Source organism: Cajanus cajan, chromosome 3 (genome assembly GCF_000230855.2).
Source record: "Cajanus cajan strain Asha chromosome 3, NIPB_CcT2T_4, whole genome shotgun sequence".
NCBI lineage: Eukaryota > Viridiplantae > Streptophyta > Magnoliopsida > Fabales > Fabaceae > Cajanus > Cajanus cajan.
The window spans coordinates 10,327,097-10,397,190 of record NC_138519.1 but is presented as its reverse complement, the minus strand read 5'-3'; the positions used below and the strand labels follow the sequence as shown (position 1 = coordinate 10,397,190).

Below are 70,094 nucleotides of genomic sequence, written 5' to 3'. Positions count from 1 at the left end.
ATTTGATCCCAAATATATTAATTGGTTTCAATTTGGGACTTCCATCCAAATTATTTAAACGAAGTTAACTTTTGATCACGTGGATGCAGTTTTGATCCCTCAAATATTACAATTGCGTAGTTTTATTCTCCAAGATCTTAATTGGGTAATTTTAGTCCTTAAAGAATTGCAATTGCGCGATTTTGGTCCTTCAATTTTTAATTGAACAATTTTAGTCCCTCAAATATCATAATAGTACAATTTTAGTTTCTCCCATTAAAAATTAATAATTTTAATATATATATATATATATATATATATATGTATATAATGTTTTAAAATTAATCAATTATTTATCTATTCAAATTAACGTATATTATAATTTTTTATATTATATCAATAATATTATTAATATATTTATAAATAAACTAATAATTTGATAAATATAACTTGTTATATATTAATATACTTTTACAAAAATATAAGTATATTAATTAGAAATATATATCTGATCTTATATATTTATATTTTTATAAAAGTATTAATATCATAAATTAATATCATAATATTTTATAATATATATTAATATACTTTTACAAAAATATAAATATATAAGATCAGATATATATATCTAATTAATATACTTATAATTTTGTAAAAGTATATTAATATATAACAAGTTATATTTATCAAATTATTAGTTTATCTATAAATATATTAATAATATTATTGATATAATATAAAAAATTATAATATACGTTAATTTGAATAGATAAATAATTGTTTAATTTTGAAACATTATATATATATATATATATATATATTAAAATTATTAATTTTTAATGAGAGAAACTAAAATTGTACTATTATGATATTCGAGGGACTAAAATTGTTCAATTAAAAATTGAAGGATCAAAATTGCGCAATTGCAATTCTTTAAGGACTAAAATTACCCAATTAAAATCTTGGAGATCAAAACTGCACAATTGTAATATTTGAGGGATTAAAACTACATTCACGTGACCAAAAGTTAACTTCGTTTAAATAATTTGGATGGAAGTCCCAAATTGAAACCAATTAATATATGTGGGATCAAATTGAAACCAATTAATTAATTAGGACCAAATTGAAACCAAAAATAAAATTGGGACTAAATTGAAACAAACAATTATTATAAGGGACCAAAATAGGTTTTTAGCCAAAAATTGTCATTCACATGGCATCCACGTATGTATTTACGTGGCATCCACGTGGCCAAAAATTAACTCCGTTTAAATAATTTGGACGGAAGTCCCACATTGAAATCAATTAATTAATTTGGGACTAAATTGAAACCAATTAATTAGTTTAGGACCGAATTGAATCCAAAAATAAAAGTGAGACTAAATTAAAACAAGCAATTAATATAAGGGACCAAAATAGGGTTTTAGTCTTTTATTTATGATATTTTGTGCTAATTTTGGAGCTAATTTAAATAATTATTTTCAAAAATAGTATTTTAGCAAGATACTAAATAAACTATATAATTAAATTTATAATTTATGAGCGCATATTACTAGGATGTTGGATGTACAGGATAAACTTCTATTTTATATGATCAAGCCGTTACTTTATAATAAATAAATAAATTTAATACATAAATATATATTATATTACAAATAAAAGTATATGATAAAAATATTTTCATCATATAAATTATATTTAAATTTATAATAAATAATTTATAGTATGATATAAAATTATTTTTATTATGATATATTTTATAGATATGAAAATTTAATTTTGAAATAAAAATAATAAATTGAAGTAGGTAAATGATAATTATTCTTAGGTGAATAAGGGATTAAGGGGTAGAGGAGATAGTGAAAGTAATTAAGCATCAATCATGGTAATGGGACAAAGTAGTGAGAAGGTTTCATTATTCAATGCTTAGCTAGAATTTAAATCCCAAGGCACGTGAAGGCCGGAGGAGTGTAGCATAGGAGAGATATGAAATATTAGTTTGAGTTTGAGTGTGGATAGTTTGTATAGTTTTCATATTTTTGTTTTAGAAAAAGTGAATTGTATGATTATGGGTGTTCGCAAGTGGCTAAAACTTCACTTGATGGCATTTATGAACAAGTTGTCCTATGGGAGATGATAACGTGGTTTTTGTGTAGTAATTTGTAAGGATACGTGAGTATATTTGGAGGACACAATTTGCTTATATTTTGTGGTTGATGAAGAGCTTTTTTTTGGCTATTTATCCTTCACATAGTGTTTCATAGGTGTGTGTAAAAAAAATCAAACAGATTTAGATCGATCTATAATCAAATTGATTTACATTAAAAAATTTAATCTATTTTTAATTTTTTTAAATTAATTTACTTTATAAAATCAACTTGGTTATTTGATTTATTTTTACAAAATAGATCAATTTAGTATGATTTTCTTACAAAGTTGATCTATAAATAGTTATAGAATAAATAATTATAAAGCACTAAATCGATTCAATTTAAAAGAATTTGATTCATATTTTAAAAAAATTGAACTAATTCACTTTATAAAAAATGGATCGGTTACTCAATTTATTTTTAAAAAATGGATTAATTCAATTTGGTTTGGACTTTTTAAAATTATGATTCATGAATACTCTTACTATTAATTCTCAAATAATTTATTTGTCTTTCATTCATTTGCATTGTTTTTCTTTTCATATTTCAATCATTTGATGATAATCTATAATTATTATAAATGGGATAGACCTTTTTAATATACACAATTTTAGATACATATTTACTCTTGTAACTTTTTCATAAATTACTATTTATTATTATTATTTTAAAATTCAACATCAAAATCTACTCATGCCTTTCGGTTAAAACCTTTTTTATTTTTTATTTTAAAATAAGGGAGGTATGAATTTCCCCTAATACTTATAATGATTGTCTAAAAATTGATTTTAGATATTAATTTTCCATGTAATTAATCAATTATTGATTTAACTTCATTTTCAATTACATAGTAGTATTAAGAAATATTTTCAAAAAGTATAAATAGCATTAAGAGAGGTAAGAAATTATTAAAAAAAAAATATTTATCTCAATAATAAAAATAGTAACAGTCATAATTCAAATTATAAAAGAAATATATCCTCACCATCATAGAATAAAAAGACTTAAATTGATTGAAAAAAAATGGAAACTATATATATAATATGCGTTGTGCAAGACTTAATCCATGATCCTTCTATATCTTCGTATTCTACTTGTCAAAAGTAGTAGACAAAAAATAAATTTGATGTAGCAACTGAACTAATGCTATCAAAAATTTAATTCACTTGCAATGAATTTAAATTTTAAACTGAAATTGTTTGTCAAACTGCATGTAGATATTTTGTAGCAAACACACATCACAAATCCACTGTTTGAAATGAAGCATAATGCAAAATGACCAAAGATAAATTATTTTCATGATTAATAGAAAAATTATTTTTCTCAGTATTATCATTATTATCTAATAATTGGTCTATAATATTACACTATCATTATTATCTAATAATAATTGGCCTATAATATTAATCTTATCATAATGATATTATTATCTAACTATAAATGACAACTATAAACAGAAATAATAAGGACTCCTAACCTTTCTCCACTCTTATAACATTAATCCTATCATATTATTTCTTCTTCTTCTTTTTTATTTTTCCCTCATTACACCAATGCAATCATACAACAAATATTTGAAAGATTTATTAAATAAATATAACAAAAAAGAAATCAATAGGATTTGGAAATACTTTTTTTTTCTATCACACTAACTAATAAGGAAGATGGTGCTCCCACAAAATAAGTAAATTGGTGACTAATTTTTCATTTGTCAAGGTTTATTCAACAAAGTAATGGAAATATTAAAAAAAATAGTTGTTACTAAAATATGATATTATAAATTGTTCTATAACATTTTGTGTGAATTTCTTCCATTGTTCATACTACATCCAATGTGGTTGATAGATTTAATTTTTTTTTTACGACTTTGTTTGTTTTGATTACTTAGTTCCTTCAAATATGAAACCAAACATCAATAAAATTATACGTATTATAGCATATAGATGTATAAGAACAAGTTAAAGTATTTATAATGTAGTATTATACTTTTATTTCACTGGTCATGTAGTAGTCCATAAAGTTTAACCACTAACCAATATTCACACTCGAAGGAACATTTGCAGTTATTTCCCCTTACTTTTGTTTAGATTGATGTGATTCCTTTTGAACTTACTCTTGTAGTTTTTCCATCTAACTCCTAAGGTTTGCGTAATCCAACATTCACCCTTATCATAATCAAAAATGGAACTTTTCCTACAAAAAAATATCATTAATTGAACCCACAAATAATGTAATCACTAAAAACCATTTGGAAAAATAATAAATTTAAAGATAGTAAAGTCTCATTGTTTACCTTTATCAAGTCCCATTGTTTGTCCTTTAGTGACTTCGACATTTTTTTGCCATTTATCAATGTCAATAAGACTATCCCTTATCTGATGTAATTCAAATAAACCATTATCTTTACATTCTTCCCTAAATTCCAAATTTGATCTACATTAAGATCTTGTTGTGTTACTTCTCTTGTATTGATGTCTACGACAACCATAATATAAACACAAAATGAAGGAATGTTAAATTTATCTATGAAGTAAACGTAAATATCATAAGCATAAAACTCCTATTGATTAAATGTGTTACCTATGTTGTTAATGTCTTTCATGGTGTTGGTAATGATGTTGTATAAAATTGAAAGTACAAAAAGGATATTTTAGATAATTGAACATAAATATCAACATCCAAGATGATTCCATGGAAATGACATTAAGGTGTTTAGGGTTTGTATCATGTATTGGTTCAGATATGGAAAATAATTCATGCAACACAATTATTAAAATAATATGAATGAATGTAATATGAATTGACAAGAAAATTATGCTTCAAACCGAACTTCAATTCTCATTTTTTGCCCACGCTAATTACCAAACTTGCTTACAAACATCAAATTTAATTGAATAACAATTAAGTTATTTGAGAGCACAATTTTTTGACGATTTGTGAAGGTATGTCCAAATATAGCATTATTTTTTTATTTTCCATAGGTTGGAGTTGAGAAAAAACATCAAAATGTTGTAATCATGACACTAAAATGTGTACATTACAAGAATATTCTCGATAAGGTGTTGATCATATTCATGAACGTTTCCATCCTCTGAGAGACATAGATAAATGATGCATGTTTGGGGAGAGAGATGAAACACCAAAGAGAGAATGAATGGGGAGAACAAAACGTGCTTACAAAGAAAAGAAAGAGCACACTGAAAAACTATAATTGTGACTTTGAGAGATTGAGAGCGAGGGTTGGTTTTCAAGTTTGCAAGAGTGTTACAGAAGAGAAAATGACAAGATATTATCTTCCTTAATATTAAAAAAATTAGAGAATTTGTTCGATCTTCTTTCTTCCTTAACAAATTTTAGGAAAATAAACACCCATTTTATCCTTGAATTTGTAAAACATTGTCATATCTATTTGTGAAGAAAAGATAAACTCTAGAAGGAGGATTGAATAGTGTATATCAAAAACTCATATATTTTTCGTAGTGAAGTAGTAACACTAGTCAGATGAAGTATGAAGAGCAGTTAAATGGAACACTGCATATTTTTATACTAATTCGTCTTAATCATCGAGACTACATCTAATTCTCAATCTAACCAAATAGATTTTCACTATCTTTAAACAAATATACAAGTATTCTTTTAACAAGTCACTTCTGACTCAACCTAAGTATTCTTTGACTTATTTCTTCAAGTAATTATCCAAGTATTCTTTTGACAACAAGCCTCTCCATGCTTATCAATAAAGTATTCTTTTATAGTCAAGTCTCTCCAAACTCAAAACAAGTATTCTTTTCACATAAGCCTCTATAGGCTCAAAATAATGGTTATGAAACTTATTACATGAAAGAATAAATTTACAAAGAATGTTTCTTTCTATACAAGTCTTTTCTGTATTATGCATCTACTTTCTTGAGCTTGAAGTCTTCTTATATAGTAGCTTGGAGAAGATGACTGTTGCAATACTTTGAGTCCAGCTTACAAGTTTGCTTCATCTGCCTTCATTTTTTTTCTTGTGATGACAGGTAACCGCTCAACTCATTTAATGTGAACATTGAATGCATTTTATCAAATTGTACCTCTTATATGATCAAGGAGCTTGCATAAGTAATGTTGGTGTAATGCACTAGCAACAATGACTTTATTATTTTTCTCTGTGATTTTAGGGATCTTTGTCCTTATATACAATATTTTAGCTTTCCTTATTAAAACAATCTAAAACATTAAATATACCTCAATTTTTTTAACAGGTTTAGAAATATTATAATATTATAATAATTTTTTTAAATTGCACTATATTCAATAATGTTTAACTCTTAAGTTTTGACATACACAAATGAAAATATGGATTGCAGGGAGAAGTCATGACATTTATATTATACATAAGTTTACACTTTTAAAAAAATCAATTTTTTTTTATGTCAATTACAATAAGAAAGAAACAAAACTTATTTTTCACCTTTTCAAACCACGCTTAATTTATTTTTTTGCAATAATTCTCACTTTTCATTAATTAGATAATTTTTATTCTATACTATTTCTTTTTTCACACATTCTTCATTTAACTTTATTTTACAAATTCTTCCCCCTGTAATTTATGCATCTTTCATTCTTTTGCATTGTTTTTATTTTCCTATTCCATTATTTAATGATAATCTATAACTATTATGAATGCGACAAGCCTTTTTGGAGTACACAATTTTATGATCAAATTTACTCTTGTAACTGTTTGATAAATTGATATTTTTATTCTTTTCTATTTTCTTTGTAAATTCAAAATCGCAAGCTAGTCACAACTTTCAATTAACTTTTTTTTTTTTTTTTTTTAAATAAGGGAGACACGAATTTCTCCTAGTACTCATAATGATTGTGTATAAATTGATTATAGATATTAATTTTTCATGTAAATAATCAATTATTGATTTAATTTCTTTTTTCATTACATAGTAGTATTAAGAATTGATTTTCAAAATGTATAAAGAGCATTAAGAGATGTAAGAGATTATTAAATAGAAAAAATATTTGTCTCTAATAAAAACAGTAAAAATCATAGTTCAAATTAAAAGAAATATATGCTTGTAACCATATAAAAAAAAGGACTTAAATTGATTAAAAACTTTAACGGAAGAGTATAATATGCGTTGTGGAAGACTTAATATGCATGATCCTTCTATATCTTCGTATTCTACGTGTCAAAAATGGTAGATAGAAAATCAATTTGATACAGCAATTGAACTAATGCTTTCAAAAATTTAATTTGCTCGTAATGAATTGAAGTTTTAAATTGAAAATTTATTCAATTTCAAGGTTATTGTTGTTTGTCAAATTGCAAGTAGATATTTTGCAGTAGACACACATCACAAATCCATATTTTAAAATGATGCATAACGAAAAATGACCAAAGACAAAATATTTTCATGATTAATAGAAAAATTATTTTCCTTAGTATTATCATTATTATCTAATAATTGATCTATAATATTGCACTATCATTATTATCTAATAATAATTGACCTATACTATTGTACCAGTCTGATGGGGTTATTTTATAGTATTTGTCTGAGAGGATATTTTATGAGTTATTTTTATAAGGTTATTACACAAACATACTCCACAATGATGAGATATTGTCCGCTTTGGGCCTTAGCCCTCACGGTTTTGCTTTTGGTCATCACCCAAAAGGCCTCTCAATCATTGAAGTATGTTTGTATTATATAAGTTGTTATTTGTTATGTTATTTTATCGATGTGGGACTTGTTTGTATCCCAACAATCCTCCTCTCAAACAAGGGTCCTAACCTTTCATGCAGCGGAATCTGTCTTTATATAGCACATTATATTTTATGAGTTATGAGGGGTTATAGGGTTATTGGTTGTCACCGAATCCAACCTGCGGCTCTGATACCACTGATGAGGTTATTTTATAGTATTTGTCTGAGAGGATATTTTATGAGTTATTTTTATAAGGTTATTACACAAACATACTCCACAATGATGAGATATTGTCTGCTTTGGGCCTTAGCCCTCACGGTTTTGCTTTTGGTCATCACCCAAAAGGCCTCTCAATCATTGAAGTATGTTTGTATTATATAAGTTGTTATTTGTTATGTTATTTTATCGATGTGGGACTTGTTTGTATCCCAACACAATCTAAGGGCACACTCGTAATCTTTAGGTAGGGAAAGGGTCGAACAAGAGCTTCAGGTGGATGCTTCAGAGGGGGGGAGGTACCTGCAAAAGGCACTCAGACGCTCAAGTCAGGATAAGCACGATTCTCAAGAGTAATAATTGAACAGTGACATACCTCGTTATGTGTGACTTATTTATACTACCTGTCATGGGTCTGAGCATGGTGGGCCTTCTCTGACATTTACCAAATTAGGTAATACGATGTTAATCGGCTGGTTATGCCTTAATTGCGTGTTGTCCCTTGTTAATCATGATCGTCATTCTAATTATTCTGACCTTGGGCCGAGCCGATACGGGACGGCTGAGATGTCATTTTCGGTGTTTGGCCGAGCCGATAGGGAAATGGTACTGTTCTCGGTCCCTTGCCAAGCCGAAGTGATATCTGAGCTGCGTCAATATCTGATAGGACATGACGTGCCGGTCCACGTGGCCGATCCACGTGGCCGATAGGATCCTTCCGGTACACAAGCCCCCTAGCCTTGAGGAGTGTAACGACGTAAAGGGTAGAAATGACTTTGTAGTTGTGACGGTTGGGTTTGAGTATGGAATTGTAACCGTTGGGCATTAATCATGGGAACGTGAAGGGTTATAACCGTTGGGTTAGTAACCGCTGGACAATAATGACGGGAATTTGAAAAGTTGTGGCTTTTGGATCGTTGGATCAATTTAATCCAACGGTTCCTAGGGGTGTGACGGTTGATGTGTTGCCCTTGGAAGTACTATAAATAGGCGTGGTGGGGACTAAACCTAATGTGTTTACTTTTAGCTTTCACTTGCTCCGAGCCGACGCGAAGGTCAAGATTGAGAACTAGCTACCAACCGAGACCATCTCAACTTCGAGGTACGTTTCTATGGCCGACTTTGAAATGGATATGGGTGACAGGGTATCACAGGTTGGCTCCTCTGGGACAACAAAACTAGATCGACCGAAACAAGCTCTCGTACGTCTTCGGATCGGCCTGAGGGTTCTGGCTTGGCATCGAACAGGTCGGTCAGTGTTGAAATTATGGAAGGGTTCGAGCGTTCACGAAGTGTGGAAGAAGCTTCATGTCTTGAGATGATAGAAGGCCGACCGAGTACTCGAGGAACCGGCTCGGTCTCTCTCTGTTTCGGCCCTATAGAAATCCCCGGCTATAGATGGGTGCATGGAGAGGTGGGTATCGTATTTTCGTGCTTCACCGACAAGAGTTCGATTGCTTTGTTGTTCGACGCCGAGAATTTTGTCACCCTTCCGGAGGATGAGGTGCCGTCCGGTTTCTTCTTTGAGCCGTGCCGAAACGATGGATCCTGGGATTCTGATTTTGTCTTCCTTGGCCGAGAGAAGTGTAAATACAATTTCTTTTTTTGTATACGACTACCTGTTTAGGGATTTGGGGGTTACTCTTCCTTTTGACAAATTTTTTGTGGGGGTACTTCGGCTATTGAACGTAGCGCCGACGCAGCTCCACCTGAATAGTTGAGCTGCGATGCAGGGATTTCGGTAGTTGTGTATAGCGCTTGGCAACGAGCCGACGCCCCACCTTTTCTTGTACTATTACGCCTCTCGGCCGACGAAGAAAGCGAAGTGGCTTTCTCTATTTCGGGGAGAAAACTGCTTACTCCAACCATTCACGACATCCTACAAGAGGTTTAAAGTAGGGTTTTTCAAGGTTATGATTCAGCCTACTAACGACAACAAATACTTCTTTGATGCCGAAGAGAGGCCGTTATTCCCTCTGTATTGGACTCGGGTGCCGAGGAAATATGACGTTGTATACAAGTCCAAGATGTCTCCAGAGGAGCGAGCCAGTTTGAACATCATGGAGAAGTTACCTCGGCCTTTGCCGTGCCGAGAGCTCGTTCGGCTGATGAAGTCCTCTCAACCGCTTGATGATTTGATTGGTATAGCATCTTTCTTGTATTTAAATTCCTGTGTTGCCATTGATTTTGACTAATGTTTGTGCAAACATCATGACGAGCTGTGGGAGTGACGACTTGGATATCCGCAACTTGATTCGTGGCCGAGTTGCCACGCCGGCGCCGACTAGGCATGGGGATAATCGAACTCCGGCTTGTGAAACGGCCCGGCCCCAACCGCAGCCGAAGGAGAAGAACACCCAGGACGCCCACAAGGCGAGGGTGGGTAAGAGGAAGGCCGAGGAGGCGAGGGCCGAGGCCGAGTCGCGAAGGCAAAGGCAATAAAGGTTGCCCGTACTCGTGGCTCCTCAAGGGATAGTGAGCCCAAACTTTCTGGCCTCCAATGTTAGTGTGTAAGATCATTTTAGCCAAGACTTGACCTCGGAGGCGGGGCAGGCGATGCTGGTCCAGATGAGTTCGTCCCACAAGTGGACCTTCTTCTGCGAGTTCCAAGCACGCGCCTTAGCCTTAGCTCAGAATCTTATGATGCAGCCGAACGCCGAGGCCGAAGAGCTGCACCGAAAGCTGACTGAGTCGGAGCGGTCCGTACAGGAGGCTCTGGCTTCCCTGTCCGAGGCGCAGGGATACGACAAAAAATGTGAAGCAAAGCTGGACCGACGAGGCCGTCTAAACAACAACCTGACTTTAAAGGTGCAACGGCTGGAGAATTCTTTGAAGGTCGAGGCTGAGAAGTCGGCCAAGCTGTCTAGGGATTTGGAGGCCGAGAAGAAGGCTTTCGGCGCTTATAGAGAGAGGGCTAGAAGCAAAGTTCTCTTTCAGCACGAGGCCGGCTTCGCCCAAGCGACGCGTCAGGCCCAACATTTCGGAAGCCTCCCATCGAATTTTCAATTCAATATGTCGAAGGACTTTTATCGGGGGAGATACGTCAACTTAACGCAAATTCCCCCGAATGAACAGCCGGATGCCGAAGCACCAGCTCGTCGCCCGACCTAGCCGACTGGTGTCGTGGAAACAGTGGCCGAGGAAGAAGCTGCCGAGGAAGAAGCGCCGGTGCAGGGGGAGGCCGAGGCGTAGTCTTGTTTCTTTTATCTTTTTTGTGGAATGTGTACGGGTGGGCCGATATAGCCTAAATGATTCTGTATTTCCAGGCCAATAGAGCCCATTTTAATGCAAGTTGTTTTTTTCTGTCGAATATATTGCGTACTCTGATTAATATTGTCGTAGTGAATGAAATCGCGCCGAGTGGATTTTTAGAAGTTGGGTTGATAACGCGTCGTATCCCTAGCCGAGATAAGTCTCAGGAGGGAAGACTTATAGGATAATTAAAGCTGCATCCTTGGCCGAGAGACATATCGGGAGGGAAGACTTATAGGATAGTTAAAGCCGTATCCTTGGTCGAGAGGAGTCTCGGGAGGGAAGACTTAGAAAATAAAGCCACATCCTTGGCCGAGAGGAATCTCGGAAGGGAAGACTTGTAGGATAGTTAAAGCCGCATCCTTGGCCGAGAGGAGTCTCGGGAGGAAAGACTTAGAAAATAAAGCCACATCCTTGGCCGAGAGAAATCTCGGGAGGGAAGACTTGTAGGATAGTTAAAGCCACATCCTTGGACGAGAGGAATCTCGGGAGGGAAGACTTGAAAAATAAAGCCACATCCTTGGCCGAGAGGAATCTCGGGAGGGAAGACTTGAAAAATAAAGCCACATCCTTGGCCGAGAGGAATCTCAGGAGGGAAGACTTATAGATATTGCAAAAACGTAAAGAGTCATAGATAGCTGAATTGTTTTCTCATTAATAAGTGGATGCCTCTTTAAAAACCTTGCCGGCCAAAAACCTCTTTTCACAATTTTTTAAGAGGAAAAAAGACCGGTTCAAGGAAAAGAGTGCATCGTAAGACATTTGTTGAGCTTAGGAAAGCTGGAGACTTAAAGAGTTTTGATGATCACAACAAGTGTACAACAACAACTTGGAAAAAACTTGGAACACAAACACACAGTCAAAGAAGAGTCAAGGAAATGCTTTGAAATGGAGCTATGTAATAGAACTTAGGAAATAAATTGTTGTGAATGGTTTTTTGTATTGTGTGTGCTAAGTATGCTTTGTGCATAAGCAAAACTTATCTGAATCAAGTAGGGAGTAGATGATGATGAGTTAAAAACATTGGAGAGTTATTTTGAGGCTTAAAATGAAGTTTTAAGAATTAACTCAAAATAATCGATTATTGTTAAATATAACTGATTATTTCAGCAAATGGGCTAAGTGGAATGCCTTGCTGTAATAATCGATTATTTGCCAAAATAATCGATTATTTCAGGAACAACTCTCTGGAATAATCGATTATCTAGCTAAATAATCGATTATATTGTTCTTGGTTGGTTTCCAGAAAACCTGAAGAACAAAATAATCGATTAATCTTTAAAATAATCGATTATCTGGGTCTGAAACTTTTATAAATAGTTTAGACTTTGAGAAACTTACAATGAGGAGTTAGAACTGATAATCAATTTGTGAAAAACGTTTCTGTGAGTCTTTGTGACATCTTGGAGAGTTTTCTTTGTGAAATCCAAGAGTGAAAACGTTTATGAAAAGCTTGTAAGAAGATCATCATCATCATCATACTCTTGAAAAAGGAAGATAAGGATTTGTTCAAGAATTCCAGGTGAATTCGTTCATTTTATTCTTTGTGAATCTTTGTGAAAAATCTTGAGAAGGGTTTCTCAAGTAATAAGGTTTCTTGTAGTGGGTTCTACAAGGGGTGCTTTCTTGGGGTCAAGAAAGTGATTATCTTTTTGTGTTGAAGTATATGCATGTGTGTGTGGTTGTAAACCTTCTTGCTTAAAGATAGTGGAACAAATCTTAATCAGGTGGTGATTAAGGACTGGATGTAGGTCACATGTGGAGTGGCTGAACCAGTATAAAAGACTTGTGCAATCTTCTTCTACCCTATCTTTTACATTGTGCAATTTCTTGGTAGAACTTTAAAGAAGATAAAACTTGATTAACAAGTGTATGTGAATCTTGATGGTTTAAATCTGTAATTGAACATTATTGTTGAATCTCATTATGTTGTAATCAAGTAAGCATATTGCATTCATATTATCATAACAAGTCTTTAGGAGAGCTTCATTTGGAAATTCTGTCATAGAAAAGTTTTGATTGAAATTAAGATCCAATATACTCTGATAAATTTTTAAAGGGTCATTGAATCCAATTCACCCCCCTCTTGGATTGTGCCATTCTTTTCTATCAACATTTACATAGGTACATGAATTATTCTAACTGTAATAAGTCTTCAGATGGGTTGAATTCCATGTCCGAGGGATGACCTTGCCAGACAATTCTTCTAATTTGTATGCGCCGTTATTGAGAGCGTGTCAGACTCGGAATGGGCCGTCCCAGTTTGCCGCCAACTTCCCTTCCGTTGGGTTGCGCCGTGCCGAACCGGTTGCCCTCCAAACAAGATCACCTTCTTGGAAGTTCCTCGGCTTCAACGTGGAATTGAATCGCCGAGTCATTCGCTATTTACACGCTTCGGCTATGATTTGCGCATTCTCTCAGGTTTCGTCTAAAACGTCGAGCTCCGCTCGGATCGCACCATCGTTAGACTTTTCGTGGAAATGCTTCCGTCAAAATGAAGGTTCGCCCACTTCAACCGGTATCATAGCATCCGTGCCGTAAGCCAGTCGGAACGGAGTCTCTCTTGTGCTTGATTGGGGCGTGCATCTGTATGCCCAGAGAACTTTGGGAAGTTCTTCGTCCCAGGCTCCTTTGGCCGTGCCGAGCCATTTCTTCAACCCGGTCAGGACAACCTTGTTAGCTGCTTCGGCCTGACCATTGGACTGTGGGTGTTCAACAGACGTGAACCGGTGTCAGATGCCGAGGTTTTCGAGAAAGTTATTGAATTTCTTATCTGTAAATTGAAGCCCATTGTCGGAGATGATTGCGTATGGGATGCCGAATCGGGTGATGATATTTTTCCATACGAATTTTTGGACATTAGAGGCCGTTATGGTTGCAAGCGGTTTGGCTTCTATCCACTTGGTAAAGTAGTCCACAGCCACTACCAAGAATTTGCATTGGCCTTTGGTGAGTGGGAGTGGGCCGAGGATGTCGATACCCCATAAAGCAAACGGCCAAGGGGCACTGACCGCGTGTAGCTACTCGGCCGAAGCGTGTATTAGGTTGCCGTGTTGTTGACATTTCTTGCATTTCTTCACGTATTCGGCACAGTCAGTTTTCAGGGTCGACCAGTAATAGCCAGCCCTCAACACTTTAGTAGCTAGTGTCCTTCCACCTGAGTGGGATCTGCAAACTCCTTCGTGAATTTCTCGTATGACGTAGTCGGCTTGCTGCTGGTCGATGCATTTCAACAAGGGTGTGGAGAACCCTCGTCGGTATAACTCTCCAGCCACCACGGAGTAGCGTGCCGCTTGGGTGCGAATCTTCCTAGCTTCGATCGGATCGAACGGTTCTGAGCCGTTAACGATGAAATTCCAGACATTAGTCATCCATGTTTGCAGGGCTTCATCTACCGGCATGCACACTTGTGCGACACTTGGGGTGGGCAACTCCAAGTGTATTATTGATCGAAGTTGTCCCGGCTTGCGACTACTTGCTAGTCGTGCTAATTGGTCAGATTTTTCATTATTCTCACGTGGCGTATGCCTAACTTGTATCTCTTCGAAATGGTTGGTCATTCCCTGGAAAAGGTGGTAGTACTTGAGCAGATTAGGATCTTTCACTTGAAAGTTGTCGTTTACTTGCTCAGTGAATCGAAGGTCCAACATGTGATTTTTCTAGCCCCCATTTCGGCTGCCAAGCGCATTCCGGCCAATAAAGCTTCGTACTCGGCTTGGTTATTGGATGCTCGGAAGCCGAAACGCAGTGATTGTTCCTGGGTGATGCCAGATGGGCTTTCCAAGATGATGCCGGCACCGCTACCTTGGCCGTTGGAGGAGCCATCTACCCGCATTGTCCAAGTGGTGTCTTCAAAGTGGCCGAGTGGTGATAATTCATTGATGAAGTCGGCTAGGCTTTGTGCTTTGATGGCCCCCCGAGGTTCAAAATGGATGTCAAACTCGGATAGCTCGATTGACCATGCCATCATTCGGCCGGCCAGTTCTGGTTTTCGCAGCACTTTGGCGATCGGGCAATCAGTTCGGACCACCACTGTGTGACTCTGGAAGTACTGTCGAAGGTGCCTAGCCGCGTATATAAGTCCTAGCGCTACCTTTTCCAACAGTTGGTATCGGTGTTCGGCATCTTGAAGCACTCGGCTGATGAAGTATATGGGCAGCTGTTGGCTGTCTTGTTCTTGAATCATGCCGGCGCTTATGGCCTCGCACGAAATCGCCAAGTACAGTATTACTTCTCGGCCGTGGGTCGGCTTGGCCAGCACAGGTGGGGTACCGAGCCGCTTCTTAAATAGCTGAAAAGCTATTTCGCACTCCTCTGTCCATTGAAACCGATTTGCTTTTTTCAAGAGGCCCAGTATCGGCCTGGAGGTCTCGGCCATACATGGTAGGAAACGTGATAATGCTGTCAGTCATCCAGCTATCTTTTGGACCTCTTTCAGGTTTGATGGGCTTTTCATGTCAATAATGGTTTGACATTTGTCTGGGTTAGCCTCGATGCCCCGGCTTGATAGCATGAAACCCAAGAACTTGCCTTCAGAGATGCCAAACACACATTTATCAGGATTAAGTCTCATCTGGTGCCTTCGAAGTGCATTGAAAGCTTCGGCCAGGTCGGCTACGTGGGAAGGAATGTCAGCCGATTTGACTACCATATCGTCTACATAAACCTCTATGTTCTTTTCGATTTGGTCACTGAAGATCTTGTCCATGATTCGTTGGTATGTGGCCCCGGCATTCTTCAGGCCGAAAGGCATTACTTGGTAACAGTAGTTGGCAGATTCTGTGACGAATGTCGTTTTGTCTTCGTCTCGGGGGTGCATACGGATTTGATTATAACCCGAGTACGCATCGAGAAAGGTCAAGAACTTATGGCCGGCCGCGCCATCAACCAATCGGTCTATATTTGGTAACGGATAGGCATCCTTAGGACAAGCTTTGTTCAAGTCTGTGTAGTCAGTGCACATTCACCACTTGTCGTTTGACTTTTTGACCATGACAACGTTGGCCAACCATGTTGTGTACTGGATTTCTCGAACGAAACCCGCTTCCAAGAGTTTGGATACCTCTGCTTCAACTGCCTTCTTCCTTTCTTCCCCCATTTTTCTTTTACGTTGGGCGACCGGTTTCGCCTCTCGGCACACTGAGAGTTTTTGGCATAAGAAATTGGGGTCGATCCCTGGCATGTCGGTCGGCCGCCACGCGAAGAGGTCTTTGTTTTTCTTAACAACTTGCCTGATTTCACGTGTTTCCGTCTCGGATAGGTTGGAACCCAGGTAGGTCACGTGTAGGTCGGTTGGCCTGATAACAATTGGTTGTCGGTCTTCAATCGGCTCGACCCTCTCATCCTGCTCCATTCAAGGGTCAAAATCCACAATTGTATCGAGTTCTTGCGCTACTGTGTATACACGCTTTACCCCGCGTGGCTCGGCCGTTTCGAGATGGGGTAGCCGAAGACTGGCGAAATAGCACTCTCTAGCCATTTTCTGATCGGCATGGATTGTGATGATTCAGCCTGATTCCGATGGGAATTTCATGGCTAAGTGTGGAGTGGACACGATCGCACCTAGCCTATTGAGGGAAGGCCTTCCGAGAAGAATGTTGTACGATGTGTTAGCGTGTACAACCACGTACTTGACTGGGATGTCTCGAGCTTCGGCCCCGTCGAAGCAGAAACGGGTGGATAGCTTAATGTATCCTTTTGTTTGTACACGCTCACCAGAAAATCCGACCAAGGGTTCATTGTACGGGATTAATTCTGCCTCTAGGATGCCGAGCTATTTGAATGTGTTCCAGTATAGTATGTCGGCCGAGCTGCCCTGATCGACCAACATTTTTTGAACGGTGCAGTTATGGATTTCGACACGGATGACCATTGGATCGTCTTGGTCTGGGTCGATGCCTTTAAAGTCTGCTTCGGTGAACGTGATGGTCGGCAACCTTCGTTGAGTACGTTCCATCGTGTGCACAGCTCGGACGGCTCGCAGGTGTCTTTTTTGTGCCGAGGAAGTGGCGCCTCCGCCTGCAAATTTGCCAGCAATGGTATTGATGACTCTTCGGGGTTGGGTTGTCGGCTCGTCTTCCTTTCGGCCCCTCGACCAGCTTCGTTTCCTGTAGGGACGCCTTTCGGATCTGTCTTGATCAAGCTGATCTCGACGATGCCAACGATCATCGTGTCGGGGAGAACGAGGTCGATCGACAAAACGCTGAAGCTGTCCTTGTTTGATTAAGTCCTCAATCTTGTCCTTCAGAGCCGCACACTCTTCAGTCGAGTGACCCCGGTTACGATGATATTTGCAGGACTTGCTTGTGTCGGCGCGTGGGGGGGTCGAGGCTTGTTTCGGCACTGCCAAGACCTCCAAAGCAAGTGCTTGGTCTAATACAGCTGATCGGCTAGTGTTTAGCGGAGTGTAATGAGAGGTGACCTAAAAGAGATGGTTTTTTTTTTGTGTGGAAAATGAGTCATGAAGGTACATGCTTGAGTTAACTAATACAAACTTGTGCAATTTTTGTGAGGTTTATGAAGAAAATCTCTTCCATCTTTTTAGAGAATTTGAATAGACATGAGCATTGTGAGAATTATTTATCCAAGGTAATGTTTATAATGAATTTTTTTAGAATAATGTATAACAATTTGACTAACTACCAATTTATCTAACCACAATGAGGTAAATGGTATGACTTGGAACGTTATTTATTGAATGCTGTTGTATTTGACATGGTGGAGAAAAATGAATTGACCTTCAACCAAATCACGTAGAGTCTCATAGATCTTGTGGGAAGGGTTATGTGAATGGTGTAGGAGATTGGTAGATTTCAAGAGTAGAATTGAGTAAAAAAAAACTAATTGAACTCAACTACAAAACTTGAATTATTTCCTTAAAAAAATGAATTATTTGAAAACTAAATTAAATTATTTTTATAAAAGGATAAAAATTAGAGATGTAAAATGTGATTCGATTCGATAGGCTAGCTTGATGTTCCAATGATCGGGGGTTCAAAAAAAAAATTGGACCAATTTGGTTAGGCTCAACAAGTCAATTAGACTAGGTCAAATTACTAATTTTTCAGGCTCAAAGTCTATCAATCTTTTTGGCCCAATATATATATTTAACCTAATTTTTTTAGACACTTTTTTTGAAGTCCAAATCAAACTAGGTCAGGTCATTATTTTTTAGACCATTAATTTTTAGGCTTGAAGCCTATCAATTTATTTGACCCAATATATATTTGTAAAATTTAAATGAAATAGAAAATAAATTAAAATGGATCAATTTTACCCCTACCAACAAACTAATAGGTCAAAACAAATTTATTCCAAACACTAAAATAATTGAGTTCAATTTAAATTGCAATTTAGATCAAACTTTTAGTGTAGTACAATTTAGTTTAGTAAAACAAAATATAGTCCAATCAGTTCACTTGAACTAGTTTCCATTTCAGTTCAATTGAAACAAACTTTTTTTTTTCTAGTTAAGTGTAATTTTACAACATTTCATTTCAATTTTATTTTACCCCTATTCAAGAAAGTACTTTATTTGATTATATAACTCCTTCATGCAATGTTGGAAGGAAAGATATAACATGACAACCACATGATATAAGGAGGTGTTTTTGAACATGGATGGATCGATCAAGGAGCTTGGTGAAACAACTTTTGGTGGAGCATGTTCGAATCTTTCACTTGAACTATGAGCTATTTTTTTGGCCTCCAACTAGCTTGGGATATAGACTTTCACAAAATGAAAGTATGTTCTCACTTTCATTATGTGATCAAGTTGTTAACTAAGAGATGTTATTACATTCATCCTTATGCTAGTGTAATAAAAGCTACTCTTGGGTTCATTGAAATGAAGGCATGTTACACGGTGTCATGTGTTGTGAAAATCAAATCAAGCAGCACAATGACTTAAGTTTATTAAGTAAGCATTACATATTTCATTTTGTTCTTGATTTTATATGTAATGTCTTAAGGCTATAGTAGTATTTATTTTTCTAGAGGTTTTTAGGCTTTAATAATATATTCGATGAAAAAAGAACATTAAAGTATTTAATTGAAGAGTATTAACTTAATTATTTAGTTATTTTTTTCGTGTGTACAATAACTAGGTCAAAATCTAGGACTTCATGTTGATTATTTCATCCTTACATGTCAAAAAATTTGATTCCATAAATATTTTATATTTAGTGAATTATATATTTAAAAAAAAGGCGAAAAAAAGCATAAGACAGAAGGGCCCTACACAGCACATAGTAACTCAGCAACAGCAATACAAATACTCTGCTCTCACTCCCATCATTTCATTCCGCATTCACAATGGCCACCACCGAGCCGGAGCACCGCCGCCACGACGCCGCCGACGAAGACAACGCGCCGCCGGAGGACGAGGACACCGGGGCTCCGGTCGCTCCGATCGTCCAGCTCGAGGAGGTCGCCGTCACCACCGGCGAGGAGGACGAGGATCCGATTCTCGATCTGTACGAACACACACACACAGTCACTCACACATGCACTCACTCTTTCTCTCATTGAATTGTGAATTGTGATTGATTTTGCAGGAAAGCGAAGCTGTATCGGTTCGACAAGGAGGGGAATCAGTGGAAGGAGCGAGGCGGTGGGAATGTGAAGCTGCTGAAGCATAAGGTTAGCGGCAAGGTGAGACTCGTCATGCGTCAATCCAAAACCCTCAAGATCTGCGCAAATCATCTCGGTACTAAACTATCACTATTCACTATGCATTGCTTTTCCTCTTCTTTTGGATTCCATGTTATACTCTTGGTAATACTAATAGACTCAATACTCATTATCGTAGTTACTGTTCTCATATTAGTTTCCAAAGTTACGAACTAAAGGGACGACTCGTTTCTAGAGTTTTACCGTCGTCGATGATAGAATATTACTTTCTAAAATTAAGATTATGATTTTAAGGAACCATTTTTAATACATATATATATTTTTTAATTTTGAAACAATTGTCGATTAGTATCTTGGAGAACTTTTTTTTTTTTTTTTTTTTTTTTGATTCAGGTACTAATATATATATGACGATGCTTTCTAATTTCAGGACTAAAATGTTTACTCATTTGGTTATATTATATGCGAACCGATTATTTTAGAGAAATCGTTGTGATTCTTTTTATTTTTATTTTTTTTATTTAGAGAAATTGTAATTAATAAGAGTGGTAATAGAGTGGCCAGCAACACTTGCCGTTGATTCTTCTATGAATATCGAATAAACCACCTCTCGATTATTAGTTAGTTAACTTGATACCTTTGCTCTTAAATAGTTGGATAACTAATCTCTCAAATATTATATTATGTATCTATTAGTTTAATACCTTAGTTTTGAAAGATTTTTTTTTAATATTTGAGAGATTATTCAGCATGATTTCAGATACTTGAAAGATTATTTATACAGTATTTTTTAGAAACGACTGACGATAGAGGGTAATATCCCCCCTCCCCCCTTATTTCTAGTGAAATATAAATTTAATAATATATAGAATTGGTCATATTGGTATATGAAAATGTGACGATGGTCGCTGAAGTGTATATTTTGTCCGTTAAATTAGTCTCTCATGATTCGGAAGCTAATTGGATTTTTGAGTTTTTTGACTTGATTAAAATTGTTATTATTATTGTTGTTATTTTTCTGATGGATGTAGCGTGAATTTCAGTTCATCGCAGTTTGACGGTACAGGAGCATTCTGGGAATGAGAAATCGTGTGTGTGGCATGCTTCTGATTTTGCAGATGGGGAATTGAAGGATGAGCTGTTCTGCATTAGGTTTCCCTCTGTTGAGAGTGAGTCTCTAGGCTTTGTGCTGCTGGAAATTTCTCTTAGTTCATTTTCTTTAAATGCACATCTTCCATTTTTGGATGATTAATTTGCAAAATTTGATTTGTGATTGGGCTTCTGGTTTTGAAATGGGTTGAATGCTGTTTTATGATCTATATGATTGCATTGGAGAGTATTCATTGATTAAAAAGCTAATTCCATTCATTTTTTGACACTACTATCATGTGTTTGAACTGCTAGAACATGCATTACAATATTTGACACTACTATCATTGTCTAAAATATTTGGCTTCAGAACTAAGATTTATTGATTTGCAATGGTATATTTTGATCTCTTCGTAAAGTCACTTAAACCATGTCAGTTAGAGACTATGTGACATGCATTACAATAATTCAAATAGGATTAACTGTTGAACTTAATAAAGAACTGCCCCTATGAGTCATGATCTCTGTATTCCTTGTATCCTGATGGGTAGTTTCAAGTGGTGAATCATGTCTAGGAACTTTCAGCCCTGACATATAAGTTGATGAAAAGGATGATTTGCTTTTGATGATGTAAAGTGAAGTAAGGAGGAAATAAACACTGGCTACATTTGATTACTTTTACATTATTTGTGATTCTAAAATGCATTTACTTCTTTATTTTATACATAAGGCAGACTGGCAGAGGCTATTACAATTTTGATAAAGAAATCACCATGAAAATATCATGAAAGAAACTTTCTTGAAGAAGGAGAAGAAGAAGAATGTGAAATCAGAAATATATTGAAAAACCCTATTTAACAATGATCAACTACAAGTATATATAGTTACAGCAATACAAGAGAAAACAAACTATGACTAACTAACCTCCTAACCTCCTAACTGAATTAAAAAATACAAATAGAAAACAGAATAAGAAAATAGAATAAGTTAAGTCATCATGACACCCTCCCTCAAGCTTGGAGTGGTAAAGTTTGAAAGTCCAAGCTTGCACACAAAATCCTGGAACATTTTTGGTAAAAGAGACTTAGTTAAAATATCAGCAAGCTGTCCAGATGAAGTGATTGGAGCTAGATGAATAAATCCTGCTTGAACTTGATCTCTGACAGTGTGGCAATCAATTTCCACATGCTTAGTTCTTTCGTGGAATACAGGGTTAGCAGCAATGTACAAGGCTGACTGATTATCACAAAACAGAGATATTGGAATGAGATCTTGCAGTTGAAAGTCTGTCAACAGCTTATGAAGCCATTGAGCTTCACAAACTCCTAATGCTAAGGCTCGATATTCAGCTTCAGATGAAGATCTAGACACCACATTTTGTTTCTTGCTTTTCCAAGAAACTAACGCATTGCCCAGAAAAAAACAGAAGCCTGAAATGGATCTCCTTGAATCAGGACAAGTGGCCCAGTCTGAATCTGTATAACCTGTGAGCTTAAGATCTGATGAGGATGGGAAGAATAGACCCTTTGTTGGAGTAGCTTTCACATATCTAAGCACTTTCCGAGCAGCTTGAAAATGTGCATTGTTTGGTTGGTGCATGAATTGACTTAATTTTCCAACAGCAAAGGCCAAATCAGGTCTTGTGTGGGTTAAGTAAATCAATCTGCCAACTAGTCTTCTATATGATGATGGATCTGAATAGAGATCAAGTGGATCATGGTGAAGCCTAGTTGTGTGATCCATTGGAGTAGAACATGGTTTGGATGCTAATAGTCCTGTATCTTGCAACAACTCAAGGGCATACTTTCTCTGGCAAACAGAAATGCCTTGATCTGATCTAGAAAACTCAAGACCAAGAAAGTAGCTCAATTGGCCAAGATCCTTGATACTAAATTGTTTGTCCAGAAGCCTCTTTACCTTCATAATCTCTGTTTCATCACTACCTGAAATAATCAAGTCATCAACATACACAAGGATGGCTATAAAACCGATATTAGTTCTTTTAGTAAACAATGAATAATCTGACTTTGACTGAACAAAGCCAAACAGTTTGAGTGTCTCAGTGAGTTTAATGTTCCATTGTCTACTGGCTTGTTTGAGACCATAAAGAGATTTTTGCAATTTGCATACTTTGTTAGGAGAAGATAAGATAAGGCCAGGAGGTGGTTTCATATAAACTTCTTCTACTAAGTCACCATGTAAGAAAGCAGTGTTAATATCTAGTTGATGTACTGACCAATTAGAAGCAGCAGCTATAGCCAAAAAAACTCTAATAGTGGTCATTCTTACTACAGGACTAAAAGTGTCAATGTAATCCAAACCTGGTATTTGTGTAAAACCTTTGGCTACTAGTCTAGCCTTATATCTTTCAACTGATCCATCAGCATGATATTTCACCTTAAATACCCATTTTTATTAGGAGGAAGATCAGTTAATATCCAGGTTTTCTGTTTATCTAAAGCATCTAATTCTGCTCTAATAGCTTCCTTCCAGCAATCATGATTAATAGCATCTTGATAAGACCTCGGTTCAATGATTGAAGAAATAGTTGAAACAAAAGACTGTTGAACTGCAGAATAAGATGTATAGGGAAGGTAATCAGAGATAGGATACCTGGCTGTAGATGATGATTGGTCAACTTTTGAAGCTGCAAGAGTGCAATGGTAGTCCTGCAAATATCCTGGTCTGTTTTTGACTCTTTGAGATGTTCTTCTAATTTCAGGGATATTAATTTCAATGTTAGGTTGATCACTATTGCTGGAATTTGTCATAGGTAAAGTTGAAGAATTATGTTCATGTTCAGTTTCATCAAGATTATCATGAGTATGACTAGGAATAGGGTCACAACTAGTTAAAGGCATTTGTGCTATAGGTACAACAGGACCATCAGTAGATTGAATTGAAAAATCCTTTTGTAGTGGAAAAATATTCTCATAAAATTGTACATCTCTAGAAATGAAAGTCTCTCTTGTTTTTAAATCATACATAATAAATCCTTTTGTGCCTGAACTGTATCCAAGAAACATACATTTTCTTGATCTAGGTTCAAGTTTGGTTCTATTATGAGATAAAGTAGAAGCAAAAGCCAAACAACCAAAGACCTTCAAATGTGAGAAATCAGGTTTTTCTGAATAAAGCACATAATAAGGAGAATTTTGTTGCAAAAATCTAGTAGGTAGTCTATTAATTAAGTGGACAGCATGTCCAATAGCATAATTCCAAAACATTTTGCTTACATTTGATTGAAACATAAGTGCTCTAGCCATACTTAAAATATGTTGATGTTTTCTCTCGACTACTCCATTTTGTTGTGGTGTATTTACACAAGAGGTTTGATGCACAATTCCCAATTTAGCATACCAATCTTTTAAAAGAAATTCTGAGCCATTATCAGTTCTTATAGTTTTAATGTTTTGCTGAAACTGAGTTTGAACAAAAGAGACAAAGTTCTGCAACAATAACTTGGTTTCAAACTTATTTTTCATGAAAAATATCCAAGTGAATCTAGATTTGTCGTCTACTATAGTTAGGAAGTATTTGTGACCAAAAATAGAAGCTACAGATAAAGGTCCCCAAATGTCTACATGAATTAAATCAAACACATTTTCAGATTTGGTTAAGCTATCTGGAAAAGGTAATCTTTTGTGCTTAGCAAGATGACAAATTTCACAAGGCAAAGAAATTTTATTGCATTGAATTTCAGGATAAGATCCCTTGAGAGCAGAAAGTTTGTCATGTGATAAATGTCCTAATCTCAAATGCCATAAATCTGATTGGTAAGTAAAAAAATGACTTGTACAGTGATGAACAACATTTGACTCAGGTGAGGAAACCATTGCATACAATCCTGCCCGCAACTCAGCTGCACCAATCATCCTCATGGAGTGATTTGCTTGAATCTGACAATCAGAATCAGAAAAGGTAAGTGTGCAGGATAAAGTTTTAGCAAGCTTGGAGACCGAAATAAGATTAAAATGAAAGTTAGGAATAAATAAAACATCCGTTAGGTAACATGTTTTGGACAGCAGAACAGTTCCAGATACACAAGTACTAACTTGTGATCCATTTGGAAGTTGGATCAGTATAGGCTTGATTCTTCTATAGGATTGAAAAAAATTGATGTTTTTACAAACGTGATCTGTGGCTCCAGTATCTATGATCCAGCAATCACTATTATGAGAATAAGGGAAAGACAGAATCATACCTGGTGGCTTTGGAGAAGAAAGGATAGAAGGACCTGCAAGTTGATTCACAGAGTGACTGGATGTGCTACCTGATTGTTGAAGAAGGGCTAGAAGGGCTTGATGTTGTTCTGGAGTAAACATGTTCCCTGAATTATGGGAGACTACTCTCTGAGAGTGGACAGATTGATCATCATCAGTATCCTCATCAGAAACAGATTGGTACTGGTTCACAATTCTGCCATGCTTGTGTTGTAGTGGAGGACCATGTTTCTTATAACATGAATCAACTAGGTGACCAATCCTCCCACAATGGGAACATACCTTTGTGTTGTAGTCTTTATTTCTTTTAAATGTTTTGGATCCTTTATAGTTGTTCCTTTCATTATTAGAAGTCACTGCCGATACCTGATTATCGTTGGTACCATGGAATTCTCTTTCTTGTTGCAAGATCATGGAGAAAACCTTTTGCACCGATGGCAAATGGTCCATCAACATTACTTGAGATCTTACATTGGAATACTGCTCATTCAATCCTTTAAGAAACCTTATGACACATTCTCTTTCCCTGTATGACTGAATGGTAGGGATGAGTGTACAAGAACAGGTAGTAAAGCAAGTGCAGGAAGGTATAGGACAGAAATGATCTAATTCTTGCCATAGTCCTTGTAAGGTTGTGAAGTAATGTGTAATGGACATATTACCTTGTTTTAGTGAGTAGATTTCCTCAAGCAATTCAGAGATTCTAAAGGCATCACCTTGGTAGTACCGTTTCTTGAGATCGTTCCATATTTGAGAAGCTGTTGGCATCCAGATTACACTTGGAATTAGGGATGTATCCAGCGATTGTACGATCCAGGAAATAACCAACTTGTTGCAACGATCCCAAGCTGTTTGATCCACTCCGGCAGTGACAGGTCGAGCGAGAGATCCATCGATGAATGCGAGTTTGTTTTTGGTTCCGAGAACAAGCAACATAGATTGCGACCAAGAAAGATAATTGTGATCATTTAGAGGTGCAGAAACCAAACTGATTGAAGGATTTTCGTTGGAAGGAAGAAAATATGGACTGAGAGGATCAAGGAGAGGGTTTGTTTGAACAGTCATGATTGAAGATTTTGAAGATGGAAAAAAAAGAAGGGGAACAGATCAAGAAATTAGATCTTTAATTGATGGAAGAGGGAAGGAAAAAAAAACACAGAGCCCTGGCACAGGCTGATACCATATTACAATTTTGATAAAGAAATCACCATGAAAATATCATGAAAGAAACTTTCTTGAAGAAGGAGAAGAAGAAGAATGTGAAATCAGAAATATATTGAAAAACCCTATTTAACAATGATCAACTACAAGTATATATAGTTACAGCAATACAAGAGAAAACAAACTATGACTAACTAACCTCCTAACCTCCTAACTGAGTTAAAAAATACAAATAGAAAACAGAATAAGAAAATAGAATAAGTTAAGTCATCATGACAGAGGCTTCCAAAAGTCCAATTTTGGATAAACTCATTCAGAAGAGAACATCCAGGAAAGTAAATAAAAAATAAAATAAAATAAGTTTCTCTATTTGCTAAATTTAACTTATACAAAATTAGTTTATATAAGCTATTTTAATTTTTGGAGAAGTTTATTTCATTTTCCTTCTTCTTTCATATTTTTTTTTTCTCTTAAAAAAATATTTTGGAAAAGTTCATCGTAACAGACCCCACTTAACAAATTAATGTAATTTTTTGGTTTGCTGAATTGACATTTTTGAATTATATTGCTATTATATTATTTTACATTTTAACTTCTCCTTTTGGACTCCAGACTGTAAGACCTTCATGACAACTATGCAAGAAGTTGCTGAATCACAAGGAGAGGGGGAGGAAAACAAGGATGCTTCAGATACTGCTGGTCTCCTTGAGAAACTAAATGTTGATGAGAATAAATCAGAGGAGAAAGAGCTGGAAAAGGTCACGAACACCGAGAAACTAACTGTTGTAGAGGATAAATCAGAGGAGAAAGAGCTGGAAAAGGTCGCAATCACTGAGAAACTAACTGTTGGTGAGGATAAATCAGCGGAGAAAGAGCTGGAAAAGGTCACGAACCCTGACAAGAAAGATGAACAAGATGTATAAGAGATGCAAAGCCCAAGGTACAAAAGAAGAATCAGCTCCACCAGCATAGAAGAATTTAATGGGGGTGGTGAATGATTTGTTCTCAAATAGGTTGCTAACATGTTTATAAAGATTGGTAACCTAGACTGGAACATCGCTGGTGTATCTGTTTCAGAGTCCTGTTTTTGTACTGGTGTGCCTCTGCATGGATGGTTTTGTGGTTGTGGTTTTTTTTTTTCCCCTCATGTTTCCTTCAATTGAGATTTTGTTTTGTTTTATGTTTTTTTTTTTTTGGTTTTTAGGGCAATTATACATTTAGGAAATGTGCTCTATGTTTGAATGTGTCGGTTTTGTCGTGCTTTTTAATATTCTATTTTAAAACGGTCGATGCTCTGTTCACTGCTGAGTCACTCTCTTACTAAGGATAACTTCAAGAGGCATCTTGAAAGTTGGATAATTCTTATTTCCAAAGAGAACAATTTTAGTGTTTATTTCTACTGAAGATACTAATACGAATGAGTATAGAGAATGATATTTTTTCAAGTCAATAATAATATAGTGTGCTTTCAGGGCTTTTGAGAAATTTATAAGGTAGTTATAACGAAAAATAAGTTTATTTGATATAATAGTTTATTTTAAGAGTTTATAACTTATTTTTATAAATTAATTATAATTTTATAATTTATAGCTTTTAGTTTAGTTTTATTTTTTTTTATTTCATTAATTTACTTGAATTTATTTTTTTTTTAATTTCAAAACTATTGACTGAATCTTTATTCTTTCATTCTCATTATCAATTTAGTAAATATGTAATTGTATATTAATCAGCTAGTTTATCAGTTAATTTTATTAAATATTTTCACTCAATCAACTTTTAGTTTTTTAATTATCAATTTATAGTTTATAAGTTTTCAGTTAACTTATAAATTAATTTTATTAAACACTCCTTATGTACGAATAAGATAAAAGATTTATATTTTTCATTCAATTATAGGTTGTTAATACATTTAATTTAATAATATTCGTAATAATTATCTTAAAATATTTATTGATAATGCAAAAGTTTTTATATTTATATTAATATTATATTGTTTATTAAAAAAAATTAAACTCTACTTTTAAAAACGCAAGGATGAAGTATTACAGTATATAAAATTTTTAAATTATTCTTATAGGATCGCAATCAGTGAAAAATGAATTTAATCTACATTCCGCAATAATATATATTGTTGCTTTTTCGTTTGTAGCATTTGAAACATGTGTCGAAGGATTCCAGGATATAGCTTTGGTGATTATTCTCTTGCAAAATACAGTTATCATGGATGATTAACAATTCAGGTTGAATCAATCACTTTAATCGGTTGGATCAGTAAGAAGCTATGTTTCTAGTTTAAACATCATTTCAATCGTGATATTATAATTTAACTACATATTCAACCTGAATTATGATTACATATCTTGCTAATTTATTTAATGTTTTTTATAACATTATCAATATCTATGGGTTTGTTGAATGTTTTACGGGTGGATCTTTGAATCAGCTTTCTGATATGGCTTTTCAAATGTTATCAATGAACTTATTCAATGTTTTGCAGGTGGATCCCTCAATCAGTTGTCGAAGTTGCATAATTGATGTTTTATGTTAAACGATAACTGAAGGACACATAATTGAAAAGCTTACCTAAAGTAGAAAGGGGAGAATATTCATGGCTTCCACTGACTTCTCCTGAAATTACCTCACCAACATAATAATAACATTCCTCTGACAAATTCAGAAAGGGCAGTTAAAAATTTATACGCATCCCTATAACTAAAAGTTGGAGCCAAGACAATGAAACTAAGAGAACTAATGAACAATTTATTGGTATAAGAATTTACCAAATTATCTTTTATAAAAAATATTTTTTTTATTTTTTTTTATACATATTTTAGTTGTTGATTAATTTAGCTTGCATGAAATGTAAAGGCTAAATCAATATAAGAGTTTTTCAACAAAATCCCCTAATCATGATTTAAATAATCCAAATAACTAATGAGGTGTGTCACATTTGATAGATAATTTTGTTCACTAAACATGTGGTCAGATTTTTTATTTTTATAAATATGTATAAAAAAATATTTCTTAAAAAAAATCAATCTTATATAGATCTCAATATTCAAAATTGATCCTTAGTACGAGACCATTTTTCTTAGACTAGTTAGTGTTAAAGTTATCATTTCATAAATATTTTCACTAAAAGGCTAATATTGTAGGGCCCTCAACCTACCCTTATTGAAGTTTGGTAGCATTAATCAAAACCAGATTCTCCGATGATAAGCTGTTTAAGTTAAAATTGCTGTCACTGAATTATTTGTGAATAATTGGATAGTTTTTTATTATTAATTCTTTTACTTTATTTATATAATAAAAATTAAATGCATATTATATATATATATATATATATATATAATATTAATATTTTAATTACTATTTAATATTCTTTTATAAGGTAGTGGGAGAATTTGTAAGATCAATATGAAGATATAGAATTACTCTTGTTTTGTGTTTCGGATAAAAAAATTTAAGAGGGTAATTTATATTTTTAGTAAATTTAAAATTATTTGTGATAAAATATGTTGTTTAGATATAAAATTTGGAAAGAAATTATTTGAAAGTATTTTGATTAATTAAATTATAAAATCTTAAATTAAAAAAAGTAAGAATTTTGAAATTCTTTATATTATTTTTCCTTTTTAACCTTTTTTTTCTTCTTTTTCCTCTCTTTTCTTTCTTTTTCTCTCTTGTCTCACCCTTTCTACCATCCCATGAGCTTTTTATATATATATATATATAAAAGGAGGGATCCTTTTACTCTTGGAGTAAGTCTATTCCGTTCAATAGCTCATGTTTTACATCAAATTTCAACGATCTAACCGTTCAATTTAAAGTTCTTAATGCATAAATCAAATCTGCAAATTTTTAGAAAATTTGAAAATCATTTGATACTTCATTTCATTAATTCAAATTGACGGATAATCATAAAATTATTTTATACATTGATTTGAATTAATGAAACGAAGTATTAAATGATTTTCAAATTTTCTAAAAATTTTCAAATTTGATCTATGCATTAAGAACTTTAAATTGAACGGTTAGATTATTGAAATTTGATGTAGAACATGAATTATTGAACGGAGTAAGTCTAGGTAGACTTACTCCTGGAGTAAAAGGAGCCTTCCTATACATATATTGATGGAAATCTAATCCCCAAGAATTCCTTTGGAAGAGGTAAGACCACGAAGGGTGAAGGGTGATCCAAGGATGCTCACACTTGAAGACCATTGGGCCTTTAACTAGGTCCATGGTTAGGAGGCTAGAGGAGGCTTTTAGAGAGAAGGTGCTTCTTAGACCTTTGCTCATCATGAGCATTGATTATGGTTCCTCTTATTAGTCTCTTAAAGTTTCCATTGTACATACTTGTATAGTTGTTTTCTTATAGATACTTGTATAGGTGTATTTTGCCTTTGTATTTGTAAGGCACTTTATTTCCTTTTTAGTAGCTATTGTATATTGATTCTAGGGTAGGTTACTTGGACACTTTGACTCCATTTAACCTAACCTAGAAATACATTCTTTTTAGTATTCTAGTAGGAGTGGCATTAACAAATTAGAGAGTGTCCTTAGTAAGCTAGAGAGTGCTCCTAGCAATTTAGCCAAAGGTGGTCCTAGGCTAAAATTTACATATTGGACTCATTTTACTCCTAATTTTTTATAGATTTGATTTAGCTAGGTTCTATTCCCATTGAATGAACCTAACTAAACCAAATTAACCATTTTCAAACCGGATGGAGTAATTTAATTCCAAGAGGCCGCCCACCTTAGAAGTGTGTTCACACTTGTGTTCACACTTGGCCGAAATCTATGGCACTCCTCAAGCTTGGAAGCTTGAAATACAAGCTTCTCCTTGGCTAGCTTACCAAGCAAGCCAAGTGAGAAGCTTGCTCTCCAAGCCTCTTAACTTGGACGGTTTAGCTAGACTCAACCATGGTTCCTAGTGAACCATGGTTAAGGCTAGCTTGCTCTCTAAGCTTCCTACTCCTATATACTTGTAAACCTTACCTTGTAAGACACTTTTGATGTATTGAGAATTCATTTTCTGAAATTGAGTTCAGATTTTCTCTCTTCCAAAAGTCCCTAAACCTCTTTGAGTGCATCCAATTCTCTTATCCCTTCCATAGAAGAGTGTGGTGAGAATTGAAGGGGCTTATCTCTTCTTCAAGGAGTGGCGCCTCTTGGGAGAGTTTCTCCACCAACCGTGGTGGTCTTAAGGCCTCCTCCTCCATAGGAGACCTTAACCAAGCATAGGAAGAATCAAGGAGTTCAAGATCTAGGGAGGAGCTTGAAGGAAACTCAACATCAATCCGGGTCTCCAACAAGTTTTCCATCATTTGGTATCAGAGCTAGGTCTCCTTGGTAAATTCGTTCCTAAGCTTCTTTGTCTTGTTTTGTTCGGTTCAATCAATGTTAATATGTGTCTAAACTGTTCCTCCATGTATTTCCTTTTTGTGTCTTGTGTTTGTGTGCCTTGAGTGGTTCTTGTGTCACAACTATAAATCTATAGAACACACTCACTTTGTCTTGCTTGTTTTGGTTCATTTTCTAAATTCTTGTGAATCAATCTTTGTATGTGCCTTAGGTATTCTTTGTATGTCTTTTTGATTGTTTTAGGATTGTTTTTATCTTCCATTGAACTCCTATAATTTTCGGTCTTAAAAGAAACTCCAAAAAGAAACAAGAATACAAGCTTTTTACATTTCTTAATCTACTAGTTTTGTCTTAGAGTCATGTGTAGTTGTTTTACTTGTCATTAAATCCTTGTTGTGCCTTTTTCTTTTTGAATCTTAATGTGTTAATCTCTGTTCCTATATTGTGTCATTGCTGGTTGAACATTATTAAATCTTAGTGTGCCCATAAAATGATTCCAATGCATGTTATTAGACCTAACATGTTCTAGAGTTAATTTTTTGTGAACTTCTTTTGCTATTAGTTTCTTAGCAAATTGTGACCAGCAATTCCTTGTGTGTCTTGTGCTTGTTTTGACAAAAGAAAACAGAGGTAGAAGTGTATTGAAAACGAAAACTAAAGTGTACAAAAGAAGTGAACAAACTAGTACTAAAACTAGTAACAATTTGTGTTGAAAATTTTTGACTAGTACACTTGCACTTCTACTCTTCTTGCTCTTCTTTTCTCCACCACTTGGAAACCTCTTATTAAATTGTTTGGCCTCTGTTTTAAGTGCTAATATTCTGTGTTCAAAAGAAAAAGAAAAGAAAGAGACAAAAGGATAAGAAAAAGAAAAGAAAACAAAAGAGAAAAACCTAGAAAAAATCAAAGTGAAAATAAAACAATCTTTGTAGCACTTGGCCTTGAAATTTTGAGTGATTTTCCTTGAGGTTTGTTTGCTGTCCAGTGGCTGGAAAAATAATTTTAAACCCTCAAAACATTAGCACAAATTTTATTTTGGTTTTTGTAATCCATTCTAGTACCATTCTTAGGACTAATCTTTTGTGTGCTAGCTTTTAAAAATTTGCCTTAATTGTTGCTTTGTGTCTTCTTGGCTCTCTTTGGTTTTGTCATATTAAATTCCTATTAGAGTGTAGCCTTTCTAAATTGTGCTTTTCAGTTTTCATTCCATGGCCTCTACTCTTTCTTGTATGGTTGTTAAGCCTTGGTGAGACATAATCCTTTTTCAAGCCATCACACTTGGAAGGAAGGACTAATTGAGACATATTGGCTAATCTCAAAGGGGTCTATACTTGAAGGAGATTGAGGTACACATAAATTGAGTGAAACACCTTTGGATAGGCTCACTTGTTTGTTATTTTTGCAGCCAAGAATTGTTTTAATTTTTAGGTCACAACTAGAGACGGATTTGGAAACAAAGTAGTGACGGAATTGAAGCCACTGGTGACGGATTTGGATTCATTAGAGACGGATTTGTGGAGACCACTTTAAGGACATTTCATCTTTACTCCAAAGCTGTCCCAACCAGTCCCTAACCGACCTTGGTGGAAAATTCTTCAAGAAGATTTTGATTTGTTTAGTTTCCTTGTCTTGTAACTCTTTAACCCTACCTTGGGTTAGTTTTTGTTAAATTTACTATTGTATACAAACCTACATTTAGGAGTGGTTGTTTGGGTCATTGTTTAAGTCCCACCACTTCCTAAATAGTTCTAAATAAAGACTTCTAGTTTCGGTTAGTACATGTGGAAGGGTCCCCAAAGGCTTTAAGTGCCATTTGGGCTTCCATTAGGACACGCCTAGATTTACTAGCTTTCATACTTCGTTTATAGCTTGTGGAAGTGTCCCAAAAAGCTTCAAGTGCCACTTGGACTTCCACATTAGGACCCTACGACTAGTATATGCTTTACTTGCTTTCCTTTTAATTGTTTAGCTTCTAAGTTCGTTTAGAAGGGTTCCATTGCCTACTAGGGGTTTCGTGCACACACACACAACTATCTTGCTTGCTTGTGTGAAAAATTTGTTTTGTAAGAAAGGTATAAGGGGGTTTAGTAATTTCCACTTGAAAAGGCTTGGTTATTAAGTGGCTCCTTGTAGCTCACCTCCCTTGATAGTGCAACTTGTATACTTAGACCTCCAAGTACTTAGTATTACACTTAAAAGAGAAACTCTTTGTGAAAATCTTTATCACTCACTTTGCAAAATTTAAGATTTGTGAAAACTTTTTCTCTTGCAAAAATGAGTGATCATTCTCATGAGAGTAGTGTGCATGGTCATCATTCTCCTAAGAGTCATAGAAGCACTAAAGAAGAACTTAGAGAACTTAGGAGTTATATTAGGAAAAAAAAAGAAAGAAAATGAAAAAAATAATGAAGCTATAAGAGAGTTGTTAAACAAACTTGTGGTGGGGGGTGAGGCTAGCAAACCCCATGCCAATGAAGGTCATGGGCCTTCTAAGCCCAAAGGACATGAAGGTGAAGAGCCTTCTAGATCTCATAGGCCTAGACATGAAGAAGGATCATCTAGGTCCAATAGCCGTCATTCACACACTCACTCATCTACAAGTGAAGGGCTTTATAGTAGTCACCATGATGATGGCTACTATCAAAAACCCCCTAGGCATCATAGGCCTAGGCGTGAAGCAACCTATAGAGAACCTAAGTTTGACCTTCCTCCCTTCTATGGAAAAGATAATATGGATGATTATCTAGATTGGGAGATGAAGGTTGAACAACTCTTCACTTGCCACAATGTGAGTGAAAAGAGAAAGGTTCCCATGGCTACCCTAAGCTTTCAAGGGTATGCCATGTATTGGTGGACTTCCCTTGTGAGGGAAAGAAGAACTCATCATGAGCCTCCAATTCAATATTGGAATGAGCTTAGAAGTGCCTTGAGGAGAAGGCACATTCCTCCATATTTTGAGAAGGAGTTGATGGACAAGCTCCAAAGACTCCAACAAAGAACCCTTAGTGTTGAGGAATATAGGCAACAAATGGAGTTGCTTATGATGAGGGCTGGCATTAGGGAAGATGAGAGAACCACCATAGCTAGGTTAATTTCAAAGTGGCCTAAACCTAGAAATTAGGGATAAAGTTGAACTACTACCCTATAGAGACCTTAATGAATTAGTTCAACTTTGTGTGAGAGTAGAACAACAAATAAGGAGAAAGCCTACCTTTAGGAAGGAATCTACCTCATACCCTAGAAAGGACTTCAAGAAGGAGGATCAACCCTCCTATTCAAAAGAAAGGCCACCGAAAGAAAAACTAAAAGAAAAACCTTCCGATGATACTAGGACTAGTTCCATTAAGGTTTTAAATGCTTAGGAAGGGGACACATAACTTCCCAATTCCCCACAAAAAAGACCATGATCATTAGAGGCAATGAGATCCTAAGTGAAGAAAGCACTTCATCTTCTTCATCATCCTCAAGTGAAGAAGATGCTAGTCTTAGTTCTAGTGAGGAAGCACCATGTGAAGGTGACCTATTGGTTGTCCAAAGGTTACTTACCAACCAACCCAATGATCAAGACCAATCACAAAGAGAGAACCTTTTCCATTCTAGATGCAAAATTTTTAAGAAAACTTGTTCTCTCATTGTTGATAGTGGATCTTGTAATAACTTTGTAAGCCAAAGGTTGGTTGATAAGCTTAACCTAACTACTATGGCCCATCCTAAAACTTATAAACTTCAATGGCTTAATGAGGATGGACCTATAGAAGTTAAGGATCAAGTAAATGTTCCTTTCTCCATTGGAAAATATAAAGATGAAATTTTATGTGATATAATTCCAATGGATGCAAGCCACATTTTACTTGGAAGGCCTTGGCAACATGATAGGAAGGCCATTCATGATGGTGTTACAAACAAAATTCGCCTAGTCCACCTAGGCAAGAAACACACCTTGACTCCTCTTTCACCTTCACAAGTGTTGGAGGATCAAGTAATTATGAAATTCAAAAAAAGAAGAAAAGAGGAAAAAAAGAAGGTTCTAGAGTTGGAGGGTAGTGTCTCCTCCAAGGAAGTTGTCCCTAGAAGTCAATTTTTAATAGAACATTCTATTAAAAAATGTCTTTTAGTTACTACTCTTGGAAAGGAGTAAGGAGGATAGTGTCTCCTCCAAAAATCTTGTGATAAAGGAAAGTCACTTTTCTATTAAAAATGATTGCAAAAAGACTTTTCTTCTTCACCAAGATTTTAGCTCTTTTTCTATTGCTGCCACAGACTTAGAGCTTAAGATCCACAACCTAAATAATTTTGAAAATAAAGGATCTCAAGTTCTTAGTTTTGTGAAGAAGAAGTGGACTTCACCTAGTTCTACTTCTTATGCTACTACTTTGGTGGTGCCCAAAGTAGACAACCATTGTCTATTTAGGACTTCTCTTTCTTTAGTTGTTCTAATAAAGCACCCAACCTTTGGTTTATATTGTTTATTAGATACATCTCATGGTGTCTTATTCTCTATTTTTGATCTTAAGGGAAGTTCAAACTTCTTTGAACTTAACTATACTACTTCCCTTTAAGACCAAATTAGATTCTATGACTTTTCTAAACTCTTTACACCCTCTTCCATGATGTATCTAACATTTAATATGATCAAGGGATGTCTAGGTAGTTTCCTTATTATATTCACTTTGTTTTCTTGTAGAAGCCTAGGTTACTACATAGGGTACTTTAGGCAAGATATCTTAGTATATAGGACTACTTCATTAGTTTATTATAGTTTTGGCACTATCACATTTTTAGGATTTAGTTCTATACTTAGAATACACTATAGTGAGGATCCTATTCTTATGCTTAGAGAACCCATCCTTCCTAGTCTAAGAACCCTTGTTAGGACTATAGAAGGAATTCCTCATAGGGTGCACTTTCCACATATGTTATATGACTATGTCATCCCTAATGCTTTGTTTCTTATTTTCATTGTAGGTGATGCTATCTTTGTAGAAGGACCACTGGATTTGAGGACAAATCCTTTCGAAGGGGGAGGGTATGATGGAAATCTAATCCCTAAGGATTCCTTTGGAAGAGGTAAGACCAAGAAGGGTGAAGGGTGATCTAAGGATGCTCACACTTGAAGACCATTGGGCCTTTAACTAGGTCCATGGTTAGGAGGCTAGAGGAGGCTTCTAGAGAGGAGGTGCTTCTTAGACCTTTGCTCATCATGAGCATTGATTATGGTTCCTCTTATTAGTCTCTTAAAGTTTCCATTGTACATACTTGTATAGTTGGTTTCTTATAGATACTTGTATAGGTATATTTTGCCTTTGTATTTGTAAGGCACTTTATTTCCTTTTTAGTAGCTATTGTATATTGATTCTAGGGTAGGTTACTTGGACACTTTGACTCCATTTACCCTAACCTAGAAATACATTCTTTTTAGTGTTCTAGTAGGAGTGGCATTAGCAAATTAGAGAGTGTCCTTAGTAAGCTAGAGAGTGCTCCTAGCAATTTAGCCAAAGGTGGTCCTAGGCTAAAATTTACATATTGGACTCATTTTACTCCTAATTTTTTATAGATTTGATTTAGCTAGGTTCTATTCCCATTGAATGATCCTAACTAAACCAAATTAACCATTTTCAAACCGGATGGAGTAATTTAATTCCAAGAGGCCGCCCACCTTAGAAGTGTGTGAACACTTGTGTTCACACTTGGCCGAAATCTATGGCACTCCTCAAGCTTGGAAGCTTGAAATACAAACTTCTCCTTGGCTAGCTTACCAAGCAAGCTAAGTGAGAAGCTTGCTCTCCAAGCCTCTTAACTTGGACGGTTTAGCTAGACTCAACCATGGTTCCTAGTGAACCATGGTTAAGGCTAGCTTGCTCTCTAAGCTTCCTACTCCTATATACTTGTAAACCTTACCTTGTAAGACACTTTTGATGTATTGAGAATTCATTTTCTGAAATTGAGTTCAAATTTTCTCTCTTCCAAAAGTCCCTAAACCTCTTTGAGTGCATCCAATTCTCTTATCCCTTCCATAGAAGAGTGTGGTGAGAATTGAAGGGGCTTATCTCTTCTTCAAGGAGTGGCACCTCTTGGGAGAGTTTCTCCACCAACCGTGGTGGTCTTAAGGCCTCCTCCTCTATAGGAGACCTTAACCAAGCATAGGAAGAATCAAGGAGTTCAAGATCTAGGGAGGAGCTTGAAGGAAACTCAACATCAATCCGGGTCTCCAACAAGTTTTCCATCATATATATATATATATATATATATATATATATATATATATATATATATATATTCTTAATTCAATTGAAATGGTTGTGAATACTCTAAAACAATGTTATTGATGTAGCCGGTGAACATTGAATTTTGATGTGATGTGTTCTTCTTTTGTGTCCTTGGGAATAAACGATTTTTAGGAATCTTTATTTGATTAACAGAATTGAATGAAATTGTAGATTTCTAGTTCTGAAAGGTTTATAAACATATATAAGTCTAAATCTAAAATCTAAAATATGTGTTAGATATGTAAGGATGAAATCGGGGGATCCCAAAGGATATCAAATATCTAAAATTGTGAATTGCAAAAGGTGCATATATAATTGTATAATCATGCTAAGCATGAGAGGTCTTTCTATTTAGATTCAAATCTCATTAGAATATATATATATATATATATATATATATACATTTGTTATGGTAATTATGAGGGAAATTTTGAATTCATTAAATATAAATTCTTATATTGAAAAATAATTGCTCCTATTTTCATTTTTTGATTTTCTTTCATCTATGTTAGATACCATTATTTGGTTGAACCAAAATTGATTCTATTATCTCTATATTCCCAATTCAACATACACAGATAGTTGATAATTAAGAGTGCTCTTTACCCTTTTGGCTCTTACCACAAGGGTAGTTATAGCAAGTATAGAGAGATACACTTTTGGCACTTACCATCCGAAGTGTGACACTTAGCATATGAGTTATTGACAACACTCTATTCTCTATCACCTAGAGGCTAAGTGTGGGAAGTTCAATCCTAATCTTTGGACTCATGCACAATATTGGTGAATTTCAATGTTGAATTGGTGTAATTGTATTGATGTCTTGATTCTTGGTTGAAAATGATTCATGCTTGTTGTGATATGTATGATAATTAAAGACTTAGTATACTTGTACATTGTGAAATCATATTGCATGACTTTATGTTAAGGCTAAATATCATTGAGACAAGAGAATGAACTTGGTTGATATTTCATTGGTGAGTGACTTAGCCTATAAAGAATGAGGATGAGCTCACTTATACGTGATAAGAGGTCTAGTGAGACTAATGTTTGTATAGAGATGAGATATGAATCATTGCATTGAGTCTTTGATTTGGAATAAAATAAATATGAGCCAAACAATAGAGGTCAAGACAAGTTTAACCTAGACCATGAGGGTTTCAAAAATCGAGTGTGAAAATCCCAATGGCCCATACTGATTCCATATGATTGAAGCATACTTCAAAAGTAAGGTAACCCTAATGAGACATTGAGACGGTATATCATTCTAGTGTAATGTGGTATATAGCAAATGTATAAAATGTTGATGATGCTACTTATTGGTAGACAAATGTGCTCCTAAACCATTTCATGAGTTAGAGTTGACATGTGTGGAGTAGACTAGGATAATATTACATTACATGTCATCATGATATGTTGTGGTTATGTAAGACGTGCGTGTTCTAATTATGATTATTGTTCTATTATATATATGTGGTCATTATAAATGTGACTTGTGATGTTAATTGATGAGGTATCAAGGTTATAGTTGTACAATTTAATTATCTATGTATGTTATTCTTCTCGATATAGATGGAAAGTGTGTCTATACATTAGGTGACAATGTAGGTCATGTGGGAATGTGTTGTGTTGTCATAAATGAGTGAGTGGGACCATACCCTAGAATTTAGGGATGGTAATGAATCAAATCAACTAAAAAATAATTTAAAATTTGATTTGATAATTAACTTGTTAAATTCAATTCATGAATTAAATAAGCAAAACTTAAGTTAAAAATTAAGCTCAATAAATAAATAAGTCGAATTTGAATATAGTTTGACTCATTCAATTCATGAATCAGCTTAACATATAAATAAATAATTTATATAATTAACTTTCTATTTAATTTTTAAAATTTGAAAGAACCTTCAAAACTTAGTTTTAAGTTAATAATAACATAAGAAGAAAACACCTAAGTTTCATGGTTATGGATTGCGTTTTCTATCATTTTATGCAAGATGGAGTAGTTTTTATTTATGTAGACTTTTTTTTTTTTTTTTTGTAATTATGCATTTTTGAGAGCATACCTTGTAGCCTTCTAAAACTAATAGAATAATTTTTTTTTGTCTTTTCAAAAATAAAAATTAAATAGTCATTTTTTTAATCTAAAATCTATTAATAAATTGAATGAAATGTATAGGATTCAATTTTTTTTTTATTTTTAGTTCGTGTGATTTGAGTTAATGAATTGAACTGAGTTGTTGAAACAAGTTGAGTTCAAGTTGAAAAAAGTTTTATATCAAACTTGAGTTGAACCAAATATTATCGAGTTGAGACGAGTTGAATCAAGCTTGACTTATTTCTAACCCTACTTAGAATGGTGTTATTTAAGTCCTAGTTTGGTCAAATATAGAAAAAATGTTTGTTGTTACTTATGCAAATTATAAAGGGAGAATATGAGTTTAAAAAGAGAAATAAAATAATGTATGCCAAGAGTACCCTAGAGTATTAGTAGTCTTAGATTCGAAAATAATGGACAATCTATGTATAAAAGAGAGACAAGGTGGATTGTAAACAATATAATGGTTTAGCCAACTAGACAAAGAATTGAGGAACGAAAGTGTCCTAAAAAGATGGTGACAATATTTTGAAATGAATCTTGGAATATAAGAAAGGGGTTGAATTGTTTCCTTTTAAAAATTGTTCCTTTTTAAATAAGTTTCTAAGAAGGAAAGTTGTCTGTTTAGGAATTAATTATGTTACAAAGTGTTTTTTTTACTAAAACAGTTTCTGAGTTTACTTGTTTATAAACCAGAATCTGCAGTAATATCATCTTGAATGCACTAAAGCAAGTAAAGAGATAATGGAAGAAAGAATGGGCACAAGATTTATACTGGTTCACCCTAACTAGGCTACATCTAGTACACACACAACCTTTTGGAATTTTCAACTAAAATCATAACCAACTATTGTACTACCACTTGCTGAGAAATTTCACTCAATCACATGTTGAGAAGAACAACCTCACAACCACCAATTATGAGACTACACACAACACTTGTGATTTTTGTTCCTTCCTACACCAGTATACACTCTGTATTGGTTAGGAAGAGTTTACAAGAAAGGGTTTTTGTGTTCTTGCAAAGTACAAAGATCACAAGTGAATCTCCTATAATGGAACTTCCACTAAGTAAGATATCTCACTTTTTTTTTCTACTACAAATCAGAGTTACAAATATGAAGTGAATTTCTTTTAAATATCAGAAGATGAAGCATCAAAAAGTGTAGCTTGTTGAGTTTTGGTTATTTTTTTTTCTTTGTTCTTGCTTGATTCACAATGAGACCATTGTCTCCCCTTTATAAATATTCAACAAAATAGATTCATTAGAGCATGCTTAGTTCTTTATTCTTGATGTTGACATCACTATATTTTCTTGTGTTTGTCAATCTTTACAAATGAGGTGCTTTTTGAGCAAGTCTTCACTTCAAGTCTTCTAAACCAAGTCTTCTAGTCAAGTCTTCTAAGAAAAGTTATTCCAACCAAAGATTTTTAATTAGCAACTTAGGATAGTCATTCGATAGTCATTCAGTTGTTTGGGATAGACATTGTCATATGTGCTAATCAACAACCCTTGTATACATTCTTAATTTTCTTTAAAGTTGTCATAAGGATGTCATGTTAGTATTTTCTTTTGTTCAAGGAATTATCATGTCATGTAGTCTTCTGATCAGTCTAATTTTGTTGAAACACTTGAACAAATTTATTGGCACACAATTTTTTTTAAAATTAAGACTAAGAATTTGTCATTATTAAAATCAAAGTCTGACTAGATTCAACATATCTTAGTCTGATGAGAAAGTAATCATGAAAAGTATTGCCAATTGAAAATATAGATTTAACCTTAGGTATGAATATTTATTAAAGGTTCGACGAATAACCATGAGATATAGATAAAAAAGGTTGTTTGGATAGAAGAGTCTAATCCATCTCTAGAGTTGCTAGAGCAATCATTGAGACTTATATTTCATTCCTTTAAGTCTTTTTTTTTAAGAAAACAAGTGAATGCATGCGTTTATAGAGTTTAGAACAAAGTGTTCAAAGATGTAACTTAGTTGTTTTATCTTTTAGTTTCTTTTGTATTTGTATGACACCTTTCAGAGATAGATGAATTGTGATGAACATGTATGGTAATTTATGTTTCATAATTTTATCAAAGTATGTTTATATTTGTAATGACCCACTAGGTCTCACACTGTCTATAGTATTCAGATACAAGTATAAAATAAAATCTCACTACTAAATAATTATATATATAACGAGAATACACAACTAAAAAGTCTCATAATATATATAACTGAAAGTAGGAAAATAATACCCTATACAACAACTAGGTAGTCAAAAGCCATCAATCAACTAACTACAACGTCAACCCTCCTCTTGAGTCCCGAAGCTCACCCAGTCCAGTAGAGCACCTATCCTGGTCTGCTCGCATACCAAGGTATGGTCATTGCAGTCCCAACCACATAGGGAAAACACGTTAGGGTAAGCTCATAACAATAATCATAAAAAAATAACATTAACATATAATAAACAACAATAGAATCCTACTTTCAACTTGCAACTTAAAGCAACACAACATCTTCGACAATAGATATACAATATCATCTACTAGCAACAACATTTTCAACACATCGCACTTTATTCAAATTGGCCGCTTGTAATCGGTATAGCTCGGCCTGACCCCTATACCGCGGTCGCTTCATACACGTGTGCCTCGACCTTGCCCACACACGGGACCAACCAAGTCCTAGAGGAGAACAATACATCATCCACTCCAAGGGACAACTTCCTAATGAGGGTTTTTAAACAAATTGGGCTCTCAGAGCACCACAACTATCTCAATCTGCACAATGGGATGAACAACTTTGAAAACTTCTCCTCTAGTCCTAGTGATCAACAACTCATCACAACACAATCACATAGTATTTATCACAATAGCTCAACTATCAACTCATTCATACAACATTATATACAACTTGAATACAACAACCCATGCAACATCAACTAATGCGTCGTCACGCATATACAACTAGGAGATCTCCAACAGCTAAGGTTGAGCAGTCTAGGTGGCATAAACCCTACCGAATCCAGCGTTTGACCTATCTCAACCAAGTCAGGTATAAGACATCGTTAGGATCTCCGAAGAGAATTAAGTATAGACAACAATAGGTGATTGCTCAGGTGTGCCACTTAGACTCGAAGGTCCAATACTACTGTCAGGATAGAAGGGTTTGGGTATGAGCCTACCACGGCCTTGACTAGCATCACCAATCGACATATGTAGTTAGCCCATTCACTGTCCTCCAAGTACCACGCACCCTCCAGTACCTAGTCAAAGACTACATCTCTAACTAGATACCTTACTCAAATTGGTCATTCAACCATGACATGGATCGACCACTTCCATGTCGCCCACACAGTACTAAGAGATTCAACTTTAAAACAACTTTCAACTTATCTCCTTAGTACTATGTATCTCAACATAGGACATGTATCTTCACCATATGTCCCCAACTTTTTAACTTTACAACAATAGGCAACTTTACAACTTTACGACAATAAACAACTTTACAACTATAGGCATCATAACAACTTTACAACAATAGGCATCATAACAACTTTACAACAATAGGCATCTTTACAACAATAAGCAACTTACAACAATACAACAATAGACATCTTATAACAATAGGCAACTTACAACAATACATATTATCAACACACAACATATAAATAATGTAAGTCAACAACTACTCAACTCATCTTCATCAGGCAACTTAGCAACTTAACCACGTTATAAACAACTTCTAAAACACAAGAACAACTACACATAACCATTAATTTAAATCAATAATCTCTTTTCTTTCAAACAATAAAACCCAACTTTTTAACTCAATCCGCACCCAACAACGTAACCATTTTCAAGGAAAACAATGCATGAAGCTTCCCTAACCTGAATATTGGCTCCGAATAGCCAAGAATTCAGGAATAAGAAAAACTTTCCTCCGGGCTCGACTCCCGAACTTCAATCCTTCAAAATCAAGCTTCCTAACAGACCATAGTCTTCTCTCTAAACTTCTCTCCCTTCCTCTCCCTCTTTCTTTCCCTTTCTCTCCCTCCTTAACACCTATTTATAGAGGTTAGGAGTGGCCAGAACGACCTGTTCTGGGCTCCTTCATCATATGTAAAATTCACATGTAGAACGACTCGTTCTAAAATCAGAACGGCCCGTTTTGACACGTCTAGGATGACTCGTTCCCAAACTGGAACGACCCGTTCTAGAGTTGAATTTAACTCACAACAACCACGTTTGAAACGACCCGTTCCAGTATAGGATTTATAGGCCAATTTAGTAGCTTGGAACGGTCTGTTCCAGTTTGAGAACGGTCCGTTCTAGGCTACTAAATCACCCATCACCTTTTAAAATACTTACTAAATATATACTCTCAAATATTAATTTAAAAATATATAAGTTAACTATATTATTTCAAATAAGTTACAATATTAATAAGTTATTAATAGTTACAATATTAATAAGTTGCTTTCACACAATGTTGCTTTCATGTTTTCCCCTTCATTTCATATTTTTGAATGTGAAAACCTTGCTTTGTATTATTTCAAATAAAGTCCCAAATATATACTCTTAGACGAAATTATAACTATTTTTTTACATATCTAAAATTTATAATAAAATAATAATTTTAAATATATAAATTATATTATAATTAAAAATCACAATAAATATTTCTAAAAATATAAATTATATTTTAAATTTATGACAAATAATTCATAATGTTATAAAATGTTATTTTAATTATTGGAAACTTTCTTTAAAAGTTTTTAAAATTTAATTTAAAAATATATAAGTTAACTATGAAAATATTTCTTTTTGATATGTACATTTATTTGGTCATTTTTTCCATTGACCATTCTCAAAAGTCAAAATCACTAACAAATATGTAAGATTTATTACTTAAACTTTCATTTTAAAATTAATTTTTTAATAAAATAAATAACTTTAAGGTCACACCTGGTGTGGAGTTTCATAGGAACAATGTCAAATGGCACCTGGTGTGGCCTATTTAACACCTGACACGATACTAGTTCATGGTGAACATATTAATTGTGCAAAAATCCCACAATACTAATCTAAAACTTTAAATCAATCGGTAAAAATCATGATAAAACTTAATACTACTCTTTTATACCATCAATTATTCAAATCCAGAATCAATTTCACATATTCACGCAATTATCAATTTTCCCTTTGTTCTATAAATTAAGGGTTTCCAACAAGAATTTTAAGCAATCATAGATTCATGACCACAATTTTCAATGTGAAGTTAATCATACATACAACTCAATCATAACATTTCATACACATAAAAAGACTACAAAACTATAATTCCACTACTCAAGTCAAGCTATGAATTTTCTCAAGAATTGCATACACAGACAAATAGGAAACATAACCCTAACCCAATAGGTTAGGTGGCTACCTAAGGAGAAAACCCTTAATCCCCCTTACCTTGATGAGTACTCGTAGACGATGGTCAATCTCTAAGGTGATGTCCTTCTTGATCTTCAAGTTATTCTTCAAAGCGTAAAGAAAAAGAACATGAAAGTTAAGAAACATAAAAAGGAAAATGGATGTTAACCCCTTTAAAAACTTTTCAATCCACATTTAACTAGGGATGACAAGTAAACTCGTACTTGTGGTTAATACTCGAACTCGTTTCAACTTTGACGAAGAATATCTAGTTTGACCAAGTATATGTACAGATACATGCAATACTTGATTTATTAACTTGGCTATGGGGACAGGGATGATTATATGCTTACTCACCCCATACTCATACCCGTTTTAAATTTCTAAAAACAATTTATTTTTTAAAAAAATTATTTGACATTTATGTAATTCTTACTCTATTTTAAATTTATGTCAAATGAAACTTAACTAATATAATTTTATAATTGCTACTCTATGTTAAATTTTTTGTTTTTTTTTGTTTTTTTATTTATATTTTTTTAAAAAATACTTAATTAATTTTGAGGCAGGTACATGATGTGTACAAAGTATACTTGATATCCAATAGGTATGGAGATGGGGATACAAATTTCATATCCATAAGATACAAGAACGAGAACAATTATAAGGTATGAGAATAGAGACAGGGATGTGAATGAGTATAATGAAACCCGTATTCACTCCGTCTCGTTACCATCCCTACATTTAACCCTCCAGTAACACAATTAAACCATGGTTACACTTCTCTTCCCTTAAAATATTAAAACTTATAAATAAATAATATATCAAATAAACATATTTCTCTCAACCCAATTATTTATAAAATAAAATATATAAACAATTATAATGTAAACACATATTTTCCAAAATACATTTAATTACAATATTAATTAAAACACATATTTTCTCCAAATACTTTTTATAACAAAATAACTTCACAAATCTTCTTTATTAATTAAGAACACTCATAATTATTTAAAAGTCTTTAAAATATTTTACAAAACCCATTTAATTAATTAAAATACCCTTTTAATAATTTTTAGAAGACTTGGGGTGTTACATGAAGTCAAACTCGTGCCAAACACATAGTGGTTAGGGACATCTCTACTATAGTCACACTTGATAGGGTATCACCTGTGCCTAGAGTGAAGATGTCTATAACCTTTTTGTCTACTTACACCTAACGTGGATGCTCTCCTGCGTGATGCTAAGGAGTTAAGGACCCCTCTGAAACTAGCTCGCCTAAAGTGATCAAGGTCACACTCGATGTCTCACTCCTTTAAAAATCGACGTCAAATGGTGCTAAGCAAGACACCGCTCACCCGATGCAAGGAAGTCAGAGACCTCTTTGTCGTCTTCATGCATAGCGCTAAGAACTGTACATCCACGCTCGATGCTGTGAAGGCACGCCTAAAGCAATCGCAAATTCTACACCTTGTAGAATCGCGATCTTTACGATTAGGTTTCCTTCCAAACCCATCCACACATATCCACTTGTTTCTTTTACAATTTAATCAACCAAACATTCAATTGGTACTCATACAACATCACAACATCATCAAATCATCCAAATTATCCAATTTAGTACACAACTCCCAAATTCACACACATAATAACCCTAACCTTCAAATATTATAAATCATTCTCATACCAATTCAATCAAAGTTTTAAGTACAAATCATTACTAAAATACAACATAACATCAACAAATTTCATACAAGATCATCCACATAAATTAAATAGGAACCTAAGAGGTTTAAGAATGCCCTTTTACCCTTATCTCTCATAAATGCCCACAAATGTGACAATCTCACTCCCCCATAATTAGAGTGATGATCTCACGATCCTATGTGTTTCTTGTAGCTCTAACTGATATTCCACATTTTTTCCAGTAGTCTCCTCTATGTTTCCATCTACAAGCGCTCTTAGGGTTTCAAGTCATATGATTTGACCCCTTGATTTATTTTTAATAAGTTTACTTGGTTGGACTTAAAGCCCAACCCAAATACTCTCTACTTACAACCCTTTTTTTATTTTATTTAATTAAAATAAAATATTTCCTTATCTTATGACTTAATTAATCTAAATTTATTATTTAAAAAAAAAAGAGATGGTATGTCACCTCTCTTATGGTCTTTTAAATGACAAACACTACCCTTTTTATTTTTAAGTGATCACTAACCTCTCTTGTTTATTTATCTAATAGACACATAAAACCCTTTATATAAGATAATAATATAACTCTTAAATTAATGCAAATGTTAATTATTGAATGAGACTTAATCTCTTACTTAATTTAACTCCTAAATTATATCTTGAATACGTGTGTTATGATTTAAAAAATATACTAACTTTAAGAAATAATGTAAAGAAAGAGTTGAGAAATTATTATTTTTTAAATTAGAAATAATAATTTTTTTTGACAAAAATGAAAATTTAGAAATAAAAGATATATATATATATATAATTGATAAAACATGAATTGATTTTTATTGATATTATTTTAAGAGAAATGAATGATTTTTAAAAATTAAAAGAGGTTAAGTAAGCAAATGTCAATAGAATTTTCGTTATTTTTTTTTTCATATGTGAACTAAGGGTAGAAGTGTAACAAAGTAAGAAGTGTAGGGGCACGACGGTGATTGTAGGCGTGGAACTTGAAAATTTTAAGCTGAGAAGAGAAGTAGCAGCACTGAGAGCACCTTTCCACACACAACGGGGTGGTTTGTTTGGTCGTTGGTTACTCAATACTCATCATTTTCCACTTCTCTTTTCTTCGCATTCACTCTTCACTCCCACACTCGCTTTTCTCCCTCACCCATCGTCCCCGCCGTTCCCTCCGATCGCCGCCGTCGACCTCGCCGCCAAGGAAACCGGGATAACAACTCCAATTCTCAGGTAACCGCTCGATCCTTCACCGATTCGCACGTGACTTGCGCCACCTCCAATTCCTGCGCTTGTATTGTAATTTCTATGCTTGCAACCGTAAGGTTTGGCGCAATGTCGTCGCCGGCATTGTAATCGCCAGTGCGCGGTGGGCACTGGATCCGTTTTGTGCATTTGCTAATACTAGAATTTGATTTCGTTTCGTATCCTTCTGGAAATTTTGCTTTTCTAGGGATTGCATTTGGAAATTTTTTTAAACTGTGCTGCACTTTGTGGTTCTATTAGTTTTCAGATCTATCGACTGGTGTTAGTGATGTTTGTTGAGTCTGCTTTAGAAATTGTCCTAATTCTGTCGCGTGTTATGTTGGTGTATTTTCAGTTATTGCTATTATTTTGAGAGGAGCATAAGGATTCGTTTGGTACTTGATAAGTACCTAAGGCCCTATCAGTACTAAAGAGAAAGTGAGAAAGGAAGATGAAATAAGTTCATATAGAAAATGGCATCGAGGCAAATGGAAGAGATTCAGAAGAAATTGGCAGACCTAAATTACCCTAGAGCAAATGCGCCTGCTCAGTCCCTCTTATTTGCTGGCATGGAGCGCTATGCCCTTCTGGAGTGGCTCTTCTTTCGGTATCTTTTTTTCCTTTGTCTCTTGAAGTCCGTTTCTCTGTTTGGTATTTAAGGAAAATAGAAACTGGAATTGTTATTGTTAGGTCTTAGAATAGAGTATTGTCTTTTTGAGCAACCACCATGATATGAGATGGGTTTACTTACCGTGCTTGCGGTTGGGGGGTTGATGTACAATCTTAAACAAATTTTAGGAAATTGTGCGATGTTTATTTGTATTCATTCAGAGGTGAAAATAGTCGGGTGGTAGAAATATTTTTTTTCTCAGGCTCTATGTCTATTGCATGAAAGTGTTCACTGATTTACCCCCCCATTCCATCATATACCTAGCACCAACCAAGTGAAAAAACCAAAACCTTTCCACATTTCCATACTGCTATTTAGAATTTCCACCCTCTTCGTACCATGCGTAGCCCTAGCAACACCCTCTTTCATACTATCTGACATTGTCATGTTTTACCCTATCTGCACCTCTACTACTTACACTTCTGTGATGTATTCCTGTCCATGTTAAGAAGGAATGATCTTTGGTATTTATGCTTACAACAGGCTATTAGGTGATAAGTCACCCTTTTCTCAGCAAAACTTACAAGGGGATGGCCTTGATCGTGATGAGGAGACTGGTCGAATTCAGTGTAAGTGTTCTCATTTGCTTTGATTTGAAATTACCAATTTGGCTAGTTTGTAACCTGGTATCCAAGCTTTCTTTGAGACTAATAAATTTGTTTTCAATTTTTCATTTGTATGTGATTGTATCGTGTGGTAAAGGTTGTGCTGTTTGGTTTCTTATAGCACACCACTTAAAGTCAATCAACCTTGATGCTGTAATTTTCTAGTTCTATTCAGTCTATATCCTGCCAAAGACCTGTTTGATATCTTTTTATTTTTATTTTATTTTTTATTTTTTAAGTAGATAGGCTCTTTGTTATTCCACATTTAGTAACATATTGGCAATTTTTTCTTTTATTGTTTTTTAAAGCTCTAGTGAAACATTCAATTTTTTTTCCCTCTCTTGAGGTAGCTGCATTTGAGTGTCAATTTATTTGGAAGTTGCTTTTTGTCAATTTCCCTTTTGTAGAAGAGTTTAAACATATTTGTCTCTCTTGCACTTTTTGATTGAGTCATCTTGTTGTAACTTTGCTTCTCATGATTTAAAATTTGCAGATTTGGCAGAAATTGCCAAGTTTCTAGGTATTACAACAACTGTAGATACAGATGCCATTCAGGTTTGTCATTTTTGATTTATTGCATTACTATTTTACCGCATTTGAGTCCATAAACCAAACCTCTAGCCCCTTTTGGGTCCATTTTGTTTTTCTTCAAAGAATGAATAAAGGAGTATGTACTCCAATTCCTCTCACAGCATGAGGAAGAACATGGATGCACAAGAAGCTTCAGGCGAGCTTTTTGGATACGTATCCAGAAGTATCCTAGAAAAAAAAGATTGGAAACTTTTCGCATATGTATCTGAAAGTATTTGAGGGGTATTGGTGTTTGACAAGGCTATGGTACCAATACTTTTCCTTTTTTGGAGTATTTGGGTTTCATAGATAAGTAGGGGACAACCATCATCCTTTGAGCTAACTTTTGGGGTTGAGTTAGACCCAAGCTCAAATTCTAAGATGCTATTAGAGCCTATAATGGTGATTGTTGTTGAGCTTATCGAGTCACTTGTTATGAGGTTGTTATCTGACTAGCTATGGATGTCTAATTTTGCAAATTTTATGCTCAAAATGTCTAGTCCTCAATATGAAGGGTGTATTGTGGAGATCGTACATTAACTAGTGATATGATTAAAATAGTGTATATAAGTAAAGGACAACTTTCATTCCATGAGCTAGTTTTTGGGGTTAAATTTGGCCTAAACTCAAATTGTCTTGTTCTTACAGTGGATAACCATGCACTCATTGTTCTTTTTTTGGCTGTTCTGATTTCTCTGCTATATTCTTCTGTGTCATTTGAGCATATTTTCTGAATTGTTTTGGGGATGTCCTATTTTTGGGTTATTGTTTTTAGTTCTTTGTTTGACATGCAGTGTCTAATCACAATGAGGTAAGGATTATTAGTATATTTGAGCCTGTCAGTATTGTTGGGAAAAAGTTGATTATGATTACATTTCTTAATAATATGTACTGTTTTTAGCGATACCTGTTAAAAACTGTTTTCAAAGAGCTTTCTAGATCAATAGATGTAGTATCAGTGCAAACATTAATGCTTGTGACTACATCGATGAAGTTATGAGCAGATTTTAGTTGTCTTCATGGACCCTTGTCTTGGTTTATAAAGAGAGATAATTGTTATGTGTTAAGTGCTTAAAGCAGAAAGGGTCACAGGCAATTGAATGAACTGGGAAATACCATTTAGTGTACTAAAGCCCAGGAATTTATTGGTCTGGTTCTGTCTTATATTGTGTCTAGCTAACATGTATCATTAGTATTAATAGCTAACCCATTGAATTTTTTCTCAAAAATATTGTGTCTAGCTAACATATTATTGTGTGTTAATAAAGAAAGGAGGTTATTGATAGGCTTGCTACTAGATTTGATATTTTTCTCTTGGATCAAGTGGTCTATCATCTTTTGATTTTATGGGAAAGAGTGAATATTTAAAGTTTTATGTACTACTAATATGCTTTGCCATGCATTATAGTATTATTCACACAGATTCTGGTTATGATTTACCTCGAAAGCTGGTAAATATTATTCAAATATGTGACAGGGGCATGGAAGCTATGAAGACCGTACTGAAATGCTTCGTCTTATTGTAGATTTAGTGGAGGCAACAATATGTGCAGATAATCCAGAATGGAGGTTGTCCACTGTTTTATAATTTTGCAGTGATAATTTTTTTCTATAATTTTTTGTTTTGCAGAGATGGAATTGACATAGATTTGGTTTGTATTCTGATTTCTGTAGTGTTGACGAGCAGGTAGCCAAGGACATCCAATTGATAGATTCCATTGCAGAAAAACAAGCTCAAATATTTTCTGAAGAATGTAAATTGTTTCCTGCAGATGTTCAGATTCAATCCATATATCCATTGTAAAAGTTTCTTCCTTTTCTTATGAATATTTTACCTTCGCATTCTGTGACTGTTTGAGTAAATATCTTTATTTCATAATGATAGGCTTGCATTTGTATCTTAACTCACCGAAGTATTTAACATTTTATATAGCATTAACATATGTAACACAATAGGGCTATAGGACATCTTTGAACTTGATAGATTCTTGATTAAAGAAACAAACAGAACAAGAAAAGATCACAAAAACCAAAAGAACAAAATTCAGAGTTTATTCCTCTGCCTAGGGAAATCTCCCTTCTCTCAACTGTTTCCAGTTATTACAATGATAATTCCAGACACTCTAAACAACATACAACCCTATTTAAAGCGGCTGAAACCTACCATCAGTACCCAAGTCCCTGCGTTTCCTTCTAGAATACATTTTTAATAATGGGCCTTGGGTCCTTTCTAAAATTGGGCATTGAGCCTCTGAGTCCCTAACAATAACCCCCCCCCCCCCCCCTGTAAAATCAACCTTGTCCCCAAGGTTGAGTGAAGGAAACTGCTCCTGGATGAATTGGTGTCTTCCCATGTGGCCTTGTCTGCTGACTTGTTTTCCCACTGAATCAGAATTTGGGCTACTGATTCTCCTCTTCTACTGATATTTCTGGTAGCTAGAATAGCCTTTGGAATCACTGTTTCTGCCTCCATTTGCAAATCTGAGGGAAGTCAGGTTTCTACCGGATGCTCCGCAATCATCTTCTTAAGTTGACACATGAAATACTGGGTGAATGTTTGCTTGAGCTGGAAGTTCAAGCTGAAAAGAAACTGATCCCATCTGTTTAGTAACTAAGAAAGGTCTGTAATAGCGTACAGCAAGCTTTGGGTGTGTTCTTTTTGCTAAAGAACCCTGCCTATGTGGTAGAAAATCCTGTCTATGGGGTTGAATTTGAATTTAGACCCAATCCCCCACCTGAACAGTAGATGGCCGCCTATGCTTATCGGCGGGGTCTTGGAATTGGCCTGAAAACCTTCCCTGACACAAAACATCCATTTTTGAAACCCATGGCAACCTGATTTTACAGCTTATTAGTTGAACAACCTGATTTTCGTAACCCAACGGATTCTTCTTGCCTTAAGGTCGCTAACCTTTCAAAAACATTACTGCTTTAATTCTCCCCAAATCTTTGAATTAAGGCATTGGGAAAACCTTTCCAAGTTGAATTCAGGTTCTTCTGGCGCGAAATCCGAAACCAGTGTATTGCCACCCCTTTCATGCTAACAAAAGCCAGTTGCAACTTTTCAGTAGGATGTATTTCGTGCACCTCGAAAAACTTTTCTGCCTGAGCTATCCACCCAATGGGGTCCACATCTTCAAAGATTGGAAATTCAACCTTCTTGGCCCAAGATCGACCATCATCATTCCCCTTTAATGCCTCATTGTATGACTTACTGACTACTTTTTTTGGCCCCATAGAAGTTGAACCATCTGCCTTTTCTTCTTTGCCGTCTACACTCTCCTCATCTCCCCCACCATCCTGCTTCTGCATCAATTTAACATCTGCCATCAGCTGCTTGATGTCTTGAATTGTCGCCACATTTTGGCAAAATTCAGGGAGTTGTAAGGTTTATTCTGCTGCCATTCTTTTTTTAGATATTCCACTGAGGTTTCAATTCTTGAAACAGTTTTCTCCAACGCTCCAATTCTTGACTCCATCTCCACTGGTCAGTTCTTTGGAATCTGGCAGGTCAGACCAAAATTGATGGATTCTTTATAAAAGAAAGAAACAAACTGAACAAGAAAAGATCACGATAACCAAAAAATCAAAATTAAGTGTTTTATTCCTTTGCCAAGGGAAATCTCCCTTTTCTCAACTGTTTCCAGTTATTACAATGATAATTCCAGACACTTTCTAAACAACATACAACCCTATTATTTAAAGCTACTGAAATCACCATCAGTACCTAAGTTTTTACATTTCCTTTTAAAATGCATTTTTAATATTGGGCCTTGGGCCTCTGGGTCCCAAACAGAAGTGCCTTTGTATGGTTTATGGTGCACATCAAATATTGCTTTAAGTTCAGGGAAAAATATTCCAAGTACAAAATAATGAAATATTGAAATTGAATACCATGCTTATGCACAGGAAACTGACATTTAATAATTTTTTCTCTTCAAATATTAAGATTGTGAAATATAAATTGATGAATACCATTGAAAATTTTAGTCTGGTGTCCATAGAATTAACTTTTGTTCAATGTTAGATGGAAGACTAATCTTTTGTGTTGATCTTCAATTATGTAGAATATCATCAAATGTTTTGCGCTTTATTTTGTTCATAGAGCACGTTGCTTATGTTAAGAGACTTAACTGTAATAAGAACTCCAGAAATAATTTATTGATGAGTGGCAGAATAAAATGATGCAATCTGGCCTTGAAGGATATTTTATCCTCTCCTTAGTTTTACATTCGCTACTTCTGCCAGTGGAACTTATTTTTCTAAAAAAATAAATAAAAGTAACCTATTGCTTAGAAACTAAACTTGATAGATAGATAACTGACACTTGTTTGCTTTCTTTAGTTAAGTAAAAGGTATTGAAGCTGCATATGCATTCACAGGCTTAGCGCATGTTTGGGAATGATGATTTCTCATATTTTCAGCTTGTTTTATTGAAAAAAGTTGTATTTCTAAAAAAATCTGCATGTTTGGGAAACTAGATTAAATTTGTGAACATTTTTTTTTCTTCTGAAAAACAAGTTGTTTCAAGAATCTAAAAATTTGAAGTTTATGATTATTTTTCAAAACCTTTTTATTTTTTTCCTGAAACTAATTTACTATATAAAAGTTGATTTTTTTGTTATATTCAAACAAAATTAAACATCTCAAAATTGCTTTTCAGCCAACTTATCCAAACAAAAATTCATTCTGATTATAATCAATTATAACAATAATCAATATACATATTATCAATTATTGAACTAATCTAATTTTCGTAGTTTTCCCAAACACACCCTTACACATTAAACATAAAAAAATTAAAAATGAGGCCATCAATTGAGCTTTTTTTTTTTTTTTTTTTTTTTTTTTTTTTTTTTTTAAGTTTATTGTGTTTCCTTAAGTAGCACCCATATAAATCTTGCTCACACTGTGGATTTAGAAGTTGAATTTTTTTTCATTCAATTTATGTAAAGTATACAAATATAAAATAAAATATGTACAATTGGAAGTTCATTTGAGGGAAATAATTTATCTTTTGCCAGTAAAAGAAATTCAATCTAATGAGATGTAGTGACATTCTAACTTTTTATCACACTATTTTCAGGCCAGATGTTTCTGAGCTGGAGTCAAAGTTTTCTGAACAATCAAAAATATTGTTGAATCTTCAACAAAAAGTTGATGACCTGGCATCCAAGGTATACTGAACTTCTCAACCCACTGCTTGTCTTTCATAGTCATATGGTAAGATACCTGTATGAATAGATGGAAATTGATCAGAGGCATGAAATTTTTTTTCTTTTCAGCCACATGGTTTCACCTAGTTAATGTACTGTATGTTTGACAATTTTGTTTTTACCAAAATAAACCTATGACAGTAATAGTTTTTCTGTTTCTTGGTAAATAGTTTCCAGACACCTAACTTTCTTCCTTGATCCTCTTTCTTAGCCTTTCTTGTTCCTGCCTTTTCAATCCATTCAAGGGATTCTCTAAATGAGGACATGAACTAAGTTTCTCATTGACACTGCATTATGTTATGATTTCCCTCTTCTGATGCTTTGCCAGTTGAACTTTTGTTCAGTTGTCAGGCATTTCTTGTTAAGAGCTACTGTTTTGCAAATATTGTTGTTATGTAGATTTAGGCAACTGGTCTTATAAGCTAATAAACTAATCTACCAAAAGCTAGTAAAAATTTACTTCGCTATTTGATTGCTGCAATTTGATTTTCTCTCGTCATTTTGCATCTATAGTATAGTTAGGGTGATCAATTGAATTAGTCTTCTGAGTCCATTGTTATTTTCTTTGCAAATTTTTGAAAATAGGAAATAAAGTGAAAACAAAATGACAATTTTATAATTATTGGTGAATATATCATCCAATAATGATGGAAAAAGAAAAACAAATCCAATGTACCCTCCTGTTTTGTTTAAGAAAAGGTTCTGTTTTCATTTTCCATCTTCACAAAAATTACAGAAATTCTACCATGTTTTTATTTCATAGAGTGAAATATGTTTTTATCCCTCAAAATATTTTAAAATGTTAGTTTTCGTTACTATAAAAATTCAATATGGTTTTAGTCCTTGCATTTATCCAAAAGCACACATTTTTAGTCCCTAATGAAGGACTAAAAATCACACCACTTTAGATAAATGTGGGGAGTAAACATATTAAATTTTTATAGGATTAAAATCAACAATTTGAAATATTTTGAGGGACTAAAGACATATTTTACCTTACTTCTTATCTTCAAAGAATTGTACAGGAAATAGCAAAAATAAGATTTTATTGTTTTCACCATTTTTTGTACAAATCTTTGAAGGCTGGAGGTAAAGTGAAAATAAGGTAACATTTATGTAGTTATTTTATGAATTGTGAACACAGGAATGAAAATAGAACCTTGTTCTTAAACCAACAGACCTTTTTCGTTTCCTGTTTTCACAAATACAACAAAGTCATCTTGTATTCACCACCTCATGTTTTAAACGGCCTTGTTTTCAATTTTCATTGTTTCCTATAGAAATCTTTAGAAACAGGGAACAAAATGGATACATGCGACATTTTTGTACTGATTTATGAAATAGGAAATTAAAATAGAAGCTTTTTTTTGAACCATACAAGCCTTTAAATTTTCATTTCTTGTTTTCTCGGAAGTCTCTAGTCTCTTTTTCTTTGTCTCTTGCCATGTTTCTTGACTTTGTGTGCTGTTTTTCCATTTTAGTCTTAGTCTCTTATTTTCTAATTCTTGATTTTTTTATATAATATTATTGTACTTATTTTGATATTGTTGCTATCTTGTAGCATGCTTACAATCCAGATGAGGAGTATACTGAGGTGGAAGCCCAACTGCGGGCACATTTGGAGTCTTTCCTAGAGACAGCTAGAACATTCAATTTGATTTACACCAAGGTTTTTTATAAATTTGCTCTAATTTTTGTTGCAAACCCTATTATCCAATTTGTTAGAATCCGGCCAAATAAATATTTAGCTATAAGTAAGGAAACAGTTGTTGTAATAAATGGCACTAGGGATGACAAAAATACCTGTACCCGTGGGTATCTGTGGGTAAAATCCGCTACGGATAATAAATGGATAGGATAATTAGGTACCCGTAGATAATGGGGACGGATAATTTTTTACCCGTTTATAAATGGGGTGGGGGCGGGTATGATGATATCCATACCCGCGGGTACCGTTTAATAATATTTATTAAATATCCTAATTATCCTTGTTCCACATAAACCTAAAGTTACACTCTCATCTTATTTTCTTTTCATATAATTATGTTGGATGTAAATTGATTAATTTTATAACTTTGATTGGATCAATAAGATTTATGTATTTTAAGTTGTTTACTTACGTTTGGAATTATGAGATTGAATTATTATAGCTTTGTGATATGAGACTTTCACATACTTGTGTAAGATTGTTGTATTTTAAGTGATTGATTATCTTGCATCTTTATTATTATTTCAACAGAATTAATGCTAAATACAAATTCAAAATTAACATTGAATTATTATTTTTAATATTTCAATGACATTAAATATAAATTTAAAATTATTTGTAATATAATTTTTTTAATTTCTTAAAAAATTTATAAATATCCATGGATATCTATGGATATCCGTGGGTATTCAAGAAATTCATGGATACCCGCTTAATGGATACCCGCGTGGATATTAGGTGGGTATGAGGCCAATTTTTATACAGCGAGGCGGGGGCGGGTTTACTATTACCCGCCCCCATGGGCCCCATTGCCATCCCTAAATGGCACTATCATTGCTTTTAATTTCAATTACTCAAAGTTCTATTCTTCTATATATATATATATATATATATGTATATATACACAGACACACACTAATAAGGGATTATCTTGTTTTGTATACACATTTTTTGACAATTTTGTCTCTATAACCACTTCTCAAATTGCTCATATTCTCTCCACTATTTTTTTATTTTTATTTTTACAGAATTGTTCAAAACTATTCTTACAATTACAACTATCCAAAAACTACTCTGCCTTTTATTGTTAATTGTTCACTTTTATTTTAACTTTATTTTTTAAAACATACAAGGAGTATCCCATAATTTGAGCATCTAGACCAGAATAGCTGTTTCATCAATATCAATGGTGATGTGGTCACTGTACTGCAACTGCTGAAACTTGTAATTGTAGTTTAGGGTGCATGGTTTTCTGGTCCCGTCAGAGTCTGGACTGGTTTTATTTAGACTTTTAGCGTCTGACTGGGTATAATGTGTAATTTTATATACACTAGTAATACTAAGAATTTCATGATCTAGCATTACCATAGAAGTATTGAAGGAGTCCTTAAATAGTGACCTGAAAGTGCCAAAAATGACTTTTTAAGTGATTAACATGACCTTAGTTGATTTTTAATTTTGACCTTCCATGTGAAATTGGATGATCGGAATTAGCTCGTCTCTCGCTAAGACAATGCTATCTCTCACACTCAACATCTAGGGAAGCTTATTAAAAATTGCTTGTGTTAGGAAATTCGTCCATGGACACACATGATGGAGGTTCCGCAGCTTCATGGATTTGGACCAGCAGCCAATCGTTTATTGGAGGCCTATAAAATGCTTTTGAAGGTAACCTTCTTATGCTTGGCGCGCGTGCACACACACACGCACACACACACACACACACATATATATATATATATATATATATATATATATATATATATATATATATGTAGGGAACATATCAAGTGAGAAGAATTTATTATGAGAAGGTAAGAAGGTTAAAATATAACCCTTAGATTAATCAAGTGATAGAAAATTTGGGATTTAATCAAGTGAGAGAAAATTAATCTAAGAGTTATATTTTAACCTTCTCACCCTCTCATAATAAATTCTTCTCACTTGATATGCTCCCTATATATATATATATATATATATATATATATATATATATATATATATATATATATATGATACTGTTTAAATTATTAGAAATTTCAAATCAAGTGATACTAGACATTATTCTACATCTATTGGTGGTTAGTTACAGAGATACCATTCACAAATATAAAAGTCATTTTATTGGTTCTTTTCATCCAACTTTTTTACTGGTGTCTAGTCTTATTAAGCTATTGGCCAAATTAAGCGAGTAAGAATCCTTGGTAGAACGTCAAATGTTTGCATGACTGCATGCATGCAGATGTGAAGGGGATAAAAAAGTGGGAGACAGTATATGACAATCCCATCTTGGGGTTTAGGCTGATTTAAAGTTGATCCAATTCATATATATATATATATATATATATATATAAATATATTTACTTCAAGAGTAATTATTGGTAAACTAATTTCACTCAGTGATTCATGTTCTATATCAAATTTTAACGATTCAATCGTTGGATTAAAATTTTTTAATGCATAGATTTTGTCGTCTAAAGTATCAAGGTATTAGAATTTTTGAAATGTTCTAAACTTTGGGGTTTGGGATGTTAGTATCAAGCATAAAGTTATCAATTTGGGCTGCGTTATACATTAAATTATATGATTACTACGTTAAAAATTAAAATGATATTTTCAATGCAAGTTTCAATTAAGTTAAAAATGGGTTTGACGGATATTGTAGATCCATATATACCCAATTATGTAAATGGGTCAATTTAAAGTTTCAAGTTTCAACTTGGATTTAACTCATTTATTAATAATGTTTAGCGGGTCAACTCCTTTTTCTACCTGAACATGTGTAGGCCAACACAAGTTCTGTACAATAGAGTGGATGTTTTAATTCTTTGAGTGGTACATTAATTATAATATAATTTGATGGAGTGAATAACGAGTTTTGTTTAAATGTGAAAGATTGTTATGATAAACACTCCTAAGTGTTCGTTTTATTTAAATATTTGTGAAATTATCCATTACTGTTTGATACTAATGGTTCTATCAAACATTGATTGATTTGTTCTGCTGTTAGGCCATGTTAAGAGAATTGAGCAATTAAAGGAGGCTATGTTTTGAATAATATTCACATTGACTTCACTGACTATAATGTATCTCTTTGTTTTCAACAGTTTTTGGGTAATCTACGGAATCTTAGAGATTCACATGCAGCCCTTGCCTTTGGTTCTTCTGAGACATCCGACGGGCCTTCATCCGTCACAAGAATAATCTCTGAATGTGAATCTGCATTGACAGTCTTAAATCGTGATCTTGGAATTCTCTCTGCTTCCATTGCACGTGAACAGGGAGAGAAGATGAACATTTAATGAAACATGAGAAATTTATTAATCCTTATTCTTTTGGATTTTGTGAACTTGTGCATAATGTTCATATTGTTAACATGAGACGTGTTAATGTGAAGTCCGCATAGTTGTATTATCCAGACTATAATTTAGAATTTGCAATGTAAGCAAGTTTGAAATACTGGGTGTATGTAAACACGTGGAGGGTCTGAAGAGTGATACATAGACATGTAAACTCGGATTAGTGTACCCAATACTAAAATATTATTGAGAAACTTAATCACAGTACCCAATTAATATATAAAACATTAAATAATGTAAATTATGAATACACACTATTCAGGGCATGGAGTAATTATTATCCTTCATAGATATGTCAATTCACAATGATCAACTAATCATGTAATTCTCGACTAGTCTACAAGTTTAGACAAAAAAAGGCAAGACCAATATCAATGAAGTTTTGCGTGCAGTGGCCGTAGATGGTGGTCGTGAGTTGTGGTCCTGCAATCGCAAGTTTGTCTTAGCCTAGCAAATGAGCAACCTGGTCACAGGTGGTGGTTCTAAGTTATCAAAGATTGCAGGTGACTTCATTGTTTTGCAGCATATCGCCGACATAGAAGTGATCAACAGAAGTGAAGACATCACCATCGAAGTCAAATGGAGTGTAATTTAGAATGAGACGTGATTTTGTTGAATAGAATAAAGGGGTGGGAAAGCCCTTGTAAAATGACCATGTTTTCAGTTTCGGGGGCATTTTACAACATTGATTGGCTCAAATCTTGTTTGAGATTTTTTTTTTAATATTTAGTTTGTAGTTTCCATTTTTTTTATTTTAGAAATTTATCAACAACTAACCCCGGTGTAAATGCTAGTTCTTTTAACTTGTATCTGAAAACTGTAATTAAGATTTCACATATCTAGAATCATTTCTCTTATAAATTTTATTTGTTATAATGATTTTAAATAATTTTTTTTATTAAAGATTGTATTATTATTTTGATTGTTTTTGCTATTAATTTGATGCTTTTAATTTAGAAGAACTTTTAAACAATAATTTATCACAATTTGCATCTTTTAATCTTAGAATTATAAGAATGTCTCATTAATTTTTTTTATACTAAAACAAACATAATTTTGATTAAATTATAGAACTTCAGACTCTCATTAATGTTTATAATCATGGACTATTGTCATTTTTATTTTGACTAAAATATAAAATTTGATATTGATAGTTATAAGATATCTTATTTCAAGAGTCTTTATGATTATTTTATTTTCTCTAAAAAGAAGCATTAAAATCTGAATTTTATTATGTTGATTTTTTTGTTTTATTTATTTATTTTAGTATTTTATGCAAACTTAACAACTATATTAAATAAAATAATAATGTCACGAACATCACCCCATCATATTGTTTCATGTTAAACAAGTACATTTGTTATTATATCTACTTAACCATAACAAGACAAATATAAATACAATAAAAAGAGATTGGAAACATTATCAATTGGAAAAGGATAATACTTATATAGAGTTACTGGAACGGAGTCGCGATTGAAGATATAACTTTATCATTTAAGAATGAAGTAAGTTATATTTTTTTTTTATAAAAAAAAAAACCAATATCTAACTTGTAAATGAAATAGGCATAAGGACCCAAAATGTAAAAAAAAAAAAAAAAAAAAAAGAGTGGATGCTAGGACCTAGGGCCAACCTTGATTTTTTTATTGTCATGAATAAAGTGAAAAAAAATGATGCCCTCATAATTATTTAAATACATAAATAATTAAAAGTATAAAATACAAACAATTAATCGTGAAACACATTCATATAAAATTATGAGTTATTCTCAAAGAACATTAAACTTTGAAAAAATGGATCAACAATGATGACATCACAAAGAAGTTTATCGTGAAAAGATGTATGTTCACGATTTGATATTGACATTTAAGCGAAATAAAATAGGATGTGATTTAAAAAACAGAAAGAAAATGAAAGAAATTAAAGATAAAAGAAAAAAGTTAAAAATAATCCTTATTAATAATTTTACATTAATACTTATTGAAAATCACATCGAAGAAAAATAAAAAGAAATAAGTTAATAGTATACCATTTTTCTCTTTACATTTAATACTATTGATTTTTGTTGACTAACAAGAAAAATAATCATTGATTAATTGTTTGAAATTAATTTATTTTCTTTAATACATTTTTATATAATTTAAATATGTAATTTTTTATATATTATATAGACTAAATAATATTTATTTTGATGTCCCTCTAATAACAAGGTCTAAAGTGATCAACCCACCAGCTCATGCTTAGGGAAACCAATGCTTGGACAAGATGTAGAAGGAACAAATGCTAAAGGATCCAAAGGCTTTTTGACTAAAGTGGGGTTGTTTTAAAAGTTTATTACGCAAATGAGGTTGTTTTGAAACCATTTATGCCTTTGGGGTTGTTTATAACGGTGTCGCTATGGCCCATAGCGACACTGGTGGCACGTGACATTTTTTTTGTTTTGGTCTTGGTTGGCTGGAATGAGTCACATGAGTGTCGCTATAGGCTGGACCACCACAGTTGATGGACTAAGAAAAATAACGTAGCCCATAGCGACACTCTGTAAAGAAAAAAATAAAAAAAAAAATGAAAAATAATAGAAATGTAAAATAAAAATAATAAACTGAAGTATTTATTATATATTTATAAAAAATATTAAGTTTTATAAAAATATAATTTTAAATTAAATTATATGTATTTTTTAAGAGAGGCGCTATGGGCCATAGCGACATGGTGTCGCTATGGGCCATAGCGACACATATTTTGTATTTTTTTTTTGTAATAATGACATTTTATTTTTAATTTTGCATTTTTATATTTATAATTAAAAGTACAGAAACGAAATAATTAAAATAAAATTATAATATGTTAAATTTTAAAAAAATTGTGGAAAAAATAAGTAAAAAAATAAAAACGAAAATTATTTTATAAATATGTTAATTTTCAAAAAACTAGGGAAAATTATTTATTTTTAAAATATTAACATTTCATTTTAAAAACTTAATTTTTATATTTTTAATTAAATAAGTATAGAAATAAACAAATTTAATTAAATTTATATTTTAAGTATTTTGTTTAATATAATTAAAAATATATTTTCAGTAATTTGTTAATAAATTTAATTAAAAATAATTAATTGTGTAGTTTAAAGAAAATTTATTATTTAAGTGTATTAATAATTTTTTTATATGTAAATTTAAAAAAAACTGGGCAAAAAATAAGTGAAGGGAAAAAATGTAGAAAAACACAAAAAAAAAGAGAATTATAAAAATAAATTTTAAAAAAAACTGGTAGAATAAATCTGGAGAAAAAAATGACCCAATAACAAAAAAAAAACAAAAATTAAAAAAAAAAACTGAGGTAAAAACACGAAAAAACTAAAAATAAAAAGGCTGGTCGCTATGGCCCATAGCGACTTTTTGTCGCTATAGCCCATAACGACTTTAAGTAGCAAAAAAAATGAAATTTTTGAAAAAAAAAAAAGGCTAGTGTCGCTATGAGCCATAGCGACATTGTGTCGCTATAGTCCATAGCGACACTAGTTTTTTTTTTTTTTTCAAAATTTTTGTTTTTTTTGGGTTATTGGATCTTTTTTTTTCTCCAGATTTGTTGTACTAGTTTTTTTTCTAAAAATTATTTTGTAATTCATTTTTTTTGTATTTTTTATTATTTCCATTTGTTAAAAATTATTATATACTCAACATTCTAGTAAATTATTTTACAAAAATTTATTTAATTCCAGTAAATTATTAACTTAATTTCTTTTTTTCAAATTTTAATTTATATTATCAATTTCATATAAATATATATTTATAAATTTATTATTTCTATAATTTTTTTTATTTTATACATATTTTTTTTTTTATCTATTTAAATATTTACAAAAGTGGCGCTATGGCCTATAGCGACACTATTTTTTTTCTTCTAAATTATCAACCTAATTTGTTTTTTACATTTGAATTTATTTTTTAAGTCGTTTGGTGGCGCTATGGGCTATAGCGACTTTATTTAAGCCGTTTAGTGGCGCTATGGGCTGTAGCGACTTTATCTATATGGCTTTCATGGCTTCCCTGAAGTGAAAAAAAATGCCACGTGTCACCAGTGTCGCTATAGGCTATAGCGACACCGTTATAAACAACCCCAAAGACATAAATACTTCAAAAATAGCCCCATTTGCGTAATAAAATTTTAAAAGAATCCCACTTTGATAAAAAAAACCGGATCCAAAATGTACAAGGATTGAATACAAAAACTCAAGATGTAAAAGGTGTGGACGCGAGGATCCAAAATGTAAAAAATATAAAATAAAATGAGCGTATATATAAAAGAAATGAGTGCAAGAACCCAAAGTTGTAAAATAAGTGTATTCGAGATGTAAAAGGAGTGGGCGCAATGAACCAAAATGTAAAAGGAAAAGACATACGGTTTCAAAGTTTTAAAAGAAGTTGGTGGGGACCCAAAATGTAAAAAAAAAAAAAAGGGCATGGAGACCCAAAAACCTAAGATTTAAAAAGTGAATGCAATGACTCAAAATGTATGACTATAGAAATCCAAAGTTGTAAATGAAGTGGATGCGGTGATCCAAAATGTAAATGGAGTAGGAGTTGTGACATCTTTATTAGCCCCAACACATATATTGCAATAATGTAAATAAATTAAGGAAATAAATTTTTCAACATCAGTAAAAAGGTTCACATAAAAACCTTCATAAATGTTCTTCAATATCCAAAATAAATAAAAATTAAAAAATAAAATAGAAGAGTTTACAAGTTATTTTTAAAATAATAAGTACAACTCCAAATCCATATAAAATTTTCATGTTCTAAAAATCCTCTGTCCTGATGTCACAATATTAAAGAATACCCACAATTCAACTGTTGGCATTCTAGATGCCACTCATAGCCGGATCTTCCTCACCTAAAATATCCATAAATTATACGATGAGAAAAGAAAACATCTATATGTAAAGCACATAAGGAAAATCCACAACATTGTCTCATCATAACTCATTACTTAATGAAATATTTACAAACATTTCTATATATCCTAATTCTATCAATCATGCAACATCTTCACATCTCAATTCACAATCACATCAATTCATCACAAATCTTGCAATTAACCCTATGCCAAGGTGACGCCTGTAGCATTTCTTGCCCAAGGTCATGCCACCCCCGACATAAGTATTAATTGTCTCACACATCCCACACTATACCAAGGTCACACCTGTAACATCTCTTGCCCAAGGTCGTGTCACCCCCGACATAAGCATGAGAAATCACACATCCTACACTATGTCGAGGTCACACCTGTAGCATTTCTTGCCCAAGGTCGTGCCACCCCCGACATAAATGTGAGGAATCACAATCACATCACATTCACATTCCACACAACATACACAAAATAGATAAGTCCACACAAAATAGTGGTTCACATACCCCTCAAGCAATTCACCATGAATCCACATCTAGATCATCAACTTTTACCATATAATATAACAATAACATTTATAAATTAATATAATATTCAACTGAATTATCAATTTAATAGAATCTTAACTTAAACAGTAAAACTCCTAATTTTTTCAAAACCTAACTCACAAATACTTTTCTACAATTTCATTCTCTCTCTCAAATCATCATTTTTACAAATTATTTACATATTCCTAATCTTAAACACATACATAATCTCATAATACCAATAATTCTCCAAACAGAAACAATTATAAAATTATTAAAAATTTCACAGGAACTCTTCTCCACCCATTCCCTCATGTAACTCTACACATAAATCTCCCCTTTTCTCCCGTACCTTGATAAGAAGTAGGGATGGCAAATAAACCCGTACCCGTGGGTAATACCTGAACCCGACTTTGACAGGGAATACCCGCTTTGACCGGGTACGGGTAAAACCCGATAAAAGAAATCGGGTACGGGGACGGGTATATACTTACCCGCCCCGTCCCCGTCCCCGTCCCCATCCCCATCCCCGGTTAAATACCCGTCCCCGGTTAAATTATTTTAAAAAAATCAACATTTCAAATATTGTTCTAAAAGGCTATGCTGAGCAAGCAAACAATTAGGGTTTTTATTTTCAAATCTCATTCACACTCCAGGACCAAGCACTTTACTTTCTCCCTCCAAGCCACCGCACCAGCCACTCTAGCCTCTACTTTCTCCCTCAGAGCGGCTCCCTCACGATTGGTACGTCTCTCTGTCGCTCAATCTTCTTTCTTCCTTCCCTCGCAGCGGGGCCGTCGAGATTGCGCCGTCGAGGTTGCAATATGAAATGTCTAACTGGGGATGACATGTCTACATGTGTTATTTTGGGTTGCAGATAAATCAATATATTAGTTTGTACACTCGCACTGGTGTTCTTCCTAGCAAAATTTTTCAATGAAAGGCAGCAGAGGTTTGTTTTCTTCTTTGGAAATCATTGATTGACCAGAAGTTCAATATGATTTCTTTTCCCTTTGTCCGTATATGCTCTTATAATTTATAAATAATGTTTTTCACAAGTTATGGTCAATGTAACTGATTGCTTCCATGATTCACTAATCACCCTTCCTTACTATAAGCATTTTGTTCTATTGGTGGACATCAAGTGGGTTAATAATGGAAGATGGATGTTCAGTTAATAATATGACATAAAGATAAGTTAAAAATATTTTTTTTTAAAAAAAATTAGTATTTTACAGGTACGGGTATGGGTACGGGTATACCCGATACTCGACGAGGACGGGGATGAGACAAAATTTACATACCCAACGAGTATGGGGACGAGGACGGGTATGGGTTTGAGTCGCGGGGACGAGGACGGGTATCATGAAACCCGTACCCGCCCCGCCCGTTGCCATCCCTATTAAGAAGTAGTTGAAACTAGAGTAGGATCTGGTTGGTCTCCTCCTCTGGGTTCCCCTCGGTCTTCAGAGAGTGTAGAAGAAAAGAAGATATGAAAAGTGTAAAGAGAATCCTTAAGTATTTGAAAGGTACAACTAATGTTGGTTTTTGGTATCCAAAAGGAGTCTCATTAAGTCTGATTGGTTACTCAGATTCAGACTTTGCTGGGTGTAGACTAGATAGAAAGAGCACAAGTGGAACTTGTCACTTGTTAGGTAGTGCACTTGTTTCATGGCATAGCAAAAAGCAAGCTTGTGTTGCTTTAAGTACAGCTGAGGCTGAGTATATAGCAGCTGGAAGTTGTTGTGCTCAAATTCTTTGGATGAAACAACAATTAAGAGATTATGGAGTTGAGTTGAACAAAGTTCCTTTGAGGTGTGACAATACTAGTGCAATAAATCTGACCAAGAATCCAATTTTGCACTCTAGGACTAAACATATTGAGATAAGACACCACTTTTTAAGAGATCATGTTCAAAGGAATGATTATGTTGTGGAGTTTGTAGAGACAAGTAAACAACTAGCTGATATTTTTACAAAACCTCTACCAAGGGAAAGATTCAACCAATTGAGAATTGAGTTGGGAATAATCAATGAATCAAGTTTGAATTGATTATGCTGTGAGAATGGAGGTAAGAGATGTGTGAAAGGTTATATTTGAAAGTGACAAAATAAGACTTGGTGAAATTGAGAAGTTAAAATTTTCAGAGAAGCAAATCTTCACTGGAATAATCGATTATCTTAAGATATAATCGATTATCTTAAGTGATTCATGGAAATAATCGATTATCTTGGGAAATAATCGATTATCTGGAACATGAAGAATTCCAAGAGTTTCTGAAATAATCGATTATTTGGGAAATAATCGATTATCTGGCAAGAAGAAACTCAAAAGTCACTGTAATAATCGATTATTTGGGAAATAATCTATTATCTGGTAAGAAGAAACTTAAAAGTCACTGTAATAATCGATTATCCTGGGTAATAATCGATTATCTGAGAATTGGAATTTGAGAAGTCACTGGAATAATCGATTATTCTGTAAATAATCGATTATCTGGGGAGTATAAGGAAAAACTACCTTCTATAATAATCGATTATCCTTAAAATAATCGATTATCCATATCAGAATGCGTTTTTAAGTGATTTTTCTGATACAAATAATTGATTATTTGTATAAATAATCGATTATCTGGGTTTTCTTTTAAAATTTCCTGAAACGGTTATTTACGCGCCAACCCTTAAAACTACCCATTACCTTTATACCCAGAACGTGCTAGGGCATCAAAAACACTCTCATTCTCTCATTCTCTCATTCTCTCATTTTCTCCCAAACCCTCAAAACCCTAACCCTCTCAAATCCTCCCAAATCTCTCTTCTTCTTCACTTTTCTCAAAGACCCATCCATGGAATCTTCTTCCAAAAGGCCCAAGAAGCTTGAAGTGATGGGGAGCAAGCACCCTCTTCCCTCAGAGCAACTGATTTCAAGATGGTTCGCGGATGAAAAAGCTCAAGAATACTACTTTGAATGGTACGCTGGTCGGAGAATCATTCCTCCGAAGACCCTGAAGCTTGAGTGGTTCAAGAACAAGGGTTTTAGCTTTCCAACCCTTTTGGAGTATCAGGGACTGAAGAAATTCTTGGAGATGGAAGGTCCCTATTACCCGGAGCTGATTCAATTATTCCTCTGCTTTGCCACAACCAATGAAGGTGTTATGCAATCGGTGGTGAAGGGTAAGCTGATCAAGTTAGACGGATCAACTTTGGAGGCCGCTGCAGGTCTGAGCGGGACTGGAGCAGAGAAACCCCAGCCATTCAATTTTGGGGATTTTGAAGAGCTGACCACATTCCGGGATTGTCAACGGAACCCGTCAAACACCAACGATGAGAAATTCTTGGTGGGAGGTATGAAAAAGAACTCTCGCTTAATTTCCTTTATAATTGCCTGGATGTTGAAACCTAGGTTGCACAACCATGCTCAAATGTCACGGGACGACATTTTGTTAATGCACGTCATCAAGAAGAAAATTAAAATCGATTGGGTATCGGTTGTGAATGACTGCATATGGAAAGCAAGACGGAAGGAAGACGGTCCGATTCCTTATGCTTTGTTGTTATCCAAAATTTTTGAAAATGCTGGTGTAGATCTGAGAGGTGAAAGAAAGATTGTGTTGCATGCGTCAAATAAGATTGAGAAGTCTTCTTTGCATCACATGGGGATGCTGAAGCAAGAAGATAAGTGGGTTTTTAAGGGAGATGTTCCTCCTACGTCGGAGCCGGCAACAGATGAGGATGGTGTTCCTTCTCATGATGAGGATCAGCCACCACAGCTGAGCCTAGGGAAGCTGAACCGGAGCTGAAGCCGTTCTCACAATTTGAGCAAATCATGATCAACAAAATGGATGCAATGATGGAGATGTCACGGAGTCATGAATCCATGTTCTCTGGAATTCTTGACAGATTTGATGACTTGGATCATGAAGTTAGACTGATCAAGACCCAGCTTGGTATTCAGGAGGATGAGGATTGATTTCTGTTTTTGTTATTTTGATTAGTTTTTAATTC

General features: G+C 34.0%; 4 protein-coding genes across 4 annotated transcripts; 2 read left to right on the top strand and 2 right to left on the bottom strand.

Moving 5' to 3' along the window:
• Positions 1-14,325: 14,325 nt before the first annotated feature.
• LOC145956033 (uncharacterized) lies at positions 14,326-14,865 on the bottom strand. Its single transcript, XM_083071589.1, has one exon. The coding sequence runs from the start codon at positions 14,863-14,865 to the stop codon at positions 14,326-14,328; it is 540 nt and encodes a 179-aa protein (XP_082927715.1).
• A 4,717-nt stretch (positions 14,866-19,582) lies between these two features.
• On the top strand, positions 19,583-27,717 carry LOC109813626 (ran-binding protein 1 homolog b). Its single transcript, XM_020377849.3, has 4 exons — positions 19,583-19,779; positions 19,861-20,012; positions 20,980-21,105; positions 27,022-27,717. Exons 1-4 carry the CDS (start codon positions 19,619-19,621, stop codon positions 27,330-27,332), a joined length of 750 nt encoding a protein of 249 aa, XP_020233438.1. The 5' UTR covers positions 19,583-19,618; the 3' UTR covers positions 27,333-27,717.
• LOC145955524 (uncharacterized) lies at positions 21,804-27,022 on the bottom strand. The gene is made up of 2 exons (XM_083070361.1): positions 25,230-27,022; positions 21,804-22,968 (listed from the first exon to the last, which is right to left on the bottom strand). Exons 1-2 carry the CDS (start codon positions 26,311-26,313, stop codon positions 22,013-22,015), a joined length of 2,040 nt encoding a protein of 679 aa, XP_082926487.1. The 5' UTR covers positions 26,314-27,022; the 3' UTR covers positions 21,804-22,012.
• Positions 27,718-48,271: 20,554 nt separating the features above from the next.
• On the top strand, positions 48,272-60,902 carry AUG7 (nuclear matrix protein). Its single transcript, XM_020377860.3, has 10 exons — positions 48,272-48,508; positions 48,876-49,127; positions 49,674-49,759; positions 50,289-50,350; positions 51,843-51,934; positions 52,040-52,165; positions 55,452-55,542; positions 57,143-57,250; positions 58,859-58,957; positions 60,397-60,902. Exons 2-10 carry the CDS (start codon positions 48,994-48,996, stop codon positions 60,589-60,591), a joined length of 993 nt encoding a protein of 330 aa, XP_020233449.1. The 5' UTR covers positions 48,272-48,508; positions 48,876-48,993; the 3' UTR covers positions 60,592-60,902.
• Positions 60,903-70,094: the final 9,192 nt, after the last annotated feature.

Bases quoted from the DNA above. Each gene is read 5' to 3' on its own strand.
- LOC145956033 (XM_083071589.1), bottom strand. From the start codon at position 14,865: ATGACCAACCATTTCGAAGAGATACAAGTTAGGCATACGCCACGTGAG.
- LOC109813626 (XM_020377849.3), top strand. From the start codon at position 19,619: ATGGCCACCACCGAGCCGGAGCACCGCCGCCACGACGCCGCCGACGAA. The intron at 20,013-20,979 runs GTACTAAACTAT...CGTGAATTTCAG, and splicing joins GATCTGCGCAAATCATCTCG to TTCATCGCAGTTTGACGGTA. The intron at 21,106-27,021 runs GTGAGTCTCTAG...TTTGGACTCCAG, and splicing joins TAGGTTTCCCTCTGTTGAGA to ACTGTAAGACCTTCATGACA.
- LOC145955524 (XM_083070361.1), bottom strand. From the start codon at position 26,313: ATGACTGTTCAAACAAACCCTCTCCTTGATCCTCTCAGTCCATATTTT. The intron at 22,969-25,229 runs GTATGATTCTGT...TGATTATTTCAG, and splicing joins TTCTTCTCCAAAGCCACCAG to GTAGTGATGAAACAGAGATT.
- AUG7 (XM_020377860.3), top strand. From the start codon at position 48,994: ATGGCATCGAGGCAAATGGAAGAGATTCAGAAGAAATTGGCAGACCTA. The intron at 50,351-51,842 runs GTTTGTCATTTT...AATATGTGACAG, and splicing joins TAGATACAGATGCCATTCAG to GGGCATGGAAGCTATGAAGA. The intron at 57,251-58,858 runs GTTTTTTATAAA...TGCTTGTGTTAG, and splicing joins TCAATTTGATTTACACCAAG to GAAATTCGTCCATGGACACA.